This window comes from Meles meles, chromosome X (assembly GCF_922984935.1).
Source record: "Meles meles chromosome X, mMelMel3.1 paternal haplotype, whole genome shotgun sequence".
Classification (NCBI taxonomy): Eukaryota; Metazoa; Chordata; class Mammalia; order Carnivora; family Mustelidae; genus Meles; species Meles meles.
The window spans coordinates 113,458,937-113,530,620 of record NC_060087.1 but is presented as its reverse complement, the minus strand read 5'-3'; the positions used below and the strand labels follow the sequence as shown (position 1 = coordinate 113,530,620).

The window sequence follows — 71,684 nt, the reverse complement described above, 5'->3', positions numbered from 1 at the left end:
GATGCAGCCTCTTGTCTATGTCAGGCCGCGGAAAGTCCTTTCTCCCAGCTATCTGGTCGCTTTCCAAGTTATTTATGCTGATGGGGGTGCTCTCTAGGCGACCACGCAGCAAGAGCTGAGCCTGGGGTCCTGCTACTCCGCCATCTTCCAAGCAGCCTTTGCCTCCCTTAGCTTTTACATTTAGTGTCTTACCTGAGCCTCACTCAATATCTGTGAGCCAAACAGAACAGGGATTTTTTATTATTAGTTGAAAATGAGCAAGATGATGATTGGAAGGGTTGAGCGGTACCAAGGATGTGGCAAATCAGGAATTTTAATGGCAGTTTCCTGCTACTCGTGCCCCTATCCATGACGGCCTTGGCTTGATTATTTTCAGACACAGGAACCCAGATTCTCACACGTCCCAGGAATATAATTCTCAACTGATTTAACATCACTGCACCTGTATCTTTGGCTCCCCCATTTTGATTGTACCCTTTTTGCCTCACACATAAAGCCATAGCACCAACAAAATGTCTTTATTTGTAGGTATTTTACCTTTTCCCTACTAACCCAGATGTATCTGGCTGGTTTATCAGTCTCAGAAATTATCTCTGAGGTGGTTCCTTGAAGCCTGCTCCCTGTTTTGGAAATTCCTTTTCCATTTTGATGTATAGATATTTGTCCTTCTGCTAGTTAGGGCCTGGCTGATCCATGGTAGGAGGCAATCAATGCTTAGAGGTGGAACCCTTCGTTTAAATGGTCTCCATGCAGAATTGCCATGTAATTTTTACAAAGTGAAAGGAGAGTTGCCATTTGCAACAACATTGCTGGAACTAGAGGGTCTTATGCTGAGTGAAATATGCCTATCAGAGAAAGACTGTTATCATATACTCTCACTCACATGGAATTTAAGAACAAAACAGAGGATCATAGGTGAAGAGAGGACAAAATAAAAACAAGATGAAATCAGAGAGGGAGACAAATTTTAAGAGACTCAGTCATAGGAAACAATCTGAGGGTTGCTGGAGGGGAGAGGGGTAGAGGGATGAGGTAACTGGGTGATGGACATTGGGGGGGGTGCATGATGTAATGAGTACTGGGTGTTATATAAGACTGATGAGGGCGCCTGGGTCACTCAGTTAAGTGTCTTCCTTCAGCTCAGGTTATTATCTTGGGGTCCTGCGATTGAGCACCACATTGGGCTCCCTGCTCAGCAGAGACTCTGCTTCTCCCTCTCCCTCTCTCCCACTCATGCTTGCTCTCTCTCTCCCTCTCTGAAATAAATACACAAAATCTTTTAAAAAATAAGACTGATGAATCACAGACTTCTGCCTCTGAAGCTAATAATACATTATATGTGAATTAATCGAATCTAAATAAAAACAAATAAATAAAATTTTAAAAAAGAAACTTTCTCTTTGTTATCTTCTAGGAGTACATTTTCAGATAAATCTACAGATAAATCTTTAATCCTTTTTGAGTTTATTGTTATGTATGATATAAGATAAGGGTCTAATTTCATTTTTTTGCATATGGATATTCAGTTTCCCAAACACCATTTATTAAAGACACTCTCCCTTCCCCACTGTGTATTCTTGGCACGTTTGTTGAAGATCAGTTGACCATAAATGTGTGAATGTATTTCTGGGTTCTCTATTCTGTTCCCTTGATCTATGTGTCTGCTTTTATGCCAGCACTATACTGTTTTGATCACTGTAGTTTTGTAATGTGTTTTGAAATGAAGACATGTGATGCCCCAGCTTTGTTCTCTTTGCTCAGGATGCTTTGGTTATTCAGAGTATTTCTGTTCCCACATGAATTTTAGGATTTTGCCCTTATTTGTTTAAAAACACCATTGAAATTTTGATAAGGGTTGCATTAAATCTGTGGATCACTTAAGGTAGTATGGACATTTTAACAATATAAAGCCATCTAATCCATGAACACGTGGGATGTCCTTCCACTTATCTGTGTCTTCTTTAATTTCTTTTCTCAATGTTTCATAGTTCTTGGTGTACATGTCTTTCACTTTCTCAGTTAAATTTATTCCTATGTATTTTGTTATTTGCATTGCTATTATCAGTAAGATTGTTTTCGTGATTCTACTTAAAGTGGCTCTGAGTCTCACTGATTTCATCTGTAGATATTGGATCAGTGAGAACATTCTCTTCTTCCTCCAAAATAAAATCTGATCCTGAAGTCCAAACTATAAATTAACATATACAAATAGAGTTCTTTTTGTTAAATTAGGCATGAGGGCCTGCAGCTTGCCTGTTCCCCAGTGACTTGTACCCCCAGTGGTCCCTGAAGTGACTCCATAGAGCCTAACACCTAAATAATCTCTAAGGCTCTTCTGAAGGAAAAGAATGTCATTTGTGGAGCACCTACTATGTGCTAGACCCTGAGCCAAGCAGAAGCCAAGATCTAAGGCATAAGATTCTCAGGGGGAAAAGGGAAGCAGCAAATGGCAGCAGTAGACCTGGTTGGAAGGTTCCTGGTAGAAAAACAGACCTCAAGCCATTTGGGGATATAAAGCAGGAGTTCAGAAGGGGAAAGAGCAGACCAGCTTTGCAATGTTGTTATTCAGACTGCGTGGGCATGGATGTGTTCTTGACAATCAGAAAGGGCTCTCAGATTACCCCCATGTTCCAGCTGCTTTTAAGTGCTCTTCTTTTGGAGTTTGCATGAAGTCATGCTTACCTCCTATCGGTGTTGCTCAGCTGTCAAGAGCTCTCCAACCATCACAGAAGTCCTCTTAAGACAAAGGGACCTGTGGGAGGCAGAGGTGCCCATACTCCTGTGAGTGGGTGGGATATGGAAACAAAGCAAATGGGATTTAGAGCAGGAGTATGTTCAAGTTGTTCTTGATGATGTCACTAGGAAACAGAAGCAGTGGAAATAAGCACCAGCCTAATTTTGTAGTTCAACTTCATTTCTGAGAAGCTGAGACTAATGGGCGAAATGGGGCAAAGTGAAGAGACAATGTCTTGGGGAATCAAAGTTAGTGGAAAGTTTTCACTGAAAATAGAAGATCTAAAGAGCAAAAATATTTGAAAGTTCCTCCTCCATATTAGTAGAAAACGAGCCTGACTTTTAAGAGTCAAACAGTCCAGTGCCAGCCCACCAGTCTAGCCTTATCTCTACTTCTCTTTGACCATCACCCTCTACTCAACTAGTAGGCTTTGATTCCTGAATAATTGTAATTGTTGGATTTCCCATCTCCAAACTTCACCTGATTCTCTATCCCTCAACCTCCACCCATGACCCTCTTTCTCCTTGGAGTTCTCTCTTCTTTGAAACCCTGAGCCACTCACACACATCGGCATTGTTCTTCCACCACCCAATTTCAGAAAGCATGATGTCTTCTTTATGGTATGTAAGTCTGTCTTCCCAACTAGATTCGAAGTGCCTGGAGAACAGGTATCTTGTTCTGTCCCTTGCCTCCCTCCCCAGAAATCCAGCCATGCTGGCACAATTAGCGGAGCAAAATGATCTTCTGGTTGTTTTGTTGATTAGTACAAACATATCAAGAGCCTCTGACCCATATACTCTGCCCTGAATTCTTTATATAACCTTGAAAAAATTTCTGCTCCTTTATGTGTTTCAGTTGCCCCATCTGCAAATGATGGGGTTAGACTCAATGAAGCCCAAGAGCCCTTTAAGCTTGGACAGTATGTGATCCTACAAGCCCACGCTCAAAGCGACAAGAGGATCAGCTTGCTAACCAGGCTGGGGAGGGAGCGAGAAACGAATCTACCTTAAAAGCAGAACCAAACAGCAGCTGAAGAGGGACTAAGAGGACAACTAGGGGAAGGTTTTGTGGCTAGGAACTTGTGTGAGAATCGAGGTGGGGGGGGGGGGTGGACAAGACCTGCTTAGAGAACAGGCTTTTCCAGCTGTCAGTGTTTTACAAACACAAATTGCCTTGTCCTTGGTGGTGGACAACGGGATCCTGCGAGGTCTAGTGCCCTTGGTTAACAACTGGTTCCAACACAGTAAGGGCAGAATAACCAAGTTGGAATTCCCCACCTCTCAGCCCTGGGGCACTCCTGAAAGGCTAGGACAGATTAGCAACGTTCCCGGACACTGCCATCTAGTGGCAGCCCACAGCTATTTGGGGGTAAGTGGCTCTTGCATCCTCAGATGGAGTGGTCAATCTTTGGGAGGAAAGTGGGTCAGCCCGTAGATGAATATTGAGCTGGTGAAGAATGAAAAAGTCCCCTGAGGGAAAGAATGATGAAGAAACTAAGAGAGTCTAAGACAGAGAAAGACAAAGACAATGCTAAATAATTGAGACACAGACAGATAAATGTATTTATGAAGCTAAGTGAACCATTCACTGAAAATTGGGGAGCAGTGGATGGGAAGAATTAACACAGTCACTTACTCGGGACCAACACCCCCATTGCAGCTTTAGGAGGCCGGTGATGGAAGAAGCTTCATGTAGGCCTTATGTGCTTTCTTTCCTGTGTGATCTCAATTTCTTCCCTGTCTCTTACTCTCACCTAATATTTGTATGTTCCTTCCCTTATGACCATTCGCTACTCAACTCCCTCCGAGCAAAAACAAAAAAATACCAAAGAGCAACAAAAACTCTTGTTGGGGTTGCAGATAAGTATGAGAGCCTACAAAGGACCATTATTTTTGAAAATGGTAACACCAAAGATGTCTCCAGGGTTCTGAACACATCTAAATCCAAGTATTAATGTGAAAAGTCTTTTGTCTTGTTACATTTGTAGCCCTTGCTTGCTCCTGGATTGCAGGTCTGAATCTCCTCCTGCCTAGTGGGCATTTTTATTTAGATGTCTTCATGGTTTTTCAAAACTTAATTTTTCCAGAATGTTCTTCCTTCTCCTTTATCCCCACTATCTGTTTCCATTTGTTGGTCCTTCTGTGTCAGCTGCTTTCACCCAACCACTAACCAGACCCAAACTGTCCTCTCCCTCCCTCTCCACACACTCCAGTTCTCCCTTTAGGCACCAAGTCTTTGCAGCTCCCTCCAAAGCAATACCTCTTTAAAATACTATTTTCCCTTTCTATTCAGACTATCCTAGATCTGGTCTTATAACCACCCAACTGGACCATGGAAATGACTTTGATATAGATGTCCAATTCATCCACCTTTATTCATTTTCATTCATATCTTTTTCATTTTCATTCCATCGTCTTTCACTTGTGTTACTTCAATAGCCTTTTAACCTATCTCCTTTCAGACTTGTCCTACAAAGGCCTTCCTCCACACAATAGCTAGATTGATATTTTTACCCTGCAAAACCTCGCATTTCACTTCCCTGTTTTAAACTCTTCCATAGGGCTATGGCTGAATGACCTCAGGTTGTGTAGGGTTCCCATACGTAATACCCAAAGCACTCTCTGTAAAATATAAAAGTGATTAACTGGTCTTCACCCAAATAAGAACTTTTGTGCTTCAAAGGATTCCATCAAGAAAGTGAAAAGACAACCCACAGAGTGGGAGATAATTTTTGGAAATCATATATCAGATAAGGGTTTGTATCAGAACAAAGAAACGTTATAATTCAATAATAGAAAGACAATCCAGTGAAAATCTGGGCAAGGATCTGAATAGACAATTCTCCGAAAAAAATGTACAAATGACTGCTAAGGACATGAAAAAATGTTTAATATCATTAATCATCAGGGAGATGTAAAGGAAAATGACAAGATATCATATCACATTCATTAGGATGGCTATAATCAAAAAGAAAGATAATATGTGATGGCAAAGATGTAAAGAAATTGGAACCCTCCTACACTGCTGGTGGGAATGTAGAAGGGTGTAGCCACTTTGGAAAACGGTCTGGCAGTGCCTCAAATGTTAAACGTAGAGTTATCTTATCACCCAGATATCCCATCCAGAGGTATAGACCCAAAAGAACTGAAAACATATATCTATACAAAAACTAGCTTTCGGATGTTCACAGAAGTATTACTCATAAGAGCCAAAAAGTATAAACAACTCAAACGTTCATCAACTGATGAATGGATAAATAAAATATGGTACATCCATGCAATGGAATGTTCTTTGGCCATGAAAAGAAATGGAGTACTGAGAGCTGTCACAGCATAGATGAACCTCAAAAACACGATGCTAAGTGGAAGAAGCCAGTCACAAAAGATCACGTATTGTATGAGGCCATTTATATGAAATATCTAGAATAGGCAAAGATAGATGCAAAAAGTAGATTAGCAATCACCAATGAGTGGAAAATGGGGAGTGACTCCTAATGAGTACAGGGTTTCTTGTTAGGGTGATGAAAATGTTCTGGAATTAGATAGTGGTGATAGTTGCACAACCTCGTGAATTTGCTACAAACCACAGATTGTACACTCAAAATGTGTGAATTGCATGGTATATGAGATATATTTTAATAAAGCTATTACCAGGAAACAAAAAAAATGCCCATAGCTCCCTGCTGCTCTTAGCATTATGCCCAAGGTTTGTCTTCTGAAATGTCGGAGGCTTCACTTCTACATACACATCCAGTCCCTGGCCTGCAACCGCATCACATCTGGTCACCCTAGAGCCACTTATCTCTAGGCTCCCAGCAGGCTGCGTATGATGACCCTGCTCTTCCCTCTCTTTGGAAAGTCTCCTCTCCCTTGTTTACTTGGTGAGCTGCTCACTTATTTTTGTGGGAGCAACTCAACCCTCTTCTCTCCCTGATCTCCATTTCCCTAGGCCAAGATGGGTTACTCTATCCCTCTCTCTGTCACAACTGTTCACGGCACATATCCCATCACTGTGTGTCTTAACACAGTGTGGTAATTATGCATATTCATCTGTTTGTCCTTAACTAGATGTTGAATTCCTGGCAGGCAGGAAACATGTCAGATCTGCCTCTCTATACCCAGCACCTAGCACGGGGCCTGGTACATGGTAGGTTCTAGATACATAGTTGTTGGTTGAATGAATGAATTTAAATAGACTACCAGTTATTCATTCCACTTTGTGTGGCAGCATGTTGTCATTGAACTTTATCAGAGTGATAGCCGATGACCGGAGAGCTGGCAACAAAGTCTGAATGCATGGAAGAGTGGAGTGGACCTATTTTAGGAGCAAGGAGAAGGCGGTAAGCCTTGCAGGAACACTGCGGGGCAGGACCCTGGGAGACCAGAAGGCCCACAGAGGTTTGTGGCTGGGAGGGAGGAAGTGAGGTTCACTGGGTTTGGAAGAAGAGGATAGCAAGGGGAGGGAACAGCAGCGCACAGGCAGGAAGGTGGGTCTCCTCTTAATCCCCTTGCCTGAAAATCATTGACCCGTTGGGTGGTGAGCTCCTCAAGGGCATGATCATGCCTGATTCTTTTCTGGAGCCCTGTGCCTAGCTCAGTGCGGCACAAGATAGCTGGGAGATGAGTAGAGAAGTTTTGGTTGCCTGTCAGGGTCATGGCAAGGGAGCAGCCAAGCGCAATCAGATCTTGTCTTGGGCTTCCTAGAGCTGTGAGCTCTAACTCACTGACCAGTTAACTTAACCCTAACCAGTGAGTACTCTTCTCCGTCAGAGGAGCTGGCCAGCCTCACTGGGCAGAGCGATACAAAACAGGGACAGCCAAACTACTGTGGCTTCAAAGGCAAAGGAAGACATTAGAATAGCTCTTGAGTCACTGTCACCACGGGCCTCTCCTGAGAGATGCGACAACCTAGGAATCTGGCTCTCTCAACACCGCCCCAGGGATTCCCACTATGCACGCTGGTGGCATCACACAAATACCCCACTTCCTGGCTTCCTAGTCCTACAGGGAACCCCACCAGATTTCCAGATCAATGACCTTGAATAACCAGATAAGGCCAGATGGCCCTAGCCCAATCTAGCAGTTTGCTCTTTTTGTGAGGGTAGTGGTGGGGTGATCGGGGGGTGGGGTGGGATGGGGATGAACCATGGACCAAAAGGTGGCCTATACTAGATGAAGCTGAAATGCCAAACTGCCTTAGTATACTATAGAAGAAGGAAATCTGCCTCAAATCTGTAACATAGAAATCCTGCCTGAGTTTCCAGCCAGCTGGCCTGTCCTACGTATTTCGAACTCGCCAGCCCCCACAAACACATGAGCCAATTCCCTAAAATATCTCCCAAGATGTTTTATATATATATATAATATAAAATACCTCGAAAGAGAGAGAGATTGAATATCTACATATATTCTGTTTATCTGGAGAACCTTGAATGATACTGCCAGCAAAAGAAGAAACCCTCCAAGAGAAAAATGTGAAATGCATCTATTTCACAATTTTGTCCCAGGGCAACTTTCTCAGACAAAGGACAGCCTCCACCGATGGCCTGTTTGTCATCTGCCAGTTTCTGATTCGAAAAAGTTGTTTCTTTCTGAGCATAGCTCTATATGACAACAGCCACTTTTGATTACGTGCACAGTCAGGGGCCTGCGACGGCACGGGAAACCCTGCTCTTTCTGTCATCTCAATGGCAGAAGCGACAGTTTTCCCTTTCTTTCCCGGTGTCAGGCAGAAGCCGGTCTGGAGACTCTCCCAGACAAGTCTGGGTGTGGCTCTGATTGCAAGCCAAGCAGCTCCAAGGAGAGTGAGGAGATTTTAGGGACAGTCACTCAGCAGCAAATACACGCCCGAGGCAAAGACAGCGGGTTTTGCCACTTCCCCATTGGAGCTGCTTTGCCCGAACTTGAGGGCCTTGCCAATTACCAGGTTTCTGGGCAGCACATGGCAGAGAAGTGAGACAATATACTCCACAGGACCGATCAGCATCAGCGGACAAGGTGGGCGCTGAATGTAACACTTGAGCTGTGGTGATAATTAAGTAAGGCCTAGGGAAGAAGAGAAGGCTATTCTTGTTCAATCTGGGGAAAGAGAAAGTTCAGGAAACAAAGTTCTTTTTTTTTTTTTTTGAAGGATTTTATTTATTTGAGAGAGAGAGTGCAAGAGCGAGCACAGAGGGAGAGGGAAAAGCAGGTTTCCTGCTGAGCAGAGGACCCCCCCTCCCCGCCCTAGCAATGTGGGGCTCGATCCCAGGACCCTGAGATCATGACCTGAGCCGGAGGCAGCCGCTTCAACGACTGAGCCGCCCAGGCACCCTGGAAACAAAGTTCTTTTAACGGAGTCGTGACCTCTTTTCTAAAACCTAAGATGCTGAAGCATCACCAAGTTGTTTGCCTCTTTAGATCGAATACAAATACATTTTGTACGAGAAGCTTAAAACCATGATTAATTCAAATTGTTCAATTGTTCCCCTCATCCGTATTCACAGTCACGATCCTCTGCCGGCTCCAGATGTTTCTAGGAGTGGTTTGCTCTAAAGCTCACTTGACAGCCCTCCGTGGCATTCCTTTCACTGATGATTAACAGAGGACACAAGGCCTGACTCACAGCTTGGCCAGAGACCGGCCCGATGAAGGCAATCTGCACACAATCACAGCTTCCCTCCCCGACTGGGGCCAGTTTTGTGCATTCACAGTCCTCTAATGAGAGAAAGGGTTTCCCTTATTTTGGAGCGCGTTCCTAATCAGCTTGACGGAGAAGGGGAGGGTCCCAAACTCAGAGCCAGATGAAATTGCACTGGTCATGCCCAAGCAGGGACTGAACTGGGCGCCTGATCTGTAAATGGGTAGTAGGTCTGAGAGCACGGAATTACAAGATGTGCTGTTTGTCTTTCTTTGCAGATGCCTGCTCCCTTGAGGAATAAAAAGGCGCACTACTTCTTAAATTTTAATGTGCACGTCGATCAACTGGGGATCTTGTGAAAATGCCGATTCTCATTTGCTAAGTGGTGGACCTGAAATTGTGAATTACTAACAAGCCCCTGACGACACCTTCCGCAGGTAGTCCTTGGCCCACACTTCAAGTCCAAGGTTATGAAACAAGCGTAGATCAGCAAATGGGCTCCACACCTCTAGCGTCACCTGAGACCTGTCAACGACCCACAGAAATGCCTGGTCCTTCCCTCCTGCGGTTCTCAGTCTAGTAGAGAATGAGCCCGTGTGCATGTAATGGGCCACAAGGGAGGCAAAGAGGGAGAGGCTGTTCACAGGAACAAATGGTCATTTCCGGCTGGGACAGGGGGAATACAGCAAAAGCTTCAGATAGGACGCACGGCTTTTAAGCAGGGGCATGAAGGAGAGCTATGACCCAGGCAGAAATGTAGTAAGCGCCCGCCAGATGGATGGATCTCCAAAATCATAGACACGGAGGCCAGAGAGCAAAAGGTGCGGGCAAGAAAGAGCATGCGACTTCATTGCACTGCATCTGTTTGAGCAGATCAGACGAGAGGGGGTGGAGATTTGGTCTGGATGGAGAGAGGTAAGTGGACAGAAGCGATGACTGAGGTAAAAGCAAGAACTGGAGAAGGCGGGGAAGGACAAAGAAAAGTAGAGAGTGGAGAGTGGTACCTGCCACTGATGTAAAGAACGTAGGAGAAGTTGATTTGGAAGGGAATGAGGAAGAGAAGTTCAGGTGAAGTTCCTGTGGGACATTCAGGGGGAAATAAATAGGCAAATCTACACAGTACAAGATTTTGAGAGGGATGGAAACTTAGGAGTAATCACAATAAAGATGGTGGCTGAAGCAATCCTCCCAACTGGCCCCCAAATCCATGAGGGATGGACACTGCAATGGATGGGTTAATACAGGAGTCCAGATGCTTCCATGACTGCAGAAAAGGAGAGCAGAGTTCGGGGAGGTGAGTCACAAAGAGAGATTTTTGAGAGTGTCAGAAATGATGGCATCCTTACAGTTGGTATATGGCCTGTCAAAGTGAGGAACAGCTCTTGTTTCATCTGGGAAGTCTAACAGATAAGTTACGAAAAGAGGATTCAACACTTGGCAGGCAAATTTTATAGCAGACAGCTTCTTAAGAGTCTTGGGTCAGCTCTCCCTGCTCAGCTACCCGACACGTTCTTGACATGTATAAGCTCAGAGCATGCACGCTAATTCTAGTATTAGCCTAAGAAAAATCATAATTAGGAACACCTGCTGTGGCTGGGAAAAATCTATAATACATTCCGTAAACAAATAAAAATGACCTTTTCTCCTATGTTTTTGATTACTTACACCACTTGGCCCTTTCAGGAGCCTGGATAATTGAGTTGGCTCAATTAGATGTATGACATAAAGATGTGCATTCCAAAAAAGACAACACAAGGTAGATTGCCTTATACAAGCGGTCATCTTGGATGATATGCCAATCAGCTACATCCAAAATGTACTTTGAAATTATTATGGCAGCAAATGAATATTCTCACAGGACCTGTTGAAGTGGAACTCTCAACAAAATGAAAATAAGGAAATACAGCCCACAACAATATGTCTTCTCAGTCAGCACTGGAATGTTGCCTTGGGTGATGGGGAATGCCCTCTGAACTCGATCTGATGCAAACCTTGGGATGACATCATGCACTCGTATGGGAGAATATTTGAGGGGAAGCAGGACTTGTAAAGGTATGTGGTGGTGGTGGGTGGAAAGGCAATGCCATGGAGCAATTAGCCTCCCAACAGGCAAGCATGTGGAGGAAGGAGACCACCTCCCTAAATGACTGATTATGAATCAGCCTAAGAGTTTCCCTCACCTGCCCATTGAAGCTAGAAATGCCAAGATCTGGGACTAAAGTCTTTCTTGCCCAACTCAAGAGGAGACTTGGAATACTCCCTTCAGGGACGACATCCTACTAAGGCTTGGCTCACACAGGAGTGCAATGATACAGGAACAAAGCCTTTTTCATGGAGATTTGAACAGGTTTCCAACAAGGAAATCTGGCCTTGTGTGCCCAGGGATCATCAGATTATCAGATCTCTATCACCCTACCTCCTTGTGTGGGCTATGAAGCAGTCATGAAAGATGGTGTTTCTGTTATCTATCTTCACCTAACAAACTTACCCGGAAACATGATGACTAAAACATCAAGCTATTTTCTCTCACTGTTCTGTGGATTGGCTGGCTCCACTGGGCAGCTCTTCTGCTGATCTTCCTCGGGGTCTGTTCATGCAGCTGTAGTCATATGGCAACTGGAGTCATCCAGAGACTCAGCTGGGTCTCTGAGATGATTGGCCCTTTCTTCCTGTACCTAAAATCTCAGGGCCTCTCCTCTCCACATACTCTGTCCAGCAAGGGAGCCAAACTTCTTACAGGGCTCCCCCCAAATGGGTGTTCTAACAGAGATAGAGTAAAAACTCCCAGTGCTCTTAAAAATATGCTTGGAATAGGCAAAACTTCATTTCTGCTGGATTCTATTGATATTGTTAATCATGTGCCAAGTGTCCATTTGATTCTTTATAGATTCTAATGACTGGATTGAATTTTTCTGTTCATATGTTTTTCCATCTTTTCCTTTATTTTTCGAACATACAGTTATTACAAATTCCTTGTCTGCTAACTTATATATCTGGATCACCTGGGTTTGTATCTATTGTCTGGTTTGGGGTTTTGTTCTTTTTTAGGTTTTCCATCATATGGCCTTCTCTCTTATAATTCCTAAAAAGTTTTGAATGAATGTCAACCAATTGTGTATAAATAATTATATAGGCTCCAGATGATGTTACCTTCTCTCGGAAAGAATCCACTCTTTTCTCTGTTAAGTAGATCAAGTAATGGCAGATCACTTTTATTGAATCAGTGACTAAGCTGAATCAGTCCAGGTTCAATGCTGGTAAAGCCCTTCTACTTTTTTTTTTGCCCCTACTTCCAAGAAATTACTGTTTAGAACTTTCAGTTGATAATCTTTTGTGTTTAATGAAGCCCTTACCATTGGTAGATCTTAAACAGTAATTCTTATCTACACAGAACAGTGAGACTGCCCAAAACACTACTTTGCTTTTTGAGGCTTTCTATTTAGCTTCTTAATCTCTAGATGCAATCAACACATGCAAATCAATAAATATGATACATCACATTAGTAGAATGAAAGATACACATTGTATGATCATCTCAATAGTTGCAAAATTCAACACACTTTGATGATTAAAAAAAAACTCTCAACAAACTAGGCAAAGAAGAAATTTACCTTAATGTAATAAATACAATATATGACAAACCCACAACAAACATCATACTCAATGGTGAAAAACTGAAAACTTTCCTCTAAGATCAGAAGAAGGAAAGGATGTCCACTCTTGCCACTTCTATTCAACATGGTACTGGAAGTCCTGGCCAGAACAATTAGAAAAGAAAAAGAAACAAAAGGTATCTAAATCAGAAAAGAAGAAATGAAAATATCTCTGTTTTTAGATGACATGTTTTTTTACATATAAAACTTTAAAGTCGCCACCAAAAAAAAAAACCACTTAGAACTAATAAACTATTTCAGTAAAGTTGCAGTAAAGTACAAAGTCAATACATGAAAATAAGTTGAATTTCTATACACTAACAAGGAACTATCCAAAAAGGAAATTAAGGAAGCAATCCCACTTTTTTAAAAAAAAGGCAATCCCACTTAAGATAGCATCAAAAGGAATAAAATACTTACGAATAAGCTTAACCAAGGGAGTGAAAAACATGTACACTGAAAACTACAAAATATTCACGGAAGAAATTAAAGAAGACACAAATAAATGTAAAGACATTCCACGTTCAAGGATCACATGACTTAATATTATTAAAATGTTCATATTGCCCGAAGTTATTTACAGATTCAGTGCAATTCCTATCAAAATCATAATGACATTTTTTTACAGAAATAGAAAGAGTAATCCTAAAATTCATATGGAAACACACAACACCATCAATAGCCAAAGTAATCTTGAGCAAGAAGAATAAAGCTAGAGACATCACATTTCCTAATTTCAAAACATATTATCCACATGTATGCAGTCAATTGATCTTCAACAAAGGTGCCAAGAATACACAATGGGGAAGGAGAGTGTCTTCAATACATGGTGCTGGGAAAGTGGGATATTCACATGCAAGAGGATAAAATTGGACCTTTATATCATACATAACAATCAACTCAAAGTGGATTTGATATTTAAATGTAAGACCTGAAATTGTAAAACTAGAAGATAACAGAGGAAAAGCTTCTTGACATTGGTCTTGGCAATGATTTCTTGACTATGATATCGAAATCATAAACAACAAAAGCCAAAATAGACAAATGGAACTACATCCAGCCAAAAAGCTTCTGGACAACAAAGGAAACAACAGAGTGAAAAGGCAACCTATAGAATAGGAGAAAATATTTGCAAGCCATATATCTGGTAAGAAGTTAATATCCCAAATATATAAGGAACTCCTACAGCTAATTACCAAAAGAAAACAAAACCAAAACAAATAACCTGATTAAAAATGGGCAAAGGACCCGAATAGATGTTTCTCTGAAGAAGACATGCAAATGGCCAACAGGTATGTGAAAAATGCTCAACATCGCTAATAATTAGAAAAATATGAATCAAAGCATCAATGAGCTATCACCTCACAACTGTTACAATGGTTATTATAAAAAAGATGAGATAACAATGTTGGTGAGGGTGTAGAAAAATCAGAACACTCGTACACTGTTGGTGGGAATGTAAGTTGGTGCAGATGCTAGGGGAGACTGTATATAGGTTCCTCAAAAAGCTAAAAATAGAACTACCATATGACCCAGCAATCCCACTTCTGGGCATGTGTTCAAAAGAATTGAAATCAAGATCTCAAAGTGATATCTGCATCCCCATGTTTATTGCAGTATTATTCACAATGGCCGTGATTTGGAAACCAACCTAAATATCCATTGATAGATGAATGGATAAAGAAAATATGGTATATGCATATAATGGAATATTATTCCACCCTGAACAAAGAAGAAAATCCTGATGTGTGATACTAAATAGATAAACCTAGAGGACCTCATGCTAAATGACAGGTACTGTTTCAAAATTAATCAAATTTCTAGAGGAAAACACTGGATATGTGTCAGGTTCATTTCTTTCCTTTTCTCTTTTTACTGGGTCTTGGCCCCTCAAATCTTCCCCTAACACCACAAAAGTTATTTTTCCTATGTCCTCCAGCAGTGACCCTCTGTCAAGCCAAAGCCCAGATTCTCGATCTCTTGCTCTGTGCCCAGAATTTGCAAATGTCCCCTGGGAAAATAAATAACTCTCCTTTCAGTGGCTCAACCCTCTTTGAAATCTTGGCCCCTCCAATGATGATTGCTTTAGCAGCTTCCAGTGTTTTTACACACATACATACCCAGATTTTTTAGCTGTTCTTGGCGAGACTGAAAGCAGGAGCTCGCCGAGAGATTTAAACAGAGAACTAACATGACCAGCCTTGCACTTCATAAAGGTGGCTCGGGAGGCAGTGTGGAGGATGGTGGACTAGTTTGGTAGGACTGCCATAACAAAGTATCAGTCTGACTGGGTGGCTGAAACAACAAAAATTCATTTTCTCACAGTTGAGGAGGATAGAAGTCCGAAATCAAAACGTGCTTTCTTCTGAAGCCTCTCCTTGCTTTGTAGATGACCATCTTCTCCTTTTGTCTTCAAGCTGTCTTCCCTCTATACTACCTGTGTCCAAATTTCCTCCTCTCATGAGGACACCAGTCACAAATTAGATTAGGGCTCACCCTAATGACCTTATTTTAACTGAATTACCTCTTTAAAGAACCTGTATCCAAACAACAGTCACATTCTGAGTTACTGGGGGTTAGGACTTCAACCTACAAATTTTCTTTGGTGAGGGGATACGATTCAGTGCATAACAGATGGCGTGTAGGGCAGCAAAAGTGGAACCAGGGAGGTCGGTGAGAAAGCTGTTCCAGGACTCCAGGAGAGAGAGGGAGGAAGAGATTTTGTTAGGTTAGACCAAGTAATGGCGGAGGGGCTGGAGCTTTAGGAGAGAGTCAGAAGATGGACTAGATAGGATTTGGTCATTAAGAATAGGATATGTTGGGCACCTGGGTGGCTCAGTGGGTTAAGCCGCTGCCTTCAGCTCAGGTCATGATCTCAGGGTCCTGGGATCGAGTCCCACATCGGGCTCTCCGCTGAGCGGAGAGCCTGCTTCCCTTCCTCTCTCTCTGCCTGCCTCTCTTGTGATTTCTCTCTGTCAAATAAATAAATAAAATCTTAAAAAAAAAAAAGAATAGGATATGTTAATGAAACAAGATGGGATTGGGAGGGAGACAAACCATAAGTGACTCTTAATCTCACAAAACAAACTGGGGGTTGCTGGGGGGAGGGGGGTAGGGAGAGGGGGAGAGGGTTATGGACATTGGGGAGGGTATGTGCTATGGTGAGTGCTGTGAAGTGTATAAACCTGGCGATTCACAGACCTGTACCCCTGGGGATAAAAATACGTTATATGTTTATAAAAAAATAAAAAATTAAAAAAAGGAATAGGACATGTTAAGATATGGAGGGAAGAGTCAAGGATGATACCCAATTTTTTTTTATTATGTTTAGTTAGCCAGCATAAGTACATCATACTATACATTGTAGTGTTCAATGACGCATCAGATGTGTCGAACACGTAGTGTTAGTGTTCATCCCGACACGCACCCTCCTTAAAACCCATCACCTGGACACCCCAGCCCCCACATCCCTCCCTTCTGTAACTCTCGGTTTGTTTCCTGGAGTCCAGAGTCTCTCATGGTTTGTCTCCCTCTCTGATTTCTCCCCCTTCAGATTTCCCTCCCTTCCCCTGTGGTCCTCCACACTATTCCTTATGTTCCACATATGAGTGAAAGCATATGATAATTATCTTTGTCTGCTTGGCTTATTTCACTTTTCTAATTCAAGTATGGAGTAGAGAATATAGACATAACACGGATCAGGAAGAGTTGTCCTCTGAGATGCAGGCATAACCTCATTTCCCTCCTGCATTCTGTGATAAAGCTTTAAGCCTGGGACACTGCTCCTCGAGTGAGCTCCTCTCTGTCCATATCTGAACACCATGGCTCACAATACTCTGGGCCTGTTCTGGTCCCCATCCTGACTCCTCATCGCCTGCAGAGACCTGTGCCACTGTGAGGGGGCTAGAGAGCTAGCCTCAGTCCGTGGTAGCCTAGGCTCTTCTCTCCATGGCCAGTTGGTTGCCGCCTTCTTTATTTCATGGCACCAGTCTGCTACTTGCTCTCCTCTATTCCAAGGATCCCTCATTGGAGACCTCTTGGTGCTGATCACTTGCCTGAACACATGCCGGTGTTTGCTTTACCCCTCATCTCGGTGGGCTGATCCAGCTCTGCCATCTGCCACTGTCCAGTTGTGAGAATATTGCAAAACCTTGTTATTGACTCGCAGTGGTTGGCCTGACAACCTCAGAGAATGATAGCAGTGACCTGAACTAGTCCAGAGATGCTCAGGTCCCCCTTCTCAGCCTCCTCTGTCCATCTGGAGAAGATGCCTTTCTTAAAGAATGTGAGACAGGGAGACTAAGCTAACCTCTCAGGTCAGGCAAAGAGCAACTGAGTAATGAGGCCGGAGTGACACAGCTTAAAGAGAGCAGGGACTCTACTGGGAACATTCTTTTTTTTTTTTTTTAAAGATTTTTTATTTATTTATTTGACAGAGAGAGAGATCACAAGTAGGCAGAGAGGCAGGCAGAGAGAGAGGAGGAAGCAGGCTCCCTGTGGAGCAGAAAGCCCGATGCGGGGCTCGATCCCAGGACCCTGAGATCATGACCTGAGCCGAAGGCAGTGGCTTAATCCACTGAGCCACCCAGGCACCCCTACTGGGAACATTCTGACCAGGATTGTATTTCTTTATCCTGTCCTGCTACATTTTTTGGTAGCTAACCTAGAGGTCATAAACACACTTGTGGCTTGCCCATTACCCAAGCCGGCAACCTTCCTACACTATCACTCTTTAGCTGGCTTTGTCCGCTAAAGAACCTCCCTAGTCTAGCATCAAACCACTTCGCAGCTCAAACACCTTTCCCCTACATGGGAAATCAAATTAGCATGTGTTAGAAACTGCCACTTTCCTACCACTGCCTGTTCTCTTGCTTTATTTCTTTTAGTAATATAGAGCCCTGAAAACATTTTTTAAAAGATTTTATTTGTTTATTTGACAGAGAGTTTGAGAGAGGGCCTAAGTAAGCAGCGCGGCAGGCAGAGGGAGAGGGAGAGGGAGAAGCAGACTCCCCGCTGAGTAGAGAATGCAATGTGAATCTTGATCCCAGGACTCTGGGATCATGGTCTGAGCCCAAGGCAGACACTTAACCAACTGAGCCACCCAGTCGTCTCCCTGAAAACATTTTTTAAGATTTTATTTTCAAGAAATCTTTACACCCAACACGGAGTTTGCACTCACAACCCCGAGATCAAGAGTCACATGCTCCACCGACTAAGCCAGCCGGGCGCCCCTTTAGATTCCTGAGATCTAGCAGTGAACCTGGATCCTCAAAATAAAGACTATATTTCTCAACCTCCCTTGCAGCTATGTGTGATCATATAACTAAATATGCATTTTGAAGTAATGCCTGCAACCTTTGAACCTTTTCTTAAAAGGAAATGGCTTACAGCAACTTCTTTCAAGATATGTCTCCAAAGGCAAAGGAAACAAAAGCGAAAATGAACTTTTGGGACTTCATCAAGACCAAAAGCTTCTGCACAGCAAAGGAAACAGTCAACAAAACAAAGGGGCAACCCATGGAATGGAAGAAGATATTTACACGTGACACTACAAAGGGCTGATATCCAAGATCTATAAAGAACTCCTCAAATCAACACACACATAACAGATAATCATGTCAAAAAATGGGCAGAAAACATGAACAGACACTTCTCCAGAGAAGACATACAAATGACTAATAGACACATGAAAAAATGTTCATCATGATTAGCCATCAGGGAGATTCAAATCAAAACCACACTGAGATACCACCCTACACCAGTTAGAATGGTGAAAATCAACAAGACAGTAAACAACAAGTGTTGGAGAGGATGTGGAGAAAGGGGAAACCCTCTTACACTGTTGGTGGGGATGCAAGTTGGTGCAGCCACTTTGGAAAACAGTGTGGAGATTCCTTAAGAAATTACATATAGAGGGACGCCTGGGTGACTCAGTTGGTTAAGCGGCTGCCTTCGGCTCAGGTCATGATCCCAGCGTCCTGAAATCGAGTCCCACATCGGGCTCCGTGCTTGGCGGGGAGCCTGCTTCTCTCTCTGTCTCTCCCTGCCACTCTGTCTGCCTGTGCTCACTCTCGCTCTCTCTCTGATAAATAAATAAAATCTTTAAAAAAAAAGAAAGAAATTAAATATAGAGCTACCCTATGACCCTGCAATTGCACTACAGGATATTTATCCCAATGATACAGACGGAGTGAACAGGAGGGCCACCTGTACCCCAATGTTCGTAGCAGCAATGGCCACAGTTGCCAAACTGTGGAAAGAACCAAGATGCCCTTCAACAGACGAATGGATAAGGAAGATGTGGTCCATACATACTATGGAGTATTATGCCTCCATCAGAAAGGATGAATACCCAACTTTTGTATCAACATGGACGGGACTGGAAGAGATTATACTGAGTGAAATAAGTCAAGCAGAGAGAGTCAATTATCATATGGTTTCACTTACTTGTGGAGCATAAGAAATAACACGGAGGACATGGGGAGATGGAGAGGAGAAGGGGGTTGGGGGAAGTTGGAGGAGGGGATGAACCATGCAAGACTGTGGACTCTGAAAAGCAATCTGAGGGTTTTGGAGGGGTGGGGGCTGGGAGGTTGGGTGAGTCTCGTGGTGGGTATTATGGAGGGCACATATTGCATGGAGCACTGGGTGTGATGCATAAACAATGAATTTTGGAACACTGAAAAGAAATTAAAAAATAAATAAAAATTTTTAAAAAAAGGAATAACACGGAGAACGTTGGGAGATGGAGCGGAGAAGTGAGTGGGGGGAAATCGGAGTGGGAGACAAAACATGAAAGTCTGTGAACTTTGAGAAACAAACTGAGGGTTTTGGAGGGGAGGGGCGTGAGGAGTTGGGTGAGCCTGGTGGTGGGTATTAAGGAGGGCATGTATTGCATGGAGCACTGGGTGTGGTGCATAAACAATGAATCTTGGAACACTGAAAAAACTAAATTAAATTAAAAAAAAGGAAATGAGTTACCAGCAACCCAAGTGTTTACCCACAGATGAAGGAATAGAGAGGATGAGTTATATGTACATATATACTGCGTTTATACATATATATATGTATATATATACACACACACATACACACATATACACAATGGAATATTACTCAGCCATTAAAAAGAATGAAATCTTGCTATTTGCAATGATGAGGATGGAACTAGAGGGTATTATGCTAAGTGAAATAAGTCAGTCAGTGAAAGACAAATACCATATAATTTCACTCATATGTAGAACTTAAGAAGTGAAACAAAGAAAAAAGTGAAAAACAAAAAAAACAAACAAACACAGACTCTTCAAGATAGAGAACACACCTGAGGGGATGGATGAAATAGGGTGAAGGGATTAAGAGTACAGTTATCATGAGGAGCACTGAATACTGGATAGGACTGCTGAAACTTATTTGATACTGTATGTTAATTATACTTGAATTTAAAAAAGCAAAATGACTTACTTTGTGCTTTTTTCCCCCCTTTCCTAAGAGCTAAAACACAGTCATAGTGGTGATGAACCAATTTTGGTGATGCAGAGAAGGAAAATATTCTAGGGGATGATGGAACCCCAAGATTTGAGTTCTCTGCTATGAACTCTTTTTTTTTTTATTTGACAGACAGAGATCACAAGTAGGCAGAGAGGCAGGCAGAGAGAGAGGAGGAAGCAGGCTCCCTGCGGAGCAGAGAGCCCGACGCGGGGCTCGATCCCAGGATCCTGGGATCATGACCCGAGCCGAAGGCAGCGGCTTAATCCACTGAGCCACCCAGGCGCCCCCCTGCTATGAACTCTTTAAGCACGGTGAGCAAGTCCCTTCCTCTGCCCAGGCCTCAGTTTCCTCTTCTCTGAAGGGTGATTTCAGGGATTCCGCTAAACTCTAAACTCCTTTCTGTCTTGGAGTGCGGCCATAGGCTGTGTGTCAGTGCCTGAAGTTCTTGGTAAAGATCCACTCTCTCATGTCTCCTCTGCTGCAATGCAAAGCATGCAGGGAAAGTCCCATCAAACCCCAAATACCTCCGCGTATTTCTGTTGATCCCCTTATTTTTCGTGGATGGGACTGGAGCACTCGTTTGAACCTGAAGCCTAGACTGGTCACAAAGTAGAGCAGAGAAAAGGGGGAGCCATCAGGAGCAGGAAGAACTGTGGTGGAGGCACCCTCGGGGCCCAGGCACCCTCCGTCTTCATACAAGCCTCACGGAGAGGCCTGCCTGGGGAAACGCAGCCGCTAGTGGGGTGAAGGTTAACGCACCCAGATTCCCCCAACTGGGCCAAACAGTGGGGGCCTGGGCATTCCCAGCGGCCACCGCTTGAAGAACATTGGAGCTTAAGTCCTCGTCTCTCATGGAGTTCGCCTCCCAAGCGCGGCCCCTCCCAATGTTCCCACAGTGGGGAGACTTCCCAGGCTCTAGGCTAAGCCAGGCGGCTTCTCTTGAGGTGCTGATTGGGGCAGTGCTCTGGCTGCATCCAACTTACCACGTAACCGGTTGGAGGCGATCAGAGAGGCCCTGACAGGGCAGACCCTGCCCGTGGTTTGGGGTTCCTTGCCGGGAAGGCTGATGAACTTTCTGTGAAGACTGCTGCATTGGCGCGTCGGGTTGCCTGGGGATCAAAGGGCAGTGAGGGTGCCTTTCCTCATGTGTTTCTGTCGCTACACGTGATCCCAAATGCCTGTCTTCCGCCTTGAGGGTCAGGCCGTGGAAGGTGTTCAGCTCTGGGAATCTGAGGAGATGAGCCTTGAGAGCACAGAGGGGTTGGAAAGAAAAGAATCAGGGGGCAGCACAGGTTGGCATGGAAATCCCAGAGGGGCTGGGGCGGGCGCAGCGCTAGGTCCGTGGCCAAGTGAGTCTTTCGAGGGCAGTGGGGAGGCAGCCACAGAAAATTCACGTGGAAGCCCCACGGTGGCCGAATACATTACAGAGGCCGGGATCACTGGCAGCCACTTGTGGATCTTTGAGTTGCTCCATCTTTAGTCATGTATTAGCTGGATGACCTTGACCTCATGGGACTCAGATAAAATGACCTGGCTGACAGTACTTTAGAAAAGCAACACCGATGTTTGGTTTTATTGCATGACTCTCCTGGAGGACATAGTGAAAACTCCACACCACAGGCAATGTAACCTACGCACCCATCCATGTGACCAGACCCCACCCTGGTCAGGACTTGTGCGAACGCCCGTTTACCTATATTGTGAAGTTATTCCTTGCTTTGCACTGTCCTAAACTCCTCTTTTAAAATGCACACCCCAAACTCCAGGACACTCCTCCTCAAGGATGGCCCCTTAAGTGCCTCGGATCTCAGTGTGAAAGAGGTTTCTGGATCTTTCCTCTCTGATTATAGCCAGGACGAAACCACAGGAGATCTGCGGGCAGAGCGGTCAGAAAAGGGAGGTGAAAATAACCTGCTGTCCTTATGTTTAATCCCCACTGATTCTTTTTCAAATAAATCATTACTTTTATCTAAGTATTATATGCTGATTTACAGTGTCTAAACCCGGCCTGTGCTACCAAAAAGAAAAAAAAAAGCAAGACCTCCTTCTTCTTGTCCTCCCTCCCCACCACCTGGCCTATCTTACTTTCAATTTTTTAACTCTTTTTTCCTGATATTTACTTCCATATTGCTTAATAACATGCGTGCATTGCTGTCTTTGGATTCATTATCATTAATCTGTTGGAGTCTCACTATGGTAGAGGAGGATTCAGTTTCCTTACAGATCCCCTCCCCCCCCATTCTCCCAGTAGCTGTATCAAAATCTAAAGTTTGATTAATTAATTAAATTATTATAATTTAATTATAATAATTATTATATTAAATATTATTTAATTAATTAAATTAATTATAAATTAATTAAATTAATTAATCTAAACCTTCGTTAGGGTTACATGAATAGCATTCACTGATGAGCCGAGATATATACAATGATCACATCTCCTTCCTTGTACAATTTCTGCTCTTTCACTAGTTAATGATTACAGTCCCGCTTTGCATAGTTTATCTGGACCTGTAGCCAAGTCTTTCCGTGCCTTCCAACAGTCTTGTAAAATGCCCCCCAGTCCATGGTCCACGCGGTGACATGAGCAAAGCTTTTGCATTCTCTCTCAGGCTTGTTACTGTTGTTTTGTTTGGGTTGGGTTTTGAGGCCTTGTCTGGTACAAACGACCCTCCTAGAGCCCTCAGGCGTGCTCCAATGTGAACCATGCGCTCTGAGCATGCTGAACAGTTGTCATCCTGTCAATTCCTGTCACTTCTCCCCTGGATGGAATCCCTGTTTTGTGAACCTCTTTCTTGGTTTACGTCCTTGTTTTGGTTGAGTATCACTTCCCGAGTAAGGGTGCATTATAGGTCACATTTTTGAGACTGCCGAGGGAAGAAGGCTTAGTTGAAAGGAATCATTTGCTCAGAATATTGAAGGCATTACTCCATTGTGTATAGTGTTGCTGTTGAGAAACCCATTACTTTGTATGTGACTTATTTCATTTTCTATCAGGAAGTGTTCAGGTTCTTCTCTTTATTCCTCGTGTTCTGGAATCTCACAATATTCTTGTGCCAAGTTCTAGGTAGGCCCTTTAAATCTGAAAACTTGTATCTTTTGGAGCTGGGGAAAACAATGCTGCATTAGTTCATTGATCATTTTCTCCCACCATTTTCAGTTTTCTTTCTGGAAATGCTTTTAAAGTTTTCTTTTATAAAAAAAAATTTTTTAGTTATTTTTGAGAGAGAGAGAGAGCATGGGCACACGGAGTTCATGCATGCACAAGCGGGGGAGGGGCAGAGGGAAAGGGAGAGAGAATCTTAAGCAAGTTCCACACTCAACAAGGAGCCCGAGCCCGGGCGTGCGCTCTCTGAGACATGACTTGAGCAGAAATCAAGAGTAAGACACTCAATGGCCTGAACACTCCCAAGCACCCCCTCTTTCTTGAAATTCTTATTAGTTTGATGATGGATGGGTTGGATGGTTCTACTTATCCTTATTTTCATATTGTCCACCAAAATGGAAGCTACATAAATATGTGATTTTTGTCAGTTTGTTGTTGTTGTGGATGATGATGATGTAATGATACATTTCAAGAGCCTAGAACAGTAACTGGCACATTGTAAACACTCGAGCAATTTCAGTAAATGAAAATAAATCCTTTTGTTGAACTTTCTGTGTGATTGTCTAAACTTCATCTTCAAACCTGTTCACTAACTTTTTTATACCATGTTTTTAATTCTCAAATGCTCACTCTTTGATTAGTCTTTCTCTTACATAATCATGTTCCTGTTTTAGTGATAAAATATCTCATATTTCTTTGAGGATATACATTATTGTTTTGTGGACATTTTCTTCCACTCTCTAAAATGTCTCAATCCCCTTTTTCTTTGAACTGGTCTCTCTCTTTCAAGGTGAAGCTTTCTTCCCAGTGACTGGTGACCTTTGCCTAGCCATTCCTGTTTAAGAGTGAAGAATTTAAAAAAAAACACATTAGAATCTGTGATGATCAAGTGGGGCTTAGTAGTGTGTGGGCAGAACTTCAGGCCTGCAATTTCTAAGTGTTTCTAGAGTCCTCTAAGTTTGTTGATATTCCTTCCTAAGCCTTAAGTCTTCTTTTAGCATTTATTTGTATCTCCAGCCGATGTTGCCGCCACACTGTTCCTAAGCTCTTCTGAGTCCATCATTATTGGCTGCCATTCCACTTTCCTTTAAATAAAAAATGCTTGGGGCGCCTGGGTGGCTCAGTGGGTTAAAGCCTCTGCCTTCGGCTCAGGTCATGATCCCAGGGTCCTGGGATCGAGCCCCACATCAGGCTCTCTGCCTGGCGGAGAGCCTGCTTCCTCCTCTCTCTCTGCCTGCCTCTCTGCCTACTTGAGATCTCTGTATGTCAAATAAATAAATAAATTCTTTAAAACAAATGCTTATGGCTGGGGCATCTAGGTGGCTCAGTCGGCTGAGCCTCTCATTCTTGATTTTGGCTCAGGTCATGATCTCCGGATCATAGGATCGAGCCCCATGTCAGGCTCCATGATCAGCGGGGAGTCTGCTTGAGATTCTTTCTCTCTAAAAATAAATAAATCTTTATAGTGAATGAAAATATAAATAAATAAATAAATAAATACGTTTATGACCATTTTCTGAGTATACTTAACACAGAATGCTACATTCGTTTCTGGTGTACAGATAGTCATTCAACTCCTCTATATGTGATGTTCTGTTCATCACAAGGGCAACTGCCATCTGTCACCCTGCAACACTATTAGACTATCTTTGACTATATTCCCCAAGCTGTGCCTTTTCTTCCCATGCTGTATTCATTCCGTAACTCCTATTCCAATTTCTTTTACCCTTTCCATCTCTCAGCCCCTTCGGCCACATTTTCCTTCTCTTTCCACCTCAGTGTTTACTGAGCACCTGCTGTCAGGTACTGTGCTGAGTGCATGGTGCTATGGATACAAAAATGAATAAGACATGGTCCCTTCTTTCAAGGCCTTCGTGATCTAGGGAAGAGGCCACTGTGCATGCAGATGACATCAATACGTTTTCTTCCCTGCCATTATAAAGAAATATATAGGGTGGTATGCGAGCCCAGAAGAGGGGCTCAGGAAAGCCTTCCCAAAAGTAGGGTGTTTGAGCTGAATGTTAAAGGGCGCTGTCTTAGTGTTCTATGAAGGCTGTAACAAGTCACAACAAATGTATTGGCTTAACACAACATCCACTTATCACCCAGCTTTGTAGGTTAGAAGTCTGGGTACAGTGTGGCTTGGCTGCCTCCTAGGCTTTGAGTCTCATAAGGTCAACACCAAGGTGTCAGCAACTGGATTCCTTTCTGGGGCTCTGGAAGTGAATCCACTTCCAAGCTCATGCAGGTTGATGGTCAAATTTAGCTTCTTGTAATTGTGGAAACTAGGTCTTCATTTCCTTGCTGACTATCAGCCAAAGGCCAGTTTTTGCTTCTAGAAGCCACCCTCATTCCTTCTTATGGTTTCCGTGAGGCCTCCCTCTGGCAGAACTGAGTTGAGTTTGTCTCCCATTCCAGATCTCTCTGACTTCTTGTGCCACAGCTCTCTGACCCCAGCTGGAGAAAGTTCTCCACTTTCAAGGGCTTGGGCGATTGGATTGGGCCCACCCAGATAATCCAGGATCATCTTCCATGTTTTGGGGAGTGTAACCTTAAACATCTGCATAGTTCCTTTTACTACATAGTCAAAGGTCCCAGGGATGAGGACTTGGATATCTTGGGGGGTGCCATTCTGCCCACAGTAATTTTATTCAAGAAAAAATGAGGGAAAGAGTGCTCCAGGCAGAGGCCCTGAGAGGTGAGAAAACAACTGATTTCAGGAAGCCACAGACAGTTCAATACAACGGCACTTGCATCAAAATTAGGTTGGAAAGAGAGGCAGGAGCCAGAGAATCATGGCGCTCCACAATTCCATCTCTCCTGTTCTCCTCCGGGTCTTTGCCCCCCTCCTGTTCTCCTCCGGGTCTTTGCCCCCCTGAGTCTTTCGGAAACACTGTATCAGAATGAACTGAATGTTTCATTTCAAGTCTTCCATATTGCCAGCTGAAACTCACTCTTCTCCCCGTCTGAATTCATCCTGGCTGATCCTCGCTTCCATCTTTCCTTCCAGTCATCTCGCTGCTCACTGTACTGGCAAGGCAGAATCTTCGCAACTGGTGCATTTGCCATCTGGACAACCATATGTAATCCTATAAATCCCGATCTAATTTTCCCACAACACTACTTTCGTCATGTCACTACACTGCTCAGTGGATCCTGATGGCACTTCTTGGCCCGCAGAACCCACACCAAATTCTTAAGCTGGCATTGCCACGTCTGAGCCTACCCTGCCAGGCCAGCATTCTCACACACCCTATCCCAGGCAACCTGGCCTCTGCTTTGCCTTCTGCCTACCATATTCACTCCCTCATGCTTTTGCTCTTTTTTTCTTCCCCTCTTTTTCTATCAGAATGTCTCATTCCCTCTCCCTTCTGTGCATCCCAAACATGCCTAGCCTTTGAGACATGGCATAAATTGCACATTCTTTAGGAAACTTTCCCCAAGGCAGGAGCTATTGCTAATCCTTTGTTTCTCTTCCTGACTTCCTGTAGCTCCTGAGGAGAGTCTGGAACATGCAGCGTTCCACTAAGTTGAGGGCGTGTCACTCTTCATCACAAACGTTCTTTGACTTTCCTGACGCCATGTGTGGGAGTCCCACCTTTCCAACGGCTTTAGAAGCTACTTGTGGACAGGCCTTATGTCTCATTAGATTTGGGATAGAATCCTTCTCAGCTTTTATCCAAACATCAGACATTTTGTATACAGATTTGAGAAAGGAGAAAACGCACATGTATCTCTGTTCCATCTCTAAATTAAATGGTCATCTAAACTGAAACTCGGGGAGAGAAGATTTCCCATAATACCATTTTTCAGAGAGGATTATGAAATCTTTATCTCTGGCATCAGAAATTTTTTGCAAAATTTCTCTTCATATTTAAATAGTTCTATGTCAACGAATGTGTGTCCTTATTCTTGCTTTCCCCCACAGGCCATTATTTTGTCACTTGGCCAAACATGTGGATGATTTATTGCCACTTAATCTAATTCTTGCATAGCTTTTCACCAGGCAATGAGGGGAGGAGAGAACTCCTCTTTGGAGAATCTGCCAGATTTTGCCCTAAGACATTTTGCAAATAAGATGCTGGATTTATTGCAAAATTCATTCCAACAAACAAAAGTGTATAGTAAATTCAGTTCCAAATCACAGAGACCATAAGGTTCTCACTAGAGGGCTTTGGGAACTCAAAAACCCAAATCTTTCTTTCAATTCTAAGCAGAAAACTCTTACTGGAAGTGCCGACAGTTGATAACTTGGAGACATATGGTCCTATTCTCTTTTTCCAAAATGAGAATGGTGGGCTTAGCAGTAAATTGATAGTGTAAGTAAATCTAGCACTTGAACGAATTTAATTAAATTTCCCCCATCTTCAGTGTAAACACCAGACAGGATCTATCCTCTGGTAAGGAGAGGTAATGGAATTCCCCTATGGCAAATGACTATTGCACTAGACTAGCTCCTGTTGAAAAGGCAGGAATGATGCTCGTGCTAGATAGCCTGTAGTCAACAGCAGATAAAGACTCTCCAATTTTGAGAGGGAAATATATCACAAAAGAACACTAACATGTCAATTCCTTAGGAGCACCAAGCATTCATTCCTGTGAGCTCAAATACAACACCTAATAGATTCCACAGCAAAATGAAAAGGAACCATTCTCACCAGTCTGGTAACCAACGTTGCAAGTGTAGCCACGAAGTGTGGTGGTGGGTGGGGAGAGGAGGAAATGGAAACATGGAAGGTGTAGACTTGAGTTGAAAATATTCCGAAATCATACTAATATTTAGGAAGCTAACAACTGCTTTGAAGTCCTAGAAACCTAAAAGGCTCATTGAATTTTTGATGACTTTTTTTTTTTTCTAGGAAGAAAATCAGTTAACCCAGAAAGCCTTTCGCCAACCCAGATGACTATGGGGTAGGTAGTAGTACACCCCCCAAATCCAGTTGGGCCACTCAGCACCACGTTTTTTGCGTGGAAAATGCTGGTAAAACAAAGTCGAAAACAAAACTTTCTTGCAAATGTGGACGCTTCCAACTGTACGTGGGTAGGACATGAAACTATTTTATGAAATAGAGGGAATACAGATTAAAGAGTGGTTCATACCTTCCATCTGCCAGGAATGTCTTTGCCTCCTTCCCTCCTTGCCTCCTGTCTGCTTGAAGGAGTCCTCTTCCTCCAGAACCCAAGGGGCACCTCCTCCATGAAATTTCCCAGCTGAAACCAAGAGTCAGACGCTCAACTGACAGAGCTACGCAGGAGCTCCATCCTTCATTTTCAACTCAAACTGCATGGCCAAGCTGTATCACTTGTCTTATTCACGTAACTTGCCTCTAAGTGGCACGTGGCTATTCCCAAAGCCGCCATCTATTCTCCAATGACCAGGGTCTATTCCAACTGAGTAAACGTGAACATGTGCCACAGGCCATGAAAGCAGTTATCAAGTGTCTTCAAAGAAATCTTTCAAGGATATTATTTAAAAGAGACTACACACATGTGTAAATTCTGGCATATTTTTTTTTCAATTACTGTTATTGCTTCATATGAGCAGCATACAGTAATTGAAAAACTGTATTTGGAGAAGAGTAATTGGCGTTGAAGCTGAGGCAAATGTCGTAGCCTGGTTTTGTTGTTGGAATTGTGTCACTGTCCCTAATAAGCTCTGTCTTGACCTCAGTCCTTGGGGCTTTCTCAAGTCCTGGTGACGAATGTTTTCTAAACGTTCATGGAGCCGTTCTACTCCTTCCTTTGAGCTTTAAGAACATGGACAGTGTCCCACACAAACTTGGCCCTCACAAAGAACCCAGCATAGTGCCTCACGCTGAGTAGAATCATGGATTCATAGGCTGCTCGAGCCAAAGAGAGCTTTAGAGATTGAAACTCAGAGACGGGAAGTGAGGAACCCAGGTTACATACTTAGTCTGCTGTAGCCAGCACACCCCATTTGAATGAATAAACCAAGTTCTCCCAGTTGCTTATTATCTGAATGAACCGGGACATCTCATACAGGTCGGCAGTCTTGTTTCTGTAACCTCCTCTGACCCCTGATTTGCTGTCACAAATATGTGATATTTTGGTATAAAGGTACCAGTCTAAGACCCTGCCACTCATTTCCTAGCATGATGCTTTTGTTGATGTATGGGCAAAAGTTGGCAGAATCTCTGTTACAATCCCTGGTACTCAGTGTCAAATACTTAACTAAAGAACCCATTCTTTATAATAATACAAAAACCTAATCTCACTTCCTTCAAAGAATAACATCAGTAGATACTAATGACATATTTGTTTGGATCCATATGAGCAGATTGAACACTAATAATGTAGTTAGTTTGCCTTCAGCTCAAATGGAACAGTAAGTAAATATTGTCTAGTTAGCAGTAACACCCAAAATATGACATTGTGTTCAACCTCAATGTTGGTTTAAATGATGTAATTATGTGATGTGATTATACTATGATTGTATTAAGCAGAAGTTCAAACAGATGAACTAAATTTTAATATTTAATAAAGTGCTGCACTAAAGTACAAATTAGATTGTTGTTAGGGATCACCTTTCAATTCATAAAAATATCATTTCTAAATGATACAACTATCTTCCACACCCTTTTTCTCTTAACTCTTGGAAACAGGCTGTGGTTGAGTAAGAAAGAGCCTTTGGAGAACGTCAGTTCCAAGCGGTGACTCTGAATTGGATTCCCCACCTGGAGCTAAAAGGCTAAGTCTCCTGGTTTTCTCTGCATTGTTCTCTTACCTGCTCTCATCTTGCTGACCCCAAGGAAAATTCCATGACTGCATGAAAATAAAAGTCACTTTTATAATGTAAACATTTCAGTCCTTCTTAAAATGTCCCTTTTATAAAGTAAACAAATTGCTGGAGGAATTGGATCCTGGGAATTCATCTTGGGAAGAGAGACACGGAGAAAAAATGAACTTGTAGATATTCAGACCTGGCCGTTAATGACCTGGAAGGGTCCCACGGTAGAGGCATTTAAACGGAAAGACAAAACAAAACACCAGGCTATGAAACGGTGTGTACCGTGTAATAATATATACAGGTATGACTTACTTTTCGGAAGGTAGCATCACATCACTTCACTTTTATGAAGACATAAGTTGATGTCTGTTTTTGCTAACTGAAAGAAATCTGCAGCAGATTTTCACTTTTAGGGGAAAAGGAGGAAAGCAAGGAGAGGGTTGAGTGTTGGGTTTGGAGCGAGCTCTTAGAGAGGCAGCTGGCACCCCGGGGAGCAGCGAGAGAGGCACTCCATGTCCCCTGTCCTGCAACTACCCTCAGCATCTCAGCCTCCAGCCGCCAGGACTTCCAACCGTGTGTGCTTTATCTTGGTTTATTTTGTCCATCCATTAGCAAGACGCCTACTAAGGTACCAGAAAAGCCTAAGAGAGGTGGTATTTTTAGATCTGGGAATGCTCAAAATTTTTTCCATATAATGAATGGCAATTGCTTCTAAGCTTTCGGCCATTTCAGCTTACCAAAGGCTTCATAGGGATGTTCTACTTTTGGATAGTGGGGGAAACCTGTATATCTTACATGGGGTACAATTGATATGGTGTGATAAGAATGGTACTTTACGGGGCGCCTGTGTGGCTCAGTCTTTAAGCGTCTGCCTTCGGCTTGGATCGTGGTCCCGGGTTTGAGCCCCACATGGGACTCCCTGCTCGGCGGGAAGCCTGCTTCTTCCTCTCCCCCTCGCCCTGCTTGTGTTCCCTTTCTCGTTGTGTCTCTCTCTGTCAAATAAATTAATAAATTCTCTTAAAAAAAAAAGAATGGTACTTCACCTCTGTGGTCTTCCCAAATCCCACAACTCCAGTCTAATCATGAGAAAAACATCAGGCAGATCCCACTGAGGGACATTCTACAAATACCTGACCCGCACTCCTCGAAACTGCCGACGTCAACAAAAACAGAGAAAGTGTGAGAAAATGTCACAGTTAAGCGGAGCCTAAGAAAATATGACAACTAAATGTAACGTGATAACTAACAGATGGGACCTCAGATGGACAGCAAAAGGGCATTACATAATAGCTAAGGAAATCTGAATAAAGTATGGATTTCCATTACTATTAATGAAGCAATACTGATTAATTCATTATAACAAATGTACCATACTAACGTAAGATGTTAATCATAGGGGAAACTGCCTGTGAGTCATATGGGAACTCTGTACTAACTTCACAATTTTTCTGTAAATCTCAATCAAATGTAAAATAAAAGTTTATTGAAAAATACGTAACTGTAGTAACCTCTGGGTAGTAGGATTTTAGGTAAACTTTAAGTTCTTCCTTTTCACAGTTTATAGTTTTCTACAATTTACATGTATTGCATTAGTAATAAGGGAAAAATTTATTTGTAAAAGTATGTGAATGTGTTTTTATTCATCACAATAACATCTGCATACATTTATAAATTTCAAGATTTTATTTAGTTATTTGACACACATTGAGAGAGAGCATAAGCAGGGGATAGTGGCAGAGGGAGAGGGAGAAGCAGGCTCCCTGCTGAGCAGGGAGTCTGGGGCAGGGCTCGATCCCAGGACTCTGGGATCATGACCTGAGCCAAAAGCAGACACAGAACCAACTGAGCCTCCCAGGCATCGCACAAAAGCATACATTTAAAACATCATATATATGTACCAGATCTACTTACTGCACACAATGCTTGCTGTTCACATTAATTTGCAAGCCCTTAAATGATCCACATCCCGTAGTTTGGAAATTTTGACTTTAACCTTAGATGAATCTGGAACTCTGTGCATAGTCCAGTCTTTCCTGATCACTGTGGAAGGAGGCTGAACTTCCAGGCTGTCTGAAAACTTTTTGGAATCCCCCTTTTTACTCTCTGCTATCTTTTCCTAAGCCAGATGTACTCCCAGTCAATGTCATTCATTAATGAAAGAAGAGGATAAGAGGTGGGGGAAACGAGTCATAGTGTCCCTATAAATTATGAATAGTGGAACTCAGTTCACACTCAAAAGACATTTTCCTAACCTTAATATGAAATGTTCAGCTTTTCTGACACCCAAAAATGTCCTTAAAAGATTTACTTTTCAGGATGCCGGTGTGGTTAAGCATCTGCCTTCAGCTCAGGTCATGATTCCAGGGTTCTGGGATCAAGTTCTGCCTCCGGCTCCTTGCTTAGCGGGGAGCCTGCTTCTCCCCCTGCCTGCTGCTCCCCCTCCTTGTGCTCTCTCTCTCTCTCTCTCTTTGACAAACAAATTTTAAAAATCTTTTTAAAAATTCATTTTTCAAACTAAATTCTCCTTATTTACATATATTTAATTTTAGTTTGCAAATTTACATAAAAGATAGAGAAGGCGAAAATAAAAGGTTTTATTTCCTATTAGGTAGCTGGCACACCATTTTTTAAAATTTATTTATTTGACAGACAGATCACAAGTAGGCAGAGAGGCAGGCAGAGAGAGAGGAGGAAGCAGGCTCCCCGCTGAGTAGAAAGCCCGATGCGGGGCTCGATCCCAGGACCCTGGGATCAGACCTGAGCCGAAGGCAGAGACTTTAACCCACTGAGCCACCTAGGTGCCCCAGCACACCATTTTTGATGAATACACGTTTCTTCCCTTCCCTTCTTTGTCATCAGGTCCATAGCTCTTGTATTTTTTATACAACTTCACTTGCCCTCAGGTGTCATCTTACATGTCCAAAAATTCATCCTCCCAAAACATGGTTTGCAGTGTCAGAGGTGACTGGAGGGAGGAGCATAAACAAAGGATAAGTCTCATTTTAATGCATTAAAACTTTTTATGTAATACTTCCTAGGTGCAGATACAGGGCCTGGCACGTAGTACCGGTCAGTAAATATTTGCTGAGTTTAATGAACAAGGTTCCTGTCATCAGGGAGTTTACACAATAGTGGCAAAAACAGACAATCAAAATCCAGTGTGTAAGTACAGTGTTCTACGGGAGCACAGAGGAGGGGGTGCCTTACCTTCCCTGAAGCACCCAAGGATGGCAGCCTGAAAGTGAAGGCATTTAAGCTAAAATATAGGGGATAGAGGAGGAGTTCAATGAGAGACTGTGTGCATATGGGTAGAAGAATTTGGCAGAGGGCAAACTACAAAGACAAAAATGCTCATGGTATATGTAAGGAATTATTTATACAGAGAGGGAGTTCCTGTTGAGAATTCACAAGTGAAAAATGTTTTAAAGTCAGCTTGGCGCCAAAGTAAGGAGATCCTTAAATGCCCAGTTGAAAAATGCATACTTCATCTTGGAGGCAATGATGTATCATCGCTTTTATGTTTGAGTGTGGCATGGGCTAATGTCTACAAAGGAGTTTTTCAGAGCAGTATTCTAGAACTCTTGGGCTGACCTGGAAGAGACAATGTTAAGGGTGGAGAGGGGAATTAGGAGGCAGTTGTATTGTGAGATGATGTGGACCTGAACTAAGATAATGAGACTGAGAATGGGAAGAAGTGGTGACCAATGGATGCAGGAAATAGTCACAAGGAAGAATTCAGTAGAATTTGGTGGCCTGACCAAGTGCTTCATCGTTTGATTTGACTTGCCTTGGTTCTTTTTTTTTTTTTTTAAAGATTTTATTTATTTATTTGACAGAGAGAGATCACAAGTAGATAGAGAGGCAGGCAGAGAGAGAGAGAGGGAAGCAGGCTCTCTGCTCAGCAGGGACTCGATGCAGGGACTCGATGCAGGACTCGATCCCAGGACCCTGAGATCATGACCTGAGCCGAAGGCAGTGGCTTAACCCACTGAGCCACCCAGGCGCCCGTGACTTGCCTTGGTTCTTAAACCAGCCCTTGCATCAGAACCCCCTGGTGGGCTTATGAAAACCAGATTACTAGGCCCCACCACTGAATTTCTGGTTCAGTAGATCTTTGGTGGGACCTGAGACTGCATTTCTAACAAGTTCCCAGGTGATACCAATGCTACTGCTCTGGGGACCAAACTCTGGAAGCACTGGAGTCTGGACTATGTCATATCCTTTCCAGAAAATAGACAATTAGAATTGTAGTTTAGTCTTTTCAACACGTGGTGGTGGAAAAACTAGTTAGCCACATGCAAAAGAATGAAATTGGACCCTCACCTCAGGTAGATATATATACCTGTATTCAGTATATATACACTCTCTATATATACATATATATACTGAAAATGGGTCAAAGACCTAAATCTAAGACCTAAACATATAAAACTCTTAGAAGGAAATGGAAGGTAAATCTCCATGACATTGGATTTGGCCAAGAACTCTTAGATACGACAACAAAAGCACAAGCAACCAAATAAGAAGTGGATACATTTAACTTAGTCAAACTTAAAAACTTCTGTGCTTCCAAAGACACTATCAAGAAAGTGAAAGACAACCCAGAGAATGAGAGATCATATTCGCCAATCACGGGTCTGTTAAGAAATTTGTATCTACGGAGAAAGGGGAGCCCTCCTACACTGTTGGTGGGAATGCAAGCTGGTGCAGCCACTCTGGAAAACAGCATGGAGGTTCCTCAAAAAGTTGAAAATAGAGCTACTCTACAACCCAGCAATCACACTACTGGGTATTTACCCTAAAGATACAAATGTAGAAGGGACACGTGCTCCCAAATGTTTATAGCAGCAATGTCCACAGCAGCCAAACTATGGAAAGAACCTAGATGTCCATCAACAGATGAATGGATAAAGAAGATGTGGTATATATATACAATGGAATACTATGCAGCCATCAAAAGAAATAAACTCTTGCCATTTGCAATGACGTGGACAGAACTAGAGGGTATTATGCTTAACAAAATAAGTCAATCGGAGAAAGACAACTATCATATGATCTCCCTGATATGAGGAAGTGGAGATGCAACGTGGGGGGTTTCGGGGGTAGGAAAAGAATAAATGAAACAAGATGGGATCAGGAGGGAGACAAACCATAACAGACTCTTAATCTTGCAGAACAAACTGAGGGTTGCTGGGGGGAGGGGGGTCGGGAGAGGGTGGTGGGGTTCTGGACATTGGGAGGGTGTGCTGTGATGAGTGCTGTGAAGTGTGTAAACCTGGCGATTCACAGACCTGTACCCCTGGGGATAAAAATACATTACATGTTTATTAAAAAATTTTTTAATTAAAAAAAAAGAAATTTGCATCTAGAATATATAAAAAACACAACTCAATAATAAAAAGACCAATAACCCAATTTAAAATGGGAAAAGGATCTAAGTAGATGTTTCTCCAAAGAAGATATACAAATGGCCAATAAGCACATGGAAAGATGTTCAGCATCCTCAGTCATCAGGGAAATGCAGATCAAAATGACAAGATACCACAGCAGAGACAAGACTACAGAAGACCTTCTATTCTCTACATATGAGTTTGCGCTTTTCTTGATAGGGAATCACTGAAATCAGCAGAAAGATCTAATCAGAGTTGCTTCACGGCACCGGTGGAAGCATGAAGGAAGGATTACAGACTTACAAACCATTTTGGAGGCTATTACAGCGTTTAGGAATGAGATGGCACACACATGTTTCTCCACTCTCATCGACACACTAGAGAATACGTAAAATGGGACAAGTATAAGAAATACTAAGGAGGTAGAATTGACAGGATGGTAGTTGTTTGGTTATGGGAAGCTGGGATGAAGAAGGAGTTGAGGATGATACCCGAAGTTCTATTTTTCATAACTGGTGGACAGTGGTACCATTTACTGTGATAGAAAACATAAGAAGGGTAAGTGCTGGAGATTAAAAGAAAAAACAAAGAAGGGCACCTGACTGGCTCAGTCAGTAGAGCATGTGACTTGATCTCTGGGTCATGAGTTGGAGCCCACGCTGGCTGTAGACATTGCTTTAAAAACCACATACATGCAGTGCCTCGGTGGCTCAGTTGGTTAAGCGTCAGCCTTCAGCTCAGGCCATAATCCCAGGGTCGTAAGATCAAGCACCACGTCTCGTGGGCTCCCTGCTCACTACAGAGTCTGCTTCTCCCTCTGTCCCTCCCCTGACTCATGCATGCTCTATCAAATAAATAAAATTAAAAAAAAACACAAGGATATGCTGAATCTCAAATATAGTAAGCTTGAGATGCCCTTACGATCAGCAAACTCCCTGGGCTCTCTAAGGAAGAACATTCACTGAGTTAAGTAGCCCAAGTGCTACCATCAGCTTGAAAATTAGATTTCTCCTTGTAAAATGATTTATGATTCAGACTTTTAGGAACTGGTTCACAGGAGTGGGCTCACCCCTCTACCCTCACCTTCAAACTTCTAATCCCTCAGCTTTCCACGTGACACAAAGCAGAGCTCCAGACCATTCAAAGCTGGAGGTCAAACTACTCCTTGAGTCTGGGTGATCTCGCCAAGGCACCCACTTTGAGCAACAGCAACCCAGCCCCTCACCCACTGACACTGTTCAAACAACAGGTGTGGTGTTTTCTTTGTTTAAATCCAGGAAGTGGATTTTGCTTGTATTGTTTTAAAAACTTCGAAAATAAGGGAAAAGAATCAAAAAGGGTGTGTTTCCAGCTTAATCTTTTGCCGCCATCTAGTGCTAGAACTCAGCATATTCGGCGAGCTGCTCCAGATTAAAAAAAAATTGACAGGGTTTATGCACTGCTACAGTTTCGAAACAGACAATAACAGTGATCTATTTTAGCGAACAATATCTATCTTGATTAATTTTTCACATTATTTCTCACATTTTTAAAGATTTTATTTTTAAGTAATCTCTACACCCTACGTGGGGCTTGAACTCGCAACCCTGAGGTCGAGTCCCCTGCTCCACCAACTGAGCCAGCTGAGTGCCCTAGTACTCATATTTAAATACCAGCCTTTACCGGCATTCAGACACCAGTCCTTTGAAATGGCTGAGAATTCAGTTTTAAGGCAATTCCTTTCTAGTCTCAACTTTGGTTACCTGCTGGGGGTCAGAATATCACTTTTGGTAAGCTGTGAAGCACTTGGGATAAATTCCCCTTGGAAGCTGAGTCAGATGGGACTGGAGTCCCTAATGTTCTCATAACCATACTTTACAACTTTGGAAGAATCTTCAATTTCACATTAAGCATTCATACACAATAGCTAAAATTTAGCCTGGCATGTGATTATCACAAATTACCATTTATAAAGAAGAATAAAATAGGAAATGGAGGAGGGGAAGAATGACTTTTTTTTTTCCTAGCTTCATCGAGCTGTAATTGACTATAACATTGTGTAAGTGTAAAGTGTACAATGTGATGATTTCATACATGTGTATTTCGGGAAATGATTACCACAATAAGTTAATGCACCCTTCACCTCACATAGTTACCTTATTTGTTTGTGTGTGTGCGTGTGAGTGTGTGTGGTGAGAACTTTTAAGACCTACTCTCTTAGCAACTGTCAAGGTTACAATACAGTATTGCGAACTATAGTCACTCTTCTGTACATGGCATCCCCAGAACTTAATCATCTTCTAACCGGAAGTTTGTGCCGTCTGACCACCTCCACCCATTGCCCCCCACCCCGTGCCCCTGCCAACCACCAGTCCATTCTCTGTTCTATGCGTTTGGGTTCTTCCTGTCTTTTTCAGAGTCCACATATTTCTTTTTCTCTGTCTGACTTATTTCACTTAGCATAACTCTAGTTTCGTCCATGTTGTCGCAAATGGCTGCATTTCCTTTCTTGAATGGCTGAGTGATATTTTATATATATTTCCATGTCTCGGCTATCGTAAATAATGTAGCAGCGAGCACGGGGTGCAGATACTTCTTCAAGATAGTGACAAAAATGTTCCTTGGCTATAAACCCAGAAGCTGGATTGCAGAATCAATCGGTAGTTCCATTTTAAATTTTTTGAGGAACCTCCATGCTGGACTATGCCAGTTTCCATTCCCCACAACAGTGCACTAGGTTTCTCTTTCTCCACATCCTCACCAACACTTGTCCTCCCTTGTCGTTTTGCTAATGGCCAACGAATGACTTCTGATGGTCTGCAGTCATTTGGAGAAAACAGGCATATTTGTATATACATCATTAAAAACAGGGTTTGAACTATTGTGTGGTAATAAATCATGTAGGCAGGAGAAGCATTCAAGAGGATGACATTTGTGTTTGGAAGTGCCAGAGATACAGAGGCTAAGGAAGAAATTAAAAATGTAAGGTTTGTGAAGATGAAAGTTGCAGTTCTCTGCTTGGATCGGCATCTGCTAGCTGTGTGATCTTAGGGAAGTTACTTACCTTCCCTGAGCCTAGTGTCCTCCTCTCTGCACTAGGGATGATGATACTAGTACTTGCTGTGAGTTACTGAAGTGTTCCACCAACTTCCTGACATCTAGCAAGCTCCCAGTGAATAATAACTGCTCTTTGTAATAACAGAATTAAAGAGAATTAAGCTTCCCTCTCTCTCTCTTTCTGCCTGCCTCTCTGTCTACTTGTGGTCTCTCTCTGTCAAATTTAAAAAAAAAAAAAGGGGGGGGGGGCGCCTGGGTGGCTCAGTGGGTTAAGCCGCTGCCTTCGGCTCAGGTCATGATCTCAGGTCCTGGGATCGAGTCCCACGTTGGGTTCTCTGCTCAGCAGGGAGCCTGCTTCCCTCTCTCTCTCTCTCTTTCTGCCTGCCTCTCTGTCTACTTGTGGTCTCTCTTTGTCAAATTAAAAAAAAAAATTAAAGAGAATTAATCTTACCCCTTGCCTCCTCCCATAGAGTTAAATACGGTTCCAGGGGCAAGAGAAGGAAGTTCCCTGTCGTAAATGTTCAAAGGCATTTTTTGGAAGGTGATCGTGACAACCTCAGCTTCAGCAGCAGGTGCAACAGATCCAAGGTCAAGGGATTCCTGGTGGGTCCTGGAGGCCTGTTCTTGGAGAGGATATGAAATCAGTTGGAATAACCAGACTTGCTCAAGGTTAGAGAAACAGAACAAAGCCCAAATTCTTTAACACTGTCTTATCGCCCATCACTGCTTTATACTCCAGAGAAACAGAACTGCTTGCTGTGAAACAAGGTAGCAAACATACCCCCCCCCCCCAGCTCCGGGCTTGGACTGACCTGAGTCTGAACTCAAGCTCAGCCACTGATAAGCTGTGCCACTTTGTATAAGTTACCTAACTGCTCTGAGCCTGACTCCTTTCGTTGTACAACTGGGCTCGGGTCGTGGTCCTGCGGTCCTGGGATGGAGCCCCGTGTCGGGCTCCCTGCTCACTGGGGAGTCTGCTTCTCCCTCTACCTACCCCTCCCTGGGCTCATGCTCTCTCTGTCTCTCTCTCTCAAATAAATAAAATCTTTTCAATAAAATGATATGTGTAAACCACAATGCCTGTCATAGAGTCTGTCATTCATAAATCATTAGTATACCATGAAATCCTCCCACTTGCCACTACATCAAATATGGCCTTGATATTTGAACTGGCTTGGTAGTTTCAAATGAATTGTCATAATCTGAGAAGCATGTCTTCCACGTCGGTAGCTTTCTAAAGTTCAAACCTGACCATAACCACCATTTATTAAACACATACCATATGCCAGACATTTAGGTACTTTTTCTTAATCTTTGCAACACCTAAATAAGGCAGATGCTATTTCCCCCTTTACACATGACAAAAGGGAGACTCAGAGAAGGTTAAGTAACTTTGCCCAGGTCATACAAGCAGCATGGTCAATATTTGAATCTGAGCCTGGGTGCCAGATCCCCTACTTTTGCTCGGTGTCATACAGCCCAACCTTTACAAAATCATGTTCTGTGACTTCCTACAGCCTGCAGGGGAAAGGTCAAGCCCCTCAACTTACCATACAAGGATTTTCTTTATCTGGTTCTAGCCCCTACTGACCCCTCTGACCTCCTTACCTATAGCCCAATCGCCTCCTAAAAAAAAACAAAAACAAAAACAAAATCCTTCCTCTGATGCCCTTCCTGGGTCTCCCAGAGTACCCTGGCCATATCTCTATCATGACACTTGTCACACTGTATTGCAAATATTAATTTAATTCTATGAGCTCTTCGAAAGGCCATGAACTCCTTAAGGCACCGTGTCTTACCTGTCTTCCTATTCCCACTATGCGGCAAAGTGCTTGGCACAGAGTAGGAATTTAATCAATGGGGCGTTGAATGAGTGAATACATGAATGAGTGGATAAACTGGTGAACACTGAGCAGGGAAGGCCCAAATATGAAGCCCCACCACCTTTTAGGACAGTGATGCTTAAGGTAGGGTCCCTGGACCAGCAACAGCAGCAGCATCAGGGAACTTAGCATCAGGGAACTTAGAAATACAAATTATTGGCCCCTGCCCCAGAATCGGAAACCCCAGGAATAGGGCCCCACCCACCTGTATGTTACCAACACCTGCCAGTTACCTTCAAATGGACGTAAATTTAGAGTAGGTTTATATAACGGATTTAAAGTGCCCATAGACATGCATATATAAACAAGAAAAATATTATGGTTATTATTAATACTAATTCCTTAAATTTATTTGGTTCTTTTTTGGGAAGATTTTATTTATTGGCCAGAGAGAGAGAGAGAGAGCACAAATCAGGGGGAGTGGCAGGCAGAGGAAGAAGCAGGTTCCCCACCAAGAAAGGAGCCACATGTGGGACTCAATCCCAGGACCTGGGATCATGACCTCATCTGAAGGGAGACGCTTAACTGACTGAGCCACCCAGGTGTCCCCCTCAAATTTATTTGGTTCTTAATAGATTACAAAATACTTTCCTAATGACTGTATTTGAAAGGAAAGATGAGCTAGGGAGAATGACAAAGGGGTTCAGATAGCTGTGTTAGACTCTTATTTAGTAGGCCCCTGAGTTCCTAGAGAGAGAACTTTCTCAGCTGTCCCATCTGGAAAATACAAGTTTTGTGCCTGTCTAGGAGCCTTTCCCTGGCCAGGCTGGGGCAGTGGCTTCTGTGGTAACCAGCCCTTCCCATGAAATCCCATTGGATGGATGAAGGAGTCCAGGTGGACAAGGTCGAATGTGATTAAATCATTGTTGGGGTTGTAGGAGAGCTAAAGCTGGGGAGACTGATAGGCAGAAGCAGCAGCTCGTATAGCTGAAGGCCGGATTTCGAAAGGAAGATTGGCATCTCAGAGGGTAGAAGGAGCTGGGAAGAACCCAGAACAATCTGTACAGAGAGGCCGACCTAAAGCACTGAAATAAGAGCTGCCTTGTCGAAGACTTCTGTAGGCAAAGACCCAGGACACTACTGACTCAGGTTCTGCTAATCCAAGGGCAAGTTCAAGCCAAAGAGAGGAAAGTGCCTGGGACACGGATAGTATAGGGCTTGGGTATCTTCCCAGGCCCTGGAGGGTGAGAAGGCTCCCTGGGAGGGTAGAAATGAGGGAAAATGATCCAGAACTGTCCATGGCTCCAGGGATTGCAGCTGAAGGAGGTATGAACTGGAAAGGGAGGGATCACGGAAGGGAACAATTGGTGCCCGAAGCAAACTTTTGCACTTTCAACTTGTGCCAAGCTAATTGCATAAAACAGGATTATGTACCTGTAATTTACATATTCTGTATATAGTATATGCCCTCAGATACAGAATAGATACAAAACATCCTCCGCTGGAAACAAAATTAAAACAAAAGTTCTGAACCTCAAGGGCATACGGTCTAGAGAAGTTACCCTCCCCCCATCCTTGAACCTTGGGAGTGGGAAGTGTTACGTGAGCAGTTTACATTTATTAAACAGTTCATTTGGACTGCTAAATGCTTTGAATGGATTGTCTCATTTATTCTTCCAAGGAGCCTTATGAGCTAGATACGGCTCTCATGTCCAGCTTAACAAACGAGGGGATGAAGGTCTAGCCGGCAAAGGGCAAGGTTGGGACTACCTGATTCTGAAGGCCAAATTCCTGTCATACTACCTTGCATTTGTTAGTCCTGAAAATACCCTAAAGTGAGTAAGAGTAGCTATAAAATACTAAAATTAGTAATACCTAGGGTGAGGTTACAAAAAACCACATATAGTCATGCTGTGTAAGGAGGAATGTGAACTGGTTATGATATTCCTGAATGACAATTTAGCAATATTTACCAGAAAATTTTAAATGTAAGTACGCTTTTGTTTCAATGATTTCAATCACCAAGACACAGTAAGTGAAAAGAGCAAGGTGCAAAATAATGTGTATAGTAAGATTTCTTTTATAAATAATCTTTAAAAATACATATAGAAGTTGGATTGATAGACATGCTAACATAAAAATACCATTTTCCCCTGGAAACACCAGAAGCTTTTAACAATAAATATCTTTGGAAAGAGTAACTGAGTTATTATTCTTGTGCCATTGGGAGATATTTGAGCTGTTAAAGTTTTGTTTTCCTCTGTATGTTTGCTGATTTTTTTTTAGAATAACACTTTAGGGGCGCTTGGGTGGCTCAGACATTGGGCGTCTGCCTTTGGCTCAGGTCATGTCATGATCCCAGCATCCTGGGATGGAGCCCCATTTTGGGCTGCCTGCTCAGCGAGGAGCCTGCTTCTCCTTCGTCAGCTCCCCCGTGCTTGTGTTCCTTCTCTTGCTATCTCTGTCATAAATAAATAACATCTTTTTTTAAGATTTTATTTATTAATTTGACAGACAGATCACAAGTAGGCAGAGAGGTAGGCAGAGAGGAGGAAGCAGGCTCCCTGCGGAGCAGAGAGCCCGACGCGGGGCTCGATCCCATGACCCTGGGATCATGACCTGAGCTGAAGGCAGAGGCTTAACCCACTGAGCCACCCCGGCATCCTAATAAAATATTTTTTTTTAAAAGTAATACTCTATTAAGTCTTTTACATAAAAACCAAATAGTCAGCATTTACTGGGGTTTCGTCATGAGCAAGGGACTGAGCTAATCATCTCAAATACACACCACTGCATTGTATTCTCACATGAAATGGTTAGCTGCCTTTTACAGAAGAGGGGTTAGAGCCTCAGACAGGTGAAATCCCTTGCTTGAGCTGCCACAGTTAAGGCCGTGGGCAAGCTGCCTGTTAAATGCCTCTCTGCCTCGGTTCAGAGCCCTTGATGCACAGCGGCCTGGCTATGCTCTCCTGACTGGTTTTTATACTCTCATTGCCTAATAAAAGTAAACTGGCGAACAACTGGAGTCTAATGAGATAATGTATGTGAAAATACTTTTCTAAGTAGAGATGTTTGGGGAGGACAGAACAGGCAGCCGGAGTTTAACAGGCTGACCTGCCCACCGAGCCCCCAGACAGTCAGGATATTGTTTTTTGAGGAAGTGATGATCAACCCCTTTCTTTTCTCCTTTAAAAAAAAAATACTTATCCCCCTCTTTCCCCCATGACACCTGATCATTTTGAAGAATTAAAATGTTGCAGAGAACTGAAAGCCCTTTCACAATACCTGTCACCGACACTCCATGACTTGTTGCAGGTTTTAATGGCTCCGTAACTATTTTTGCTGACGTTCCCACATATTTTACCTCAATGGGAACAACTCTATATTTGTTCAGTATCTTGCTTTCTTTCAACCTCATCATATATCCTGACCATCTTTTCATATCAGCACTTACAAATCTTTTCTCTCACTTTTTTTTTAAAAGATTTTATTTATTTATTTGACAGAGAGGCAGGCAGAGAGAGAGGAAGGGAAGCAGGCTCCCTGATGAGCAGAGAGCCTGATGTCATGCGATGTGGGGCTCCATCCCAGGACCCTGGAATCATGACCTGAGCTGAAGGCAGAAGCTTTAACTCACTGAGCCACCAGGCGCCCCCAAATCTTTTCTCTTTTAAATAGCCGCATAGTATCCATTTCGCCAGTGTATACACACACACACACACACACACACACACACACACTCACAATCATTTTTTGAACTGTCTACTGAAGGACATTTAAGCTACTTCCAATTGTTTGCTTTCCTAACTGCTGCTGCTGCAATGAAGCCCGTTGTTCCCAAGAAAGCTTAGCGGGAGTTTCAGATGGAGTGTGACATTTGTCAACTCTGTAGCTGATAAGAGTGACCCATTAGGACTTTGTACTGAGGGTAGGAGCACGTTTCCCTGTATGGAGAAACAAAGAACTCTGTCCAAAACACTTTAGCCAACACAATCAAAGATATGAGACTTGCCAACAGGTGGGACAACCTCAAAAAGCGTTCCCTGTCTGTGATAGTTTAGTAATAGACCAGAGACCTGCTACTTATTGCTCAACACTGATTGCTGGATCAGAAGAGGAATTTCCAGACTCCGTTTCCAGCAGGGCTGGTGCAGGGCTGTGGATCCCACCAGACAGTCTGGAGACAGTTAGACAGGGAGATGGGCAGCAGAGCTCCAAATCCGGCAACAGCACTATGGAAGGAGCGGTGACCTACCGGGAGACTCATAACTCATAGACCAACCTCTTCCAGCAGAGGGCAGTGCTTCAGATATCAGGCGGGACTCAGGCCAGCTGGAGCCAGAGCTGGGGACTTCGCTGGACAGATTGCAGCAGCCCTAAGTCGAGGAGAAATTGAACTAAACTGTCCTTTGGATACTGTAAGTGACATTGGGGAACGCTCGGGGAAAAACACGGTGGGACTTCATGCTACCATGATTTACCTGTTTTCTAATGTCTGCTCAGTGGGGTTTGGTAATAAATCTCTTTTTATACAGCCTGGCTGTGAGGGCTTGCAAGTAAGGGAATTTGGAATCAATTTAACTTACTGGCCACCGAGTTGCGCAGGTTTCTGGGTGCATGCTTGAATCAAAGAGGGAGTGACATGCCTAAAAGGTCAGTCAGCCTTCTGGCCCCAGGGCTCTGTTGATCTGTCACAAAGTTTACAAATCGAAAGTTAGCAGAAGGAAAGATATGTAAGAAGTAAAAATTTTATCTAAAAATAGAAACTTAGTGTTTAATGCCGGTCTTTCCTTTTTGCATTTCAAGGACTATGAAGGATGACCGTTAAAACAAACTTTATCGTGGAAAAGCCAGCCACGCAAGCTGCCGCGTGAACAGATAATGAAAGATTAAAAGCAGTTAGTTTCTTAGGCCTAAACACTTTCCCATCGAGTCTTCTCTAAGTATTGCTTACCTTTCCTTCTGTGTAGTGGTTAGCATCAAATCGGGGTAAAGCTGAGTTACCGTAAGGTAAAGACTGCTTCTACTCCTGTTGTTTCTGAGCCTTCTGATAAGAAAGGAAGGAGTGAGTTCGGTCTTTGCTGGTGGAGTCAAGCAGATTTGCCAAATGATAAAAGTACTGTGTTGTTTAATTATTTGTCAGGCATGGCGATGTCAGACACATCACAAACGAAATCAGAGCAACAGTGAAGTCTAAGGGTAGTTCGCACGCGTTCCTTAGAGAAACATTAAGTGACGGAAATAGCAGCGGGGAAAATAAAGTTTCTTGGCTGCTTTATTTTCCGGGTCCCTTGCAGCCCGGGGATGTCCGGCGCCCTCCCGGAGGCCAGATGATTAGCGGCCGTCCCGCACCGGCCAACCAGCCCGCGAGTCGTCTGGCCGGCCACCGAGACGCCCAAGGGCTTCGGCGGGTTTGGCGTGGGACTGTCAGCAGCAGCGGCTGCGGCCGGGGAAAGGAAGGCAGTCGGAGGCTCTCCCAGAGGCCCTCTGCCAAGGCCGCGGCCGCGACCCGAGACCGTCCCCTGCCGAGGTCTCGCTCGGCAGGGCGCGGCCCCGGCGCCACCCGACTCGCCCCGGAGAGGTGGGACTTTCCCCACCGGAAGTGATCCCGGCCAGTCTCGGGGAACTGGGGCACCTCAGCCAGTGTGTCAGGGAAACCCTTCCGGGTGTGTGTTGGGGTGGGGGGGGGTGGGGGGTGGGAGAGGAAAAAAAAAGAGGTGGCTTCGCCCGGAGTGGCCGCCGCCGCCGCCGCCGCCGGACGGCCCCCGCCCCTTTCCCCTCCGCCAGCAGCGGCGCTGGGGCGGCGGTAAGACGGAGGAGCCGGCCGCTGGCCATGGCCTTGGCGTGACGGAGACTCCCGGGCGGCCGGGCGGGTGCGGACGGCGGGGTAAGCGGCGGCGGAGGCAGCCGGGTCCGGGCGGGAGCTGGCGGAGAGAAGGGATCGGGGAGCGGGTGGCGGCCGGGGGGCCGGCGGGTAACGTGCCCCCTCTCCTCCCCCAACCTCCCCCACAGGCCGGACGACGCCCGCGGGAGCCGCGGCTCAGAGACCCGCCCGGGCGGCAGTGACTGGAGCCGAGCCCACAGGCCTGGGCCGGCCCGGCGGCGCTAGCAGGAAGCGGGGTCCCTGGGCCCCTTTGTGTGTAAAGGGCGGGGGAGGGGTGCCGGGCCGCCCCTGGCCGCGGGGGGCTCCCATTTCGCGGCCCCCACCGCTTCCCTCCGGGGCGCGGCGCGCCTCCCCACCCCGCCTCTTCGGGCTTGCCCTCCTCCCCACGCCCCCTGCCTGGGCTTCGGTTCCTATAGGAAAGGCATCACCATCTCATCCCCACCCACCCGACACTTGGCTCATTCCCCTCCCCCTCCTTTAACTTCCTCTTCTTCCCCCGTTGGGCCCTCTGCCTCTCCGCACTCTCCTCCCTAGTTCGCAGATTTCCGCCCACCTTCCGCCTCCCCGAGCCGCAGCGGCTAGCGGGGTGTTCTTTTACCTCCTCTGTTAGGAGTTGCTGAAGGTGAGACTCATGAGGGAATACAAGGTAGTGGTGTTAGGGAGCGGAGGGGTTGGCAAATCTGCCCTTACTGTGCAGTTTGTCACTGGGACTTTCATTGAGAAATATGACCCCACCATTGAAGATTTCTACCGCAAAGAGATCGAAGTGGACTCTTCCCCCTCCGTGCTGGAAATTCTGGACACCGCAGGAACTGAGCAGTTTGCCTCCATGAGAGATCTCTACATCAAAAACGGCCAAGGTTTCATCCTGGTTTATAGCCTGGTTAATCAACAGTCTTTCCAGGTAACCAAACCGAGTCTTGTAATTTGTTAGAAGGGGGTGTGGTAATCCCACATTTACTTCTGGTGTGCTTGAACCGTGCGTTAATGACTATGTTTTGCTTCTGAAAGTTAGACATGGCGCATTTTTGAGGTTACTTCTGGCACGGAAAGTATCGGGTTGTTTCTATAGAGAGAGTCTGCTGTAACAACCGTCAACAAATACTTTAAAGTTATTTTTGAGTCAGAAAAAAGTGAGCATGAAATGGTCTGTGTATATTTAGCCTGGAAGGGAACCTTCTGAAGTTGCTTGTTCAATTCAACAAGTATTGATGAATGTACTTACCGAACAACATTTAAGAGCTAATCTCAGATAAATAGATCCTTTGCAGAGAAAATTATTCGGAGCCGATTATCTGTAACTCCTCTGTGTCTGCTTTCCCCACCTCTTCCTCTGTGTTCTCTCACCCAAGTTTCCCAACCAGATTCATAAATCTTACTGTTACAAGACGGAGAACTCGGGACCTGCCTTCTAGGCATTTTACTTACTTTGGGGCGTGTGAAGGAAAGTTACTGATTGAAAAGACGAGTACCCAGAATTAATAACCGGCAAAAGGCTACGGTGACTCTCCTCTTTTGCAGCTGATCCAAGTTGTTTTTTGATAACACCAACTGTATTTATGCAAAATATGTGGGTCTGGGAACACCAGACAAGTGCACATTTCTAACCCTGGCTGGGTGGCCAAGCTGGAGGCGGTCCAGTTTCTTCCAAAAATCTGTCCTGTCCTTCACTGGGAGACCGACTGAAGGTTTAACATTATTTTAAGAGATGCAGTAAATGTTGCTATTTATTCCTCCAAAATAAATAACCTCATATTGACCCATTCTATTGACCTCCATTGATTTAGGAAATGGATAGTTTTTTCTGCATTTAAAGGTATGCACTTAATGTTGCTTGCTTAAGAGACATTAAGTGCTTTAGCTAATACAATGTGCGAATTCCGCTTTTCTTAGTATTTAAATTACAGTACTCTAGTGAAGTTTTCCAGTAACCACGTATAGCAACTTCAGGATTTTTTTTTCTCTTAAAGATATTGTAAGTGGAGTGACCAAACTAAAGTACGTTTTATGTGGGCTTGAATTCCAAAGCAATAATAGTATCATAAAAGCATTTTTCCCCAGAAAGTACCAAAGGTGCTATTTGACAGGCATTTTCTTTCTAAAGGATCCTCCAGAGATTTGTTATTCTATTAGCTGACTCTCTTGAGGCTGAAAATCTGTTGAAGGGTTTTTCATATGATTTCTTTCCATTATGTCTGCTTCTGTTACAGGCATAAATAGAGAGTGGAAAACTGCCATTATTTCAGCGGAGACTTTTAAACTCTTTGAAGCCCAGTTGTCATAAATTCGGTTTCTCATTTGAACTTGTGTTTCCATAAGGACACAGGGAAAAAGAGCTTAACCTAGAAGACCGAACTGATACATGATCAAACGGAATCGTTGCAAATACCAAATAATCATGGTTTCACAAATTTTCAGTCCTCTATTTTTCCTTCATCCCGCAAGCGAATGTTCCCTTCACTGTCAGCTATTCAGATGAAACACGTTTGATATTTAACTCAAACCTTTTAAGTTTTGAGAGGTTTAAAAATTGGAAACTTTGTATTAAATCTATATAATTGCCTTAAAGCAACACTTCTTCCCTTCGGCCAAAGTTAATGCCACCTGAGAATTGCTAAGGCTCTTGTCTTTTATCATTAATTGTAATTAGAAAAAATAATACACTCGGGAGAAAATTGAAGTTGTAAAACCTAACCAGGCAAAGGGAAGTATGACTGTCTTCCCACCCAGACTGCTCCTCAGTGTGATTTGTCCTTCCTAGGAGCTGCTCATTGTCACATTAGTTTCTAGTGTATTTTAAGGTGTTCGATTTCACTGGGATGAAGGCCTACCATTAAATTTAAAATGAAACATTTAAGTGTATAAATCTGTTCTGAACTGGTCTTTGAGGCATGAGGTGTTTTTGGTCCCACCTGAAACACTTTCTCACAGGCACACTTGCTAAATGGCTAGGAATGCATAGATGCCGCAGGCCTGTGCTAAGATAACAGGTGTTTTCAGGAGTGCTGACAAGCTGGCAGGTTTAAGGAGATAGCTAAACATCCTTATGTACAAATGGATTCATCATAATTGGGAACTTACTTTTTATATCAGTGCAGACCAGGGGAAAGAAGTAGAGGTCCCAAGGTTCGTGGGCAGGCTGCATTTTATTTTCTTGAGAGAAACCCGGCAAGTGCGATATGTGGAAATGATGGAGTTCCTGCTTGGGTGGGGAAAATGTTTATTTTGTCCATTTGGGTGTATAGTTTTATTTTGGATTTGGTTTTCTGTGCTCCCCGAGGGATGAATTCTTGTAATATTGTGATACTCCTGTTACGGTCATGCAAACAGAATTTTTTTTTCTCTTTGTGATTGTTTGAATAGGATATCAAGCCCATGAGAGATCAGATTGTCAGAGTGAAGAGATATGAAAAAGTCCCACTAATCCTAGTAGGAAATAAAGTGGATCTGGAACCAGAAAGAGAGGTTATGTCTTCAGAAGGCAGAGCTCTGGCTCAAGAATGGGGCTGCCCTTTCATGGAAACATCGGCAAAAAGTAAATCAATGGTGGATGAACTTTTTGCTGAGATCGTCAGGCAAATGAACTATTCATCCCTGCCCGAGAAGCAAGATCAGTGTTGTACAACTTGCGTTGTCCAGTAAAAAAAAGAACCTCAATCATGGCCATACCGAGCAGGTTAGTTGTTGATGGAACCTTATGAGTCTGAGTGTGTTTTGGTTTTGATTGAGCATTAACAAAAAGCTGGTTAATACCAATGCACATTGTGCTACCTTCAGTTTCCTTGTGTGTTTTTAAAGTAACATTTCCCTTAGCACAAAATAGTCAACATTCAATGAAGAAAATAAAAAAGATAAGCAAAAGGAAGGTAAGGAATTGCCTATATTCCTGTCACTAAGATTTATCTTTTAAAGGTGAATCACTGTTCTCTCTGCTTCATGGATAACATTCTTTCGGGGTGGGGTGAGTTAGAAGATGATACTCCTCTTCCCTGTTGCGCTGATTTCACATCCAGCAATAATTTCAGAAGATGATGGGTTTTATGTTTTCTACACTTTTCTGTCCCGGGCTAGAGAGCTGCTGTAATTGAAGTCATCAGTTTACTAATCATCCAAGTGCTTGATTGAACAGGATGATTATTTAATCAAGCTCATCTGTACCTTGCACTTCAAGGACTTAAGTGACCTCTGATAATAACAAATTATAGTGCCACAGCGTACCTTGACTTCATTATGACCACATGGTCCAAATGAAAATCTGGTAAAGTCATCTGTGATGTGTTAGAAGAGACACACCCAGGCCCAGGCAACATTTCTATTCAGTTTAGTAAATAATGGAGTAAATAAGAACAAAAACAAAACCTTCACAAGCCTTGCACTGAGTTGAATGATAACTTCATAAGAGTTTTTTCAAATGATTGACTTTTTCAAAAAGCAAAGTTGTGTAAGACTTACTGAGCATTTTAAGTGGCATTCTTTTATTCACATCGTGATCTTTTAATCTAGTTTATAATTGGGCAGATAGTCTCATCTCACTTAGACAGTAACCCTTACATAATAAGATAAAACCACCAGTGTCCTGGACGACTGCAAGACCACAGCAACCGGCAGACTAGCCTGACAATCTCGGGAATGGAACTGATTGTTGGGAGCCAAGACTGACCTCAAGTCTATAAGGCCGTGTTGCAAATGGCAACAGGCATTTCAGATTGCAGAGATGGTTCCTAATCAAAGGTCTGGCTTTAGATGTGCTCCCTGGAGAAAAGACTAACAGTCCCCAGTTTATCTTTACAGACAAGATCTTGTGTCAGGGAGTGTCTGTCACCTTCGAAAATGAAGGATGACAATAGTGCTTTATTCAAAATGCTTTCACACGCCTCCTTTTTAGCGTGTCTGAATATGATGAGAGCACACTGAACGTTCTAACACCTGGCTACACCTGCTCCGGCCGGCATCACTGTCGAGACCACGCTCCAGCTTGTGTTAGGCTGATAGCGTCACGCTGGCAGTGTAGTTGTTTGAAGCAGGAACAGGCGTCTGCAGGTGATCCAGCCCCGTGTTCGTGTTTCCCTAAATCTCTCCCCACTGGGAAGCCAGCTTCAAGTTGGAACAAGTCTTTGTGGTGTTTGCATCTTTACCATTATGCTCTCTTACTCTGTCCGACACTTGGAACTGGGGAAGTGACATAAACGTGCATGTTTTAGTGTTGTCATCTTTATAAAAGAAATTAACCAGCTCCCGCAGAATGTTCCCAGTTTTCTCTCCGGCATTAACATAGACAGCCACGGAAGTAAACGAAATAAAATTCAGATTGGCAAATGGATAGTTCCTAAAGTGATTTTTAAATCTGAGTTCTTGCTACATTTGTTTCATTTTGCAGCTTGTGGGATCTAAATGACTTTGAATCCATTTGGTTACCTACGGGGATGATTAAATCAAATTGCTTTATATCTCAAGCCAACTATGTTTATGTTTTAATGATTTAAATTTAATAATTGGTCATTTCTTTATAATAATAATAGAGCAAATCGCCTGTGTAGTTTTTTGTTTGGTTTTCATTGTTGTAAGCAGAATACACATTGGAGGTGTGAGCACTGAAATAAAATAAGCAGCTGAATGCCTGAAAATATTAAAGGAAATTTCCTGACTGAGATCTTTTAGAACAAAGCACACCATGCTTGTTCTTTTCTGACCTCACATAAGCTGGAATTGATGTGTATGGGAATCTATAACCTGATGCCTGGAAAAGCTCGTGCTCATGCTGGCTTACTATTTATCAACAAAAATAGGTGATGAATTCTGAATCCCGCAGCTTGAGCCACGGAGCTCCGAAGTCTGTCAGTCCCAGATCCAAAGTGAGGATCAAACTTTGACAATGTGATTTCAGCCATGCTTGTCCTTAATACTTAGAAGAGCACCTTTGTCCAAGTGAGAAATGATAAGATTCAGATCAGTCAGAACTGTTGGGACTGTTGTAAGGCGGTTGCTCTTCATTGAAAGGGGACATTTTAATGTTCTAAGAATTGCTTCTGATAATTGCTCACATTTATTTCTTACCACCCTTCAATGTGGGTCACAGGTCTCTTGCCCAACACCTGTTTATCTGCATGGCTCCCAGGATCGTTTCCTCACCTTTCACCCTCCCACTGGCTGTAGTCTTAGTGTGAGTTCCGAAGCCCAGATTCTTTACGTGCTGTTCTCGTGGCGGCTTTCCTTACTGACTCGGGGAACCTGCTGCCGAGGGCCTGGAAAGCCTGCCTTCCTGCGCAGCAACAATATACTGGAAACCCAGGTCGGGGCTGCAGCCTGGTTTGCTTTCACTAACTACATCATAGCTCCTCTGTATGTTGGTGTAAATAATTGACAATTGGCTCTTTGGGTGTACTGTGGATGGAGAATGATGGGTGTTTTGTTAGCCGTCTCATAATACTTGAAAAGAAGTGAATCCCAGTGCTGTGGGCACTCGGAGCGGAGAGCTCACGTCCAGTTAGAGCACACTTGTCAGGACTCTGGGCTCTTTGTTGCTGGGACTGCCCTGTGCATTGGAGGGTGCTGACCAGCATCCCAGGCCCCTCCTTTTACTAGGTAGCTGCCAGCAGCAATCTCCCCGACCCCTAGTTGTGACAAACAAGGATATCTCCAGACGTTGCCTGATGGCTCCTAGGGGTCACTAAGAACCACTGACTTCGAGGAATGGGGGAACAGTAACATTTGAGTCCCGTCTTAGAAGAATGGGTAGGATGTGAAGGGGATGAGGGAGGGGTAGAGGTGATTTCCAAACAGAGAGAGCGCCAAAAAGGAGTGAAATAATATCCCCGAATTAGTAGTAGTCTGTTGGCGCCCCGAAAGGCAGGTGGGAAGTGCAGTAAAGTTATCCTTCAAGTGTGACAGTTTGGTAAATACCCTTTTGGCAAATAGAATTCTTTAAGAGATTATTTCTCAAGGATTTCTGTATCTCACTCCAGTATTGATGAAAGTTATTAGAAAAAAAAAAGAAAAGAAAACCAGAATAAAAAAGGTGTTCTTACTATGGTTTAAGGGCTCCTGAAAGATTTGATCCTATTTTTCTCCATGCAGTACGGAACGGCTTCTCCCAACGAGAGTAAATGGTGCATAAGAGTACCAAACACCAGCAATCAAACTGAAAGAACAAAGATCATTATTTATGTCAGCTTCAGTTCATTATGTATGTCAGCCTGAAGAAAAAGCGAGATCCTTGATTCCAGACCAGCACATCATTTCACGTGGCAGCAGAATGCCCGGGATGTTAACAAAGGCTCCTGAGAGGCTGAATCATCTATGAATGTCATTTTAGTCTCGCTGGCCTTACCATTTCTAAACACTGCAGAATTGATTAGCATGCTCAGGGTTTTTTAAAATAAATACGTGGAATCAGAATTGTTCCTAGTCTTTTGTCCCCCAGCTTTTAATTAGATACGACGTGCTAAGGATTTAGCAAAAGAAAAAGGGAAAATGATGGAAATTAAATAACATTGTGTACTTTAAAATGCTGGCATTTTCATATCCAAGTTAAATATGAATCCTATGGGTGAAACACTAGGCTGGAATTCTGTTGCAGGAGTTAAAGTGTAGATACTTCACACCCTCCCCCCGCCCTATTTTGCATATCACCTTGAATAGGGGAAATAGCTTATTTTAAATGCTTGTTTGTCATACAGTTCCCACGGTGAGCCAAACTTGAGCCTGTGGCATGGTGGCCCTGGGTGGAGCAGGGGGCATGGTTTGGGGGCACTGTGTACTGTAAAGATATGCAGTGGACCTGGGGCATAAGAGGGTCCTTTCTGCAACTCCCCCCACACCATCGCCCCCTTCCCGGCCTAAGGGTTCATGGTCTGGAACTGTTCAGAGTGAATAGGAGCCTAGTTAGACCTGCTCTGGGTGTGGAGGTGTCTGTGATTAGAATGACTCCTTGTATATCTGTTCCCTTTAATTGCTTCCTTTTAACCTCAAGATTAGGCTTTTATTGCAGAATGAAATGCATATGAGCCATTCAGTTTTACTCCATTACCTCTCTGGCTTAGAACGAACCATCAGTAGAATTAACAAAAATTGCATCATAGAGTTGGAGAGTTGCCACCGAGGAAATATTCCAGCCATACTCCAGGAGAGATTCTCCTCGTGGGATTACTTCTCAGTGGAATTCGAAAATCCAGAAGATAATATCACTAAGAAAAACTTAAGTCCTGTCAGCTGTTGGAAAAACTTACCCTACCAAAAAAACATACTCCCAAATTCTTTTGATTCGCCACAGTTTTAGGAACATGGGATTCAGAAAAAAGCGACTTAGAGTGGAGGGGAGCAGTCCCCTACCTGATCTGATCGGAAGCTGGCAGCTGGAATCCAGTCATTGGGCTCATACCCTGCTTCGCAGTGGACACGGTCCTACTACCGGAGATCTCAGAATTGAATTAATTAATTTAAATTTACAGAGATTTTAGGTGTAGGACAGAAGAAAAACAGTTTATCCCTTCCTTTCTACCCCGGGTTTACCGTAAACTCCTTACAGCCTGGTCCCACTTTCATTCCAAGGCTCAGTGCCCTAGTTTGAGTATTTAACTTTGGATATGAAAATGCCAAGTAAAAAAAAATGTGAAGGGAAATTCATTTTTTAAAAAATTCCTTTGGCTAAATCTCCAGAATATCATATGTCTACAACTGGAAAAAAATGAAAATTGATTATGTTTGCACATTTATGTTTGCTAAAAAGAATGCTAGTAAATAGCATTGTACGTAGAAATGGCGAATCCAGCTAAGCTAAAAAGACATTCATAAACTGCTCGGCCTCTCAGGAGCCTTTGTTAACATCCCGGGCATTCTGCTGCCACGTGAAATGATGTGCTGGTCTGGAATCAAGGATCTCTCTTTACTTCATGCTGCCAGAAATAATGATCTTTGTTCTTTCAGTTATGTGTTTGGTACTCTCGGGTACCAACTTACCCCGCTTGGGAGACTCTATTTCATCATTTCCTGAGCAGAAGGTTTGGACTGTTCCGGGTGTGTGTGTGTGTGTGTGTGTGTGTGTGTGTGTGTGTGCGCGCGCGCACGCGTTCTTCCTTAACAAAATCTAATTGGGAAAAAAGTGAAAGAGTGAAACCAGTTAAGCAAGAGTTGGAGCAGAAGCTTCCAGAGTTGAGATTTGTTGGGTGTCTTATTGGAAACTTGATTGTCGAGGACAAGGATCACTTGGATTCTGTCTTGCAGGCAGCAAGTTATACTTTTGCAATCTGTCTGGATGTGCTATCCTGGGAGTTAAAAAGTATGAGTTTGACCAGCTGCCTTTAAAGCTTCTGGAATGTTTTTTAAATGAACGAGAGTTGTTAGTATACTGAAAATGTTGCTGTCAGAGTGTGCAGCAATAACATTTATATTTTGCATTCTGTGAAATAACTCATCTTGAGAGAGACTGTCCTTTTTGCTTAATGCAGACTTTTACTTTAGGATTTGTAAGTGCAGAGAGTCACAATTTATTACTCTTCTGAAAAAGACCTGGTATTAATACTTTGTTCAACAGTATGCCTCCTAGTAATATTGTTGAGTCTGACCCAGGCTTTATCTGTCTCTTGATTTTACTGGAGTGTTGTGGTCCTGTGGAGTGTGGATGGACCATATGGTAAGCAGATCTTTAGAGAGTGGGAAATAATGCATCTATCACCTTTTATGTAATGTAGATTATGGTTGATAAGCTGGCTCATATTCTTAGTGTTTATTTTGGCTAGAAACAAATAATTACTACTTCCTCAATTTGATTTCAGAGAATGCCGGAACTACTAAAACATCGTAAGTTACAAGTCTTCACTGTTTAAGAGACAGAAGCATATTGAAAATCCCAAACTCCTTATAATTATTTTTTTTAATGTGGATGAAAATTTACAGCAAACTTATTAATTCAGATCAATTGAGAAAAGTCTAATCTGAATTACTGAAAAGCCTTCACACTGAATTGCAGATATACTAAATACTGTTGGGGCGCCTGGGTGGCTCAGTCCTTAAGCGGCTGCCTTCGGCTCAGATCATGATCCCAGGGTCTGGGATAGAGCCCTGCTCTCTGCTCAGCGGGGAGCCTGCTTCTCCCTCTGCAGGTCCCCCTGCTTGTGTTCCTCTCTTGTTGTCTCTCTCTGTCAAATAAATGAATAAATAATCTTTAAAAAAAAAAAAGAAATGCTGTTGTCTTAGGTATAAAAATTCAAATAAGACTTAAAAAATAAAGGCCCTCAGTCTGGATATCAGAGACATGATTCTGGTCTTCTAGAATTTGTGTCATAGTTGAGAAATGGAAAACAACAGCAACGCTGACATTTGCGCTGACATACGCGTTAGGTCAAGGTCCTTTCACACATTTTGTGATATTTACCACAACCCTTGAGGAAAGAATCTTTATCTTTAGTTTAATGATGAGGAAACTGGACTTGCTCAAGCTTAAATAACCAGCATCCTAGTTAATTTTGATGTGAAAAAAGGTTTAATTTGAATTGGAAAAAACTGTCTCATAATAATTTCTAAGGCAAATTCTTCTATTTTTCCTAATGTGTTTAGGTGGCAGAATTTCAATAATGAGCAGAGAGACATTCTTAAAAAGTAATCATTTTTATGTTATAGCCGCTAATAAAGACGTCTCTCAGGGTTGGACACTAATAGAAGTGTAGCTGTCAAATGGAATTAAAATTATGCATGTAGAAATATTGGTAGAGCCTTTAGATGATCTTAAATTGGTTTTGCCTGGCATTCTTTCATAGTTGCTATTCTACTCTTTGTTTCTGGCTTCATTTAACAACTTTTATCTTTTACATTAAAAAAACAAATGTAATTCCACTCCCCTAGAAGCTACATAGTGACCCAGCACAGTTAAAGGACTTTGTGTCTGAATGATAGGTTCCCCCCGACCTCGGTATTAATTAGAAGGGGAAAAGTGTGTCGACTGTGAGAGTGGAGACTGAGAAACCCCGATCAGAGGAGAGGTCCCTGTGGTTGGGAGGATATCCAAACCAGGGCAGACCAGAATGGGGACCGGGAACTACCGCTGTCGCCTAGCATCTAACCCAAGTCGGGGTACGTAGTAGGTGCTCAGTAGGTAGACCCTGATTGCATTACATTTTCTTATTTTAAGTTTTCCCCCAAGCCGTACATTTTGAAAAAGTTTTGCATACCGTCCAGTTTGCTCATAATGAAGATGTATTTTATTCTAATGCCATTTCCCATTAAAAGTATGAAGAAATCAGCTTCAAAGTAGAAGTTAATATCTGCCACTTTTGTACTGTACAATCTTGTAAACTGGTAAGAACATGTTTAGTATTGTATAAGGTATAAAACAAGTATGAAGTATAATAATATATTTAAAAATAAACCAGAGTAGCCAGATACACACAGTATTTTATATTCAGTGCATCACTAGTGTTTCTAATTTTCAGTGACTCTTTTTGACCACATAAAACTATTTTTTTAATTTTAACTCATGGAGAACACAGTGAAATTACACCTTAACATAGTTCTTCTGGTGCCGGCTCTGCGTATATATAGATCTGTTGTCGTTGTTCTCATTTGAACCTGTAATCGGTTTCTATATTTTTATGATATTTTCATCTTAATTGCAGATAAAACTCAGAGGAAATTTGCACAGATGCTGCTTTGGAGAACTTTACAACCTGGGTTGCAGAACTGAGCCTTGGTAAACCTGTCTCTATTACAGCATGTTGCCATACATCTAATTCAGTGCATAAGGTCCTTGGCCTTCAAGATCCATTGACCTTAAACGGGAATGCTTAGCACGTTTACCATATGTTTAAAATCTGTTCTTTATCAATCAGTCCTTTTGTAGCTTTCTAAGTTCTTATTGCTGGCTAATATGCAAGAATTAATTTTTAATATTTTAATTGATTTCTTTAATCAGTTTCTCAACTTGTATTTATTAAATACTCAAACTCAGTATTACCTACTCAATGCCTTTTAAAAGAAAGTTATAATGGAGAAAAAAATTGAGCCTTAAACAAATGGTTACTTCTGTATATTACCTCGCACCAGTGCTTCATTCTATTTGTAAAATCTTTCTCCTTTAAATGGTTGGTTAATACTTTGAGACTTTGTTTACGTGTGGCAGTGTTGTAAAAAGAAACTGAAGATCACGTTTTTACCCTGATGATGGAATATCCCTTTTCTTCAAGTGCAGTTTGTGATGTATTTCTGTAATTAACATGTTCTGAAAGTTCCAAATGATATTTGAAATTGACGGTAGAGCATTTAGTTGAAGACTTAAGCATTGGATTCCATTAGGTTTTCACATGTGTTAATCTCATTTACAGCATCGAATTGCAGCAGTAACATTTTCCTTTCTGTGAAGTTCTAAATTTAGTTATGACCTACTTAGCAATGCCTTTGAAAAGGGATATTGTATCCATGGTAAATTAATTGTATACCTAAACAGAGATCGCTCAGCTTTGCCTGTCAGGCTTGTAATTGACATCTAGTAGACTTCTGCACATGTAAAATTGAATTCAAATAAAATCATATATGCTTTCTAGTTCTTAATATTTGTCTTTCTGGATAATAGTTTAAAGCAATATTTGTTAAAGTTTTCTTGCACTATCACAACTGCTTTTTAGTTATTTCTCAAGAAGCATGTTCGTAGTAGAGACAAAAATCTGTGTAACAGGAGAGGATAGCGCCAAGTCTCTGGGCTTTTTTGTTTGTTTGTTTTTTGGATTTTTTTTTTTCCAAATGTGCTTCTAATAGCCATTGCCTTCCATGTTGTTTACCTAATCAGCACATTTTGTCTGAATACTTGAACATTTTAACAATAACACAGGTATACAAACAGAAAAGAAACTTGTAATCTTTTGGTTCAGTTTTAACATCTTGACAACAAGCGCTTTTTCTAGCAACAACTTTAAAATTTTGTAAGTTTGACAGTATTTTCTCGTTGGGTTTTTATTTGGTTTATTTGCGTGCTTTTAATTTGCAGAAGTTAGTAACTGCAGCTCACCTACTGCACCAAAGTTCTCGATTTCAGGAGCCCAGCTTTAGTCATTTGAACATGCTTCTAAATAAAACAAAACAAAAAACCAAAACTATGCTTTTGATCTATAATGATAGCTCAATAACTTTGTCAAGGAAAGCTCTAATATATGCAGTGATGGTTTATGGAAGGGTGTGGCAATTTAAATTTATATTGTGTGTGATGTTCAAATAAAGTGATATCTACATTCATGTGATTTATTGGTCAGCATGACCATTAATTATTATGTAGAGATTGATTAAACTTTGATTTCCTTTTTTAAAATCGTGTTGCATTTGATTCCTGATCAGATTCCCTCAAAGTGAACCCTTGATCTGAGATTTTGGATTTTATAGGGAGACTGTAAGGGTGGAGGCGCTTGAAACATTGTTCCTTATTCACAGACCACTTGAATGAATACCTAATTTAAGTTTGCACTTTAATACCAAACTTAAAAACCAAACACTTGGTACAGAGTAGGTTAGGTGGTCATGGTTCGTCTTTATTAGCTGTGCAAAATTCTAAAGGAATCAAATAATTCATGATGATTTAAAAATTTTCTGCAGATGATTTTTTTATATATACAGTGTTTCTTTCCTATGGATAGTTCCCCCCTGCCCCCAGGATTGATCTCAGCAGCAAATTTAACCTGAATTCACTTAGGATCACAGGAATCAGGGGAAAGTGATAGAAAGGTGGTTTCTCCAGCACATTTTAAGAAAAGGGACCAAAAGTTATTTTAGCTTCCTCACTAGATTGCATGTCAAGTTGCTTATTAGGATAATAAATTAATATTAAATGAAATATATGTCTCATCTTTACTGTGGCATCTGTTTAGGAGTTGTTCAAATCACTGCAGTAGGGCTCTGCAAATAAAATCATGTAACCTGTTAATGGATCTAATGTACTGTAACTTTATCAATGAAAAGTAAAAATCTCAAATAACAAGTACAAACATTGAACAATGACCTATAAAGATTTGTAAAAGTAAAATTTTTCCAATAGATTTCATTCTTGTCATTTTGTAAGATGACCCTGCAGTCCACCTGTTTGTAACTTTTTTAATAAAATAGACATCTGTATTACCGAGGTTGGTTTCTTGAATTTTTTGGTATGTTACTAGTTCTAGATTTGCTAACTTGTAAATCTGTCTTATAACTGACAACTGACAGAAATTACTTCTATCAAAATGATTGTGTTGTATTGTAACTGAAACAAATTAAACGTTCACTTATGTCCTAAGTCACAGTTATGGCGTATGTTGGGGGGGGAAACTAACCCATATCCTAAAATGTAATATTTAATCAATTGAGTCACTTCCAAGTAAATTAGAAATTAGAACTAATGGGTGTAAAAGAATGATATATGTGACTTGTCACATTTGGAGAGAGTGGTCCAACTACAAATCTGTTGGCTGGGCATTATCCATGTGTAGGAGATTTCAGACAGTATTAAGCAATATAATTAAATTTTGAACTACCAAATGAATTAAGAACATTCAACACAATCGAGTTATCACTTTGTTTTATCCAGTGAAAGTCTTTGCCAGTCACTTTAATTCACTCCCTAACTCAATGTTTTTTAAGTTGTTGAACTATGCAGATTTTTAACTGCCATGTTTTTTAGACAGGTTTTTCATTCAGAAGATATATGGACTGGATTTTTTTTTTTTTGATTTGTAAAAACGGGCAGGTTTATATACCTATGCCATAACACAGAAAGTATCTTACTGTTACAATGGGTTATTGGTCTGGAGTTGGGCTCACACAACACGTGTATGCTGTACTAGATGCTGTCCTTGAAGTCCAAGGACCCTTTTCTACAATGAAGGCACTCTCAATTTCAAGTCCCTCCCCTTTAACTCCCTACTGAAGTAGTATCCCTTCATCTGGCAAGGTCCACATTTTTAACCAAGTAAATAACAGACTTGAGGAGAGGATGGACTAGGGCAAGAGCTAAGGGGTTCTGGCCCGATGTGTCAAATCCATACTGGATGTCAATCAATAAGCTACTCTGGGTTGCTTATAGCTACAGCTGGCTCACATTCCTCCTATCCCTCCCTACCCTCTTCATGTTGCTCTTACAGAGATTCTGCCTGTCTTCACACGCCTCCGGGATATAGCAGCTTGGGGTCAAAATCCAAAGCTCGCCTCCGGGATATAGCAGCTTGGGGTCAAAATCCAAAGCTCTAAGACATCCCGTTCAGATCCAAAGCAGGGGCGGTTTTTCACACAGGCTGCTGCTTTCACCTGTATCTATCTATCTCATTTGAGCTATTTTGTCGTTGAAATCAAGGCTCAAGAAAGTTGGGCCTTAAGCTCATAAAGCCAAGGTCAAATAATCAAAACGTTGGGAAAGTTTCTTTGGGGCAAGTTTTAAAATAAATTTATCATTGGGTAGAGTCAAATGGGTGCAATTAAAATTGTAGAGCTCACGGACACAAGATAAGACACAGCAAGAAATAACTGTTTGGAGTCAGTGTGACAGTCCGTATGTAGCAAAATACTGTGGGTCCTATTGAAAGGTAATGTGTTTGTTACACTGCTAAGAGTTTATGTAAGACATAAGCTATTTTCATTATGGCTATTTTTCTTTGGAAAGGCAATGTCTTAAATCAGGATTTGGCAGCCTTTGGCCGCCAGGCAGAATCCAGCCCAGTTAGCAATGCCAAAAGAACTGCAGTTGGATTTAGCAGCTGTATCCTGGATCCATTGCAGAGCTCAGCTGCACCCTTTCTCTGTCTAAACTTACAATGTGAATGGAGGCCCAGAAGTGCAGCTGATCCCTGACGAGTCTTTTCTCAGCCGAGACCCGCTGCCATGCTTACAGCCATTACTCTATGGCCCCGGTCGTCCCCCTCCCAAACTCGGTGGTCCTGCCATGGTATTACGGTTCACGCATCTTCTACAGACCGTGAGCTCCTTCCAAATACAACTTTGCTAAGTCACCTCTTCGTCCTCAGTGCTTACCTCTAGTGCATTATAGGTGCTCAGTAAGTATTTTAAGAAATTACAGTCTCAGAATCAGTTTGGCACAAGAGTTCACTCTTGAGCAAACCCTGACCTTGCCATCTCCTACCGGTCCTCTTCATTTATAGCAGTGCCATAGCATGAGAAACGTGTTTTCTCCCCCTATTTTCCTTCATCCTCTGCAGCACAAAGGCTTTTGTGCTCGCTTGTCTTGCTTTCTGGTTTTATTTACGATTGAGGTAGTTCCTAAACTCACTTCCAAGAGAAATGAGTACCATGGAGAGATGATCCATACAGTCAAATGTGGATGGAAGGGCCTTGAATGTAAGATTAAGTCCTACGAGACTCTAGGGAGAAGAGTATAATCAAGAGAGTATTTGCTGCCCATGCCTGGATTTCCTTTCTAGTAGATTCTGAGGCTGATCCAGACCGGCTCCCAGCCAAGTTCATCTGTGAGTCAGGGAAATGCTCACACTAAGTATAAGCAAAAACCTCCCCAAGGTTTCCCCTTTAGCGAGGCCGTAATTTCTATTCTCACTGCAAAACCTCAGGTAATTCCCCACCCGCACCCCTATGGCCGTAGCCTCTGCCTTTACTTTACTCTGGTCCCCATTTCCTCAGTGTGCCTAAGCACCAGCTTCTACCTCAGGAAACAGCTCGTACCCTTCCCTCTCCTTTTTTTCCTCTATGAATCTTGATAGTTTTGTGAGTTATTAAACTCATGGAAGTAAGATTTCTTACTCTTGTTCCCCCTACTCCAACACTCAGTCTCCAAATCCTTCGACACCAACAGCTCGGAGACATTGTCAGGTTGGCCTTAAACCAACATGAAGTTATCTTCAAAATAGAAACTCCCTGTACGTGCTTCAATGTCAGCGACCTGTGCAGTCGGCCATGTAATAAGAGACTCCCAGATGCCCCAGGAAGCCCTCCAGGAATTGGCTCCTGGCCAATGCTCTGGCTACTTTTGCCGCATGCTGTAAGCCCCAGAGAATGCCCTGGTCTTAGTAGTTGGAAGCTCCTACCAGCTGCTGTAAGCTTTAAAGTTTGGCAGGGGGCGTGCAAGGGAAGGGAGAGGGACTTACCCGCCTGGAACTTTCCCCAGGGCTTGGAAGTAGACAGGGATTAAATCTACAGTTGAGAATACAAGGATTCCTGAAGGTTCTGACCCTTCAGTACATCTCATTTGGAGGTTCATTGTTCCTCTGTTGAAGGGGGTGCCCCCGGAAGCCCTGACTCCAGAGGACATAGTTGTCCCTGGTTTCCTGCCATCCCTCTCTCAGACACCCATATGGCTGTTCTTAGAAAAATCCCAGCTGAACTATGCCTCGAGATATCCCTACAAGTATTTTTGGTCTTTAACTTGGGGCCCAAGATACACAGAAGTAAATAGGAGGGGTGGACATTTAAATGGCAGATGTGAGGGGGTGCCTGTGTGGCTCAGTCGGTTACATGTCTGCCTGCAGCTCAGGGTCATGATCCTGGGGCCCCGGATCGAGGCCCAGCATCAGGTTCCCTGCTCAGCGGGGAGTCTGCTTCTCCCTTTCTATCTGCCCCCTCCACCCTCTTTGTGCTCCCTCTCTCCCCCACCCTCTCTCAAATTAAATAAATGAAATATTTTTTTAAAATACATGGCAGGTGTGAGGCTTTCTCACCACTTCTCTGTAAGCTGAGTGAATGACCGGTGCGTGGAGATCGAAGCCTTGCTCTCTAACCCAAGAGGAGTCCACGCTACAGGCCCTTGGCACGGCAGCTGGCTAAAAAGAAGAGTTGCAGAGACCTAGGAAAGGAAATCTGGCCCCAAATAGAGTGATTTCCCCTTGACAGTAAATAGTTGCTTGGTGAGGATAACCATTCCAGACAAAAAAAGGGACAAGATCAGTTCCTTCATTTAACGTCATTTAACTGAACTTCTATGTCTGTACCAGGCACCACCCTGCGGGCTGAGTGTGCGTGAGGAACGGGCGGTGGCCTTGACCTCAAGTGCTCTCACGTTCTGGCCTGGGAGACAGCCTTGCAAGCAATCACCACGACACAATGTGCTGCAGGACCAGATGCAGGGAGCCCAGAGAAGTGAAGGGATTTGTTCTCCCCAGAAAGGTCAAGGGAAGGTCAAAGGAACTTGCCTCCATGCTTCATGAGTTGATTCTTGAGGTTTCAAAGAGCAAATTTGCAGCAAGGGTGTTTCAGGTAGACTCTGAGGGAGGAGCGTGAGCAGAGGCGCTGAGCCCCGAAAGTACCTGGCAAGCCCCAGGGACCTTGTGACAGCAAAGAGAGCCAAAGGGGCCGCTGGACCCAGAGTGGGCAGGAGGAGGGGCGTGGGGTGGGGCTGGAACGTGAAGGTCTAGCCCGTCACACGGACCAGGGAGGGTTTTTCCTGAGAGCGAAGGGAAAGGATGCAAGGGGAGGGTGGCAGGAACATAGAGGGTCTTAGAAAGATCCCCAAGTGGAAGATAAATTGGAGTGGATTTGCCTGGGGTGGGAAGACCTGTCAGGAGACCCCTGCAGTCCTAAAACATGAGAAAGGGCAAGAACTTTCATGGGGCAAAACCCAAAAGAGACTGAAGGGATGGTGACAAAGTGACCCAGTACACGGACCCAAGTCACCACGATGATCCGATCACCTTCTGCGGCTTCAACTCTCTCTCCTCTCCCGGAGCCAGTGCATCAAACCAGGACGTTCACATTCCCATTTGGCCTACGTCTCCAACCTCAGCTTCTCCAGTGCCTCGCTTCGGACGCTACGCTGGTCCCCGGGACCCCAGACCTCCTGCTGGTTCCTTGTCAGTCACATTTCCAGGCCTCTGTGGGACCTACTTCCATCACGTGCAGTCTCCGGCCCCCAACCTCCCTCCTTGAAGGAATTCGTCCTCATGCTTCAAGACTCAGCTCATACCTCATCTCCGTGGATCCCTGATTGTCTCTCATTCCCTTCAGGCAGAGATTCCCCCCGCCGCCCTTTCTCTCTCTCTTTCTCTCTCTCTTGGATAGCACCCAGTGAAAACTTAGCAATTAGCAAGAGAATTATTTCAAAATTTTCTGTTTACGTGTCTGTCTCCCCAGCAAGGCAATCAGCTTCTAGCTTCTGGTAGGAGAGAAGTAGATAAAAAGAATCCCCAAGCACAGCATTCCATGCATACAGGGTTTCAATAAATGCTAAGTGATTGAGTTAGGGCGGCAGAACCGACGGGACTTAATATGATTATCGGTTATGATGAAAAGGAGGAAACCAAGACTAAGTAGTTTCTAGCTTGGGTAATTGGACAGTCCTAAATAACCTGGTTTGCACACAGGTTCTCCCCCTCCGCTCCTGACCCACTGGAATCCTTCCTTTATAACGCAACCAGAGCTGTCTCTCAAACATGCCAAGGTGATCCTGATTCTGCCCCAGCCTGGAGCTCGGCACGCGGCCCTCTGTCACCACCACGTTGTAGCCCGACTCTGGCCCCTGCCTGCGTGGTGGGCCTCACTTCCCACAACCTTTCCCTTCCGTATCTAAGGGCCTTACATTTCTCCCGGGCGCTCTCACACTTTTGCTCATTCTTTCCTCCATCTGAGACTCCTTTCCTCTTCTCTGTCGATCTCCTACTCTATGAGTGGAAATTGCTTGTTTGTCTCGCTTTTCGAGGAGAGACGCTCTGAAAAGGAAGGGATTATGGCTCATTTCCTAGGTAATTCAGTGCACGAAGCAGATGATCAGCAGGATGGCGATACTAACAAAATTGTCGGAGGGCGGGGTGGGGGTGGGGCGGAGGTTGTGGGGGTAGCTGGGAATGTGCGGGGTGTGGGGTGTGATTTCAGCCTGGGGTACATGGAATGGCACATGCCTAAGGACATAGAAGTGGGGAGGTACAGGGGGCTGTTTCCTTGATTATCTCCAAGGACAAGCCTCTATCACAGGCTCATTCCTGGAGTGACACCCTCAAAGCAAATCCAACCACTGTTTCTATTTAAGCAGGGTGACGTCAGCCTCCAACTCGCATCAATACCAAATCCACACCCAATGCAGAAGAGTCAGCCAAGTCAAATTTCTAGTCCTCTCTGCGTCTGGCTCTGTGCCTGAAGGTGGGGATTGGAAGAGGAGGATAAGGGCCTGTTTCCTTTTATCAGCCTCAAGCAGGGTTTCAGCCAGAGTCAAGAGAAGCTTATACCAGGCTTCCGGATCCCCGCAACCCTTGCAAATTCTGTGAGTGAATACCCACCTCTCTCCCCCAGATCGAAATGCTTCTTAGTCTGTCACGGAGTGAATGGGTATGTTCCCATCTTTTACGCGGGGGTATCTTTCACAGATGGAAGCCGAGTGAAGGGCTTCGTCTTCCTATTAAGGTTTCCATGGAGGCATTAGAAACAAATACATCCATTGCCTTTGGCAAAGAATTCGGGTTCTGATATGTTTGTTTATTTGCTATTTGGAAAGAATACTCAGCAGTGTTACCCAATCAGATGTTGAGCTCACTCACCCTGTGGAAGACAGTCATTCTACAGAACTCATCTGTACTGTCTTGCACGGGAATTCATCCTACTGTGTATTGTTCTCGAAATGTGTCTACTTAGGAGACCCAATGATTTACATTGTAGAAATACACCATAGGCAAGACAACGCAACTACCCCTGAAAGGCCTTCTTTGACTCACAGAATAGGACTTCCCAACACTTGCCGTTCTGCCGTTAGCTACCGCAGGACTTTCCTCCACACCCAAGCGTCACGTCTCACCACTTCCAGGGTCATGGACACTCCTCATCACAGCAGGTCTGTTTCTGTCATAGTCTAACAAGATCCTGAAAGTTAGAACGTGGAAGGAAAGGACATTTCCCTTTCCCCCAGATCTCAGGTTCTTCTGGGTATCCCCAAACCAGTAAATTGGATGTAATTCTTTATTCTGATTCTGCTATACTCTTGAAGGTGCACGGATCACCTTGTAACCTATCTTCTCGATGATCTATTAAAATTAATTCACATGGCCTCTGGGTCAAATCAATCAATGTACTTCTGGAAACCAATTTGCTGTTCCTTGTTATTTTCACATTGTTTGAAAGAAAAGAAGAGTAATGAAAAGCACGAGCCTTGACATTAGCATTCAGGAAAATATACTACAAAGTTATAGCACTTGAATCAGTTCAGTACAGCTATGAGATCACAGATCAGTGAAACATAAACATCACCCCCCCACCCCGGAAAGGTCCCTCATTCCTATAGCTTAATATATTATAAGAAAGTATTTTAAAATATGTAAAGAAGTGAAAAATTATGCAACAAATAATTAGTTAATGATTTTGGCTTCACCTCATAACATACACTGATATAAAATCCAGAAGGATATAAAAAAGAAATATGAAAAACTGAACAGGAATGATAGGGAAAAAAAAAAAACCAAGAAGACTATTCATCAGTTCCCCTGAGAGGAAAAGTCTTTTTTTTTTTTTTATTGAAGTGTAGTTAACATACAAATGCGATATTAATTTCAGGTGTACAACATAGCGATTTGACAATTCTTAAACATTACTCAGTGTAATCAAAGATATTTTCATTGAGTATATAATTATAGGTTGGCAGCTATTTTCTCTTACCACATTAGTGAGGTCATTCCAGAATGTTCTGGGTTCTTTTTGCTATTGAAAGGTCAGCTAATCATTCTGTTCTACTATAAAGTATGTTTTTAATCTGTTAAACTCAAAAAATGATTTTTAAGAGTTCAATCATTACTCTTATTTGAATTTCTGAAAGTTCTATTTGGCTCTTTATCATATTTGCTAGCTCTTTTTAATAGCTTCTTGTTCTATGAAGACGTTTTAGCATTTGTATTTTATCTCGTTAAACATATTAAACGGATTTATTTTATAACCTGTACCTGATCATCTCAGTTTCTGTAGTTTTTATGGATCTGTTCCTCTTGCTTGTTGTTTCTCACTCGTGGTGTCTTATTTCATTGTGTGTGTAGGTATTTTCAGCTCTGAGCTGCTCCTGGTCCTTAGAAAATTATCTGTGGCCTTGGATAAGGATGTATTTCCCCAGGGAGGATGTGTATTCATTTCTGCCAGATGCCGTGGGGCACTTCTTACCTGGGACTACGTTGGGCTACACTCTTGTCTTGACCTTGTTTTGTTTGTTTGTTTACTACATAAAAAATGTAGATTTGGGACGTTAAATCCACAGGGGAACCCAACTGTGGTTACAACTCCTCAGAGATGGTCACTCCTCCTCCTCGACCTGATAGGCAACAAAGCAACTTTCCATACATTTTCCCGAGGATAGTGTGTATCTGTGGTTCACCTTTACACTGAGGATGTAACCCTTTGGGAGACTAGATTTATAAGGGCAAGGACTCCTTATTAGACTCCCCATCTTGGTAGACACCTAAGTCTTATATCCTGTCCTTGTGTCTAGAGAAATCATATACACACACACAAAACAAATCTCAAGTTGGACTTGTTTGGCAAACGCCCTTAATGAAAACTTTGCTTCAGTGCTTGGCTTACCTCTTTGGGTTATCCCCTTCACTTAGATTGGGGCCTGATAATTCTTACTATTCTCTTAGCTTTTCAATGCTTTTAAGAAGATATGTATGTATGTACATATATTTTTTACTTTATCCAGCAGTTTCGTTTTCAACTTGCAGAATCTGTCCAAATATCTAGACAGCCATATTATCTGAAACAAAAACATGTATTTTTTTTAAGATTTTATTTATTTATTTGACAGACAGAGATCACAAGTAGGCAGAGAGGCAGGCAGAGCGAGGAGGAAGCAGGCTGTCCGCAGAGCAGAGAGCCTAATGCGGGGCTCGATCGCAGAACCCTGGGATCATGACCTGAGCCAAAGGTAGAGGCTTTAACCCACTGAGCCACCCAGGCGCCCCAAAAACATGTATTTTATTATGTTTGTTAATGAAATTAACAAAGATCTTTATAAAAAGATAATCCTCATCGTTAACACCATGTGGTGAAAAGAGCACTCACACCACGCTGGTAGGACTATTCGTGGACGTTAGCTCAATCTCAAAGGGCTGTTTAGTAATATGTATTTAGAATCTTTTAAATATTCATAAGCCTAACCAAATAATTCCACTTGCAACAATACATTATAGTACATAAGCAAAGAGGCACACAAAAATGTATATTTGAAGAGGGAACCCGATTCTCCTTCGCCCTCTGCCCCCCCCCATGCTCTCTCTCTCACACAGAAATAAATAAGATCTTTTAAAAAAAGATGTTTATTGAAATGTTATTTATGATAGCAAAAAACCTTTATGGTACATCCATAAAATAAAATACTACATAGTCATTTATTAAGAAATATATTTTTATACAATATATAATGATATGGGGAAATGTTCTTGATATAAAAATAAGTGATAAAATCAGACCATCAAATTGTATAGAACACCATAATCTTAACATATATAAATGTCTGAATATATGTAGACATAGACACACATATATGGAAGTATATAAAAACACTAATGGATATATATGAATATATATAAATTAGCATTTTATATATATATATATATATATGGTGGGATTGTGGCTTATTTTATTTCCTTTATGAATTTTTGAAATTTATATATTCTTTAGGCTAGCATATATCTTTTATAATCAGAAAAAAATTCTTTACAAAGCAGCACATTAGGATAAACTGTAAATATACAACAATTTAAATGATTGATACTCTTCTTATACAAAGAACTCATTAAATCTGAGAAAAGCCCTAAGACTAGATATAAAGATACCCTTATGTTGCTGTCAATAGCACTTTGAGTTTTGTGGACCTAAATTCAATGGTCCAACCAATATTGAAGAAAACCCTTTCTGCCTAGCTAAACAAATGGATTTTCTTTTACTGAAGCGAAAAGCACCCCGCCTCATGGAGAGGCAGGGAAACTATGGTTACGCATCTTGACTCTATGCTTTTTATGAGATGTGGAGACGAGCTCCCAGGCCATGTGTGGACACGTGCACCTGAATGCATACACACACACACACACATTTTCCTCGTTCTTGCCTCCTGTTTCAGCCCCTTGAAGGGCTCCTACCACCATACACTTTTTTGAGATGTCTCCAGGGAGAATCACATATGTGCTCATGAATAAATACTGTCAGTATCCACGTGGCTTTTGTGTTTTCTTTTTCCTCTTCTTCTGCTCCAGCATCTATCCTCTGGGTGGTCTTAGAATCTAAGAATCTAAGAATCTAAGATTCACTATATTTTCTTTACCGAGATGACACCCGTGCTCTGTAACACCGCACTTGGAAAGTGCTCTATCACATCCACTGGGTACCAGATGCCTCCACTGGCTTCCACAACTCACACTGGGGACAGCTGCTACTTTCATGGGGTCATAATTTCTCCTGGTAGTAGTTTTTCTTAGATACCCCCACAGTTAGTGCTGGGTACCACTATCTTGAGCCCAGAGCAACTGTTGACACATTGGAACCTTACAGCAAGGCCACCGTGGACAGTTGTACATGTTGCACACTGTACAAGAGATGCTTAGCAGAGACACCAAGGAGGAGTCTAAAATCCAGCCTGTGTTCCCTTGCCATACAGTATGCCTGTGTTGTTGAATCTGTCCCAGGGAAAGGGGGTGGATGCCTCTTTCGAATTCACCTGCTCAGAGAGGGTAAGCTTTAGGGCTACCTAGAGCAGGTGCCATTTTCTAATTCAGACAAAGATACAATATAGATTGGCTGCAACTCTGCCTATAATTGTCTAAGTGTATGCTGTTTAGTATGATTTGGTAGAAAATGTCTCTCTCCTTTTCAAGCTACACTTGAATGTAAGTTCTATCTGCTTTATTCACTGCTGTCACCCCAACACTTAGCACACTCTCTGGGACAGAACAGATATGAGATATATACTTGTTGACTGAATATGTAAGTGAACTACTTGAGTCCCAAAGCAATCATCCTTGTGCTTTAATAACGAAATGTTACTGTAAAACAGCACTTTGCATTTTTATTGACTACATCTTCTTGTGTTCCCATAAGACTCAGACGTCAAATCCCTGGAGGTTGGCCTAGAGACAATTTCAAGTGACAACCACTGCGCTCCACTCTGAATTGTCCCTTCCCACCCACCACTAAAGCTCTCATACTGGGGCAATTCTGTAGACCCAACTCTTTCTTTCCCTAGAATTAATTCTCTCCCAAGAGGCTCCTTAGTCCTTTAGTACAAAGACATTTCTGACAGGCTCGCCTCACCAGTTTCACAGCCGTGCCCAGGCACGTGTGA

General features: G+C 42.9%; 2 protein-coding genes across 6 annotated transcripts; one reads left to right on the top strand and one right to left on the bottom strand.

The window, feature by feature from the left end:
- Nucleotides 1–20,818: 20,818 nt before the first annotated feature.
- On the bottom strand, nt 20,819–46,183 carry LOC123934980. Of its 3 annotated transcripts, XM_045995317.1 has the most exons (5): nt 45,551–45,691; nt 45,183–45,284; nt 28,700–28,810; nt 21,477–21,736; nt 20,819–21,086 (listed from the first exon to the last, which is right to left on the bottom strand). In XM_045995317.1, the coding sequence occupies exons 2-5, from the start codon at nt 45,213–45,215 to the stop codon at nt 20,834–20,836; spliced, it is 657 nt and encodes a 218-aa protein (XP_045851273.1). In that variant the 5' UTR covers nt 45,216–45,284; nt 45,551–45,691; the 3' UTR covers nt 20,819–20,833. The 3 variants fall into 3 exon arrangements, 1 of the variants encoding a protein (XP_045851273.1); XR_006816860.1 differs by lacking the exons at nt 20,819–21,086; nt 21,477–21,736; nt 28,700–28,810 and adding exons at nt 33,046–33,312; nt 39,225–39,396 and having other exon boundaries at nt 45,551–46,183; XR_006816861.1 differs by lacking the exons at nt 20,819–21,086; nt 21,477–21,736; nt 28,700–28,810 and adding an exon at nt 33,046–33,312.
- On the top strand, nt 44,896–60,572 carry RAP2C (RAP2C, member of RAS oncogene family). 3 transcript variants are annotated; one of them, XM_045995320.1, is made up of 4 exons: nt 44,896–45,014; nt 46,609–47,384; nt 49,844–50,156; nt 58,087–60,572. In XM_045995320.1, exons 2-3 carry the CDS (start codon nt 47,112–47,114, stop codon nt 50,120–50,122), a joined length of 552 nt encoding a protein of 183 aa, XP_045851276.1. In that variant the 5' UTR covers nt 44,896–45,014; nt 46,609–47,111; the 3' UTR covers nt 50,123–50,156; nt 58,087–60,572. The 3 variants fall into 3 exon arrangements, with proteins under 3 accessions (XP_045851276.1, XP_045851277.1, XP_045851275.1); XM_045995321.1 differs by lacking the exon at nt 44,896–45,014 and adding an exon at nt 46,178–46,262; XM_045995319.1 differs by lacking the exon at nt 44,896–45,014 and adding an exon at nt 46,273–46,483.
- The last annotated feature ends 11,112 nt before the right edge of the window (nt 60,573–71,684 follow it).

Coding starts and splice junctions, on each gene's coding strand:
- LOC123934980 (XM_045995317.1), bottom strand. CDS start 45,215: ATGCACCCAGAAACCTGCGCAACTCGGTGGCCA. Junction 28,811..45,182: donor CCTGCGCAACTCGGTGGCCA/GTAAGTTAAATT, acceptor TCTTGGTTTCAG/CTGGGAAATTTCATGGAGGA. Junction 21,087..21,476: donor CGCCTCCAACCGGTTACGTG/GTAAGTTGGATG, acceptor TGACCAGTCTAG/GCTTCAGGTTCAAACGAGTG.
- RAP2C (XM_045995320.1), top strand. CDS start 47,112: ATGAGGGAATACAAGGTAGTGGTGTTAGGGAGCGGAGGGGTTGGCAAA. Junction 47,385..49,843: donor TTAATCAACAGTCTTTCCAG/GTAACCAAACCG, acceptor TTGTTTGAATAG/GATATCAAGCCCATGAGAGA.